The 69,727-nt window shown below is 39.8% G+C and overlaps 14 protein-coding genes and 1 long non-coding RNA gene across 15 annotated transcripts in view; 9 read left to right on the forward strand and 6 right to left on the reverse strand.

The window, feature by feature from the left end:
- Window positions 1–240: 240 nt before the first annotated feature.
- On the reverse strand, window positions 241–956 carry LOC126912138 (chorion class B protein Ld34-like). The gene has a single exon (XM_050702790.1). It carries the CDS (start codon window positions 928–930, stop codon window positions 313–315), a length of 618 nt encoding a protein of 205 aa, XP_050558747.1. The 5' UTR covers window positions 931–956; the 3' UTR covers window positions 241–312.
- Window positions 957–1,120: 164 nt separating this feature from the next.
- LOC118279770 (chorion class A protein Ld5-like) lies at window positions 1,121–1,702 on the forward strand. The gene has a single exon (XM_035599518.2). It carries the CDS (start codon window positions 1,274–1,276, stop codon window positions 1,700–1,702), a length of 429 nt encoding a protein of 142 aa, XP_035455411.1. The 5' UTR covers window positions 1,121–1,273.
- A 2,170-nt stretch (window positions 1,703–3,872) lies between these two features.
- LOC118279761 (chorion class B protein Ld34-like) lies at window positions 3,873–4,538 on the reverse strand. The gene has a single exon (XM_035599508.2). The coding sequence runs from the start codon at window positions 4,506–4,508 to the stop codon at window positions 3,888–3,890; it is 621 nt and encodes a 206-aa protein (XP_035455401.2). The 5' UTR covers window positions 4,509–4,538; the 3' UTR covers window positions 3,873–3,887.
- Window positions 4,539–4,696: 158 nt separating this feature from the next.
- Window positions 4,697–5,326, forward strand: LOC118279773 (chorion class A protein Ld5-like). The gene has a single exon (XM_035599521.2). It carries the CDS (start codon window positions 4,852–4,854, stop codon window positions 5,278–5,280), a length of 429 nt encoding a protein of 142 aa, XP_035455414.1. The 5' UTR covers window positions 4,697–4,851; the 3' UTR covers window positions 5,281–5,326.
- Window positions 5,327–8,376: 3,050 nt separating this feature from the next.
- On the reverse strand, window positions 8,377–9,062 carry LOC118279760 (chorion class B protein Ld34-like). The gene has a single exon (XM_035599507.2). The coding sequence runs from the start codon at window positions 9,029–9,031 to the stop codon at window positions 8,411–8,413; it is 621 nt and encodes a 206-aa protein (XP_035455400.2). The 5' UTR covers window positions 9,032–9,062; the 3' UTR covers window positions 8,377–8,410.
- Window positions 9,063–9,219: 157 nt separating this feature from the next.
- LOC118279772 (chorion class A protein Ld5-like) lies at window positions 9,220–9,846 on the forward strand. Its single transcript, XM_035599520.2, has one exon. The coding sequence runs from the start codon at window positions 9,375–9,377 to the stop codon at window positions 9,801–9,803; it is 429 nt and encodes a 142-aa protein (XP_035455413.2). The 5' UTR covers window positions 9,220–9,374; the 3' UTR covers window positions 9,804–9,846.
- Window positions 9,847–12,979: 3,133 nt separating this feature from the next.
- On the forward strand, window positions 12,980–14,474 carry LOC118279767 (chorion class A proteins Ld9-like). Its single transcript, XM_050702460.1, has 3 exons — window positions 12,980–12,983; window positions 13,431–13,554; window positions 14,083–14,474. The coding sequence occupies exons 1-3, from the start codon at window positions 12,980–12,982 to the stop codon at window positions 14,426–14,428; spliced, it is 474 nt and encodes a 157-aa protein (XP_050558417.1). The 3' UTR covers window positions 14,429–14,474.
- Window positions 14,475–16,123: 1,649 nt separating this feature from the next.
- On the reverse strand, window positions 16,124–17,432 carry LOC118279759 (chorion class B protein Ld34-like). The gene is made up of 2 exons (XM_050702461.1): window positions 16,818–17,432; window positions 16,124–16,314 (listed from the first exon to the last, which is right to left on the reverse strand). The coding sequence occupies exons 1-2, from the start codon at window positions 17,419–17,421 to the stop codon at window positions 16,124–16,126; spliced, it is 795 nt and encodes a 264-aa protein (XP_050558418.1). The 5' UTR covers window positions 17,422–17,432.
- A 314-nt stretch (window positions 17,433–17,746) lies between these two features.
- LOC118279777 (chorion class A protein Ld5-like) lies at window positions 17,747–18,241 on the forward strand. The gene has a single exon (XM_035599524.2). It carries the CDS (start codon window positions 17,765–17,767, stop codon window positions 18,176–18,178), a length of 414 nt encoding a protein of 137 aa, XP_035455417.1. The 5' UTR covers window positions 17,747–17,764; the 3' UTR covers window positions 18,179–18,241.
- Window positions 18,242–20,960: 2,719 nt separating this feature from the next.
- On the forward strand, window positions 20,961–21,456 carry LOC118279776 (chorion class A protein Ld5-like). The gene has a single exon (XM_035599523.2). The coding sequence runs from the start codon at window positions 21,014–21,016 to the stop codon at window positions 21,425–21,427; it is 414 nt and encodes a 137-aa protein (XP_035455416.2). The 5' UTR covers window positions 20,961–21,013; the 3' UTR covers window positions 21,428–21,456.
- Window positions 21,457–22,849: 1,393 nt separating this feature from the next.
- Window positions 22,850–23,747, forward strand: LOC118280014 (uncharacterized). The gene is made up of 2 exons (XM_035599884.2): window positions 22,850–23,002; window positions 23,472–23,747. Exons 1-2 carry the CDS (start codon window positions 22,952–22,954, stop codon window positions 23,745–23,747), a joined length of 327 nt encoding a protein of 108 aa, XP_035455777.2. The 5' UTR covers window positions 22,850–22,951.
- Window positions 23,748–27,564: 3,817 nt separating this feature from the next.
- Window positions 27,565–28,953, reverse strand: LOC118279996 (uncharacterized). The gene is made up of 2 exons (XM_050702792.1): window positions 28,835–28,953; window positions 27,565–27,977 (listed from the first exon to the last, which is right to left on the reverse strand). The coding sequence occupies exons 1-2, from the start codon at window positions 28,883–28,885 to the stop codon at window positions 27,690–27,692; spliced, it is 339 nt and encodes a 112-aa protein (XP_050558749.1). The 5' UTR covers window positions 28,886–28,953; the 3' UTR covers window positions 27,565–27,689.
- Window positions 28,954–29,837: 884 nt separating this feature from the next.
- On the forward strand, window positions 29,838–31,604 carry LOC118279978 (uncharacterized). Its single transcript, XM_035599838.2, has 2 exons — window positions 29,838–29,963; window positions 30,425–31,604. Exons 1-2 carry the CDS (start codon window positions 29,916–29,918, stop codon window positions 31,370–31,372), a joined length of 996 nt encoding a protein of 331 aa, XP_035455731.2. The 5' UTR covers window positions 29,838–29,915; the 3' UTR covers window positions 31,373–31,604.
- A 3,397-nt stretch (window positions 31,605–35,001) lies between these two features.
- On the forward strand, window positions 35,002–57,315 carry LOC118279977 (ornithine decarboxylase antizyme 2). The gene is given in 8 exon segments (XM_035599837.2): window positions 35,002–35,261; window positions 51,461–51,562; window positions 52,982–52,988; window positions 52,990–53,086; window positions 53,554–53,681; window positions 54,202–54,297; window positions 55,026–55,138; window positions 55,780–57,315. Coding segments are annotated over 8 exon segments (813 nt in total). The 5' UTR covers window positions 35,002–35,148; the 3' UTR covers window positions 55,937–57,315.
- A 6,243-nt stretch (window positions 57,316–63,558) lies between these two features.
- The window catches only part of LOC126912141 (uncharacterized), a 13,394-nt gene continuing 7,225 nt past the window's right edge, over window positions 63,559–69,727 (reverse strand). Inside the window, exon 3 of the long non-coding RNA XR_007706787.1 lies at window positions 63,559–64,238. This is a non-coding gene — a long non-coding RNA (uncharacterized LOC126912141). The remainder of the gene's footprint in view (window positions 64,239–69,727) is intronic.

A 69,727-nucleotide genomic window follows, 5' to 3' on the forward strand; every position in this document is an offset into this window, starting at 1 on the left:
AATCGACGTGAAACAACGCTTGTGTTGTGTTTCGTTGTGTAAGTGAGGTTATCGGAGGCCCAATTACCCCCTTTCCAATCCCCGATTCCCCAACAACCTTTAAATCCCTAACCCCCAAAAGGCCGGCAACACACTTGTAACGCCACTGGTGTTTCGGGTGTCCCTGGGCGGCGGCGATTGCTTACCATCAGGTGATCCATCTGCTCATTTACCGTCTTATACCATAAAAAAAACAATGGATCATTTGCAAAAATCAGTTTAATTTGTTTGCGTAAGTATTAGACATCAACAGAACAATAATTTTGTACATTTCTACCACAGTCCGCAGCCGCAACCATTCCAGCCGAGTCCGAGAGCGGCAGGAGAGATGCCAGCAGCACCCAGTCCATAGCCACCGAGACCATAGCGTGCTGCAGCGCCATAAGCAGCAGCAGGAGCTGCAGCTGCTACCGCAGGAGCAATAGCAGCAGCAGCAGAAGGAGCGATGCTCTCGATAGCAGTGACACCGTTACCGCAGCTGTAGCTGACGGCGCCAGCACCAGCACTGGGCAGCGCGCCCTCCAGAGCCACAGCACTCACGAACGGCAGCTCACCAGCCACGGACAGAGCACCCTCAAACACATTCTCAGACGCTAGGGAGAGCCCGCTGGGAGCGATGCTAGAGCTGCTGCTCACAGCCAGTCCACCGCCACTGGTGGGGACGATTTCCAATCCATTGCCGATCAGACCGTTTCCGATCCATTCGGTACCGATCAGACCGTTACCGATCCATCCATTAGCAATCACACCGTTACCAGCACAGCTCGGTGCAACAACAGCAGGGCAGGGTAAGGCAGGGGCAGCGATAGCTGCACGACCGAGGCACTGACTGAATGCCACCTGGACGAAGAGCGCCTGAGCGCAGAGGACGAGGATCAGCTTGGCGGCCATTGTACTTTGTGTTGAAGCAAACTTGACAATGATTGTTCCAAGAATCGATCGAGTATTTATAGTGAAACGTGTTCCTTATCTAGTTTTAGTGAATTTTGAAATGAACTTTGCAAACGTTTATCAGTAGTTGTGCGAGTAATGTGAGGAAATGGAGAAATGCGAGTGTGCGTTGTGTAAGTGACGTGACCTTGAAATATTTGCTATGGAGGGCTTTGTTTCAGTAGAACATAGACAATAACTCGCGTCGTTCTGATAACACACTCGTGCACTATATAAACGTGGTCTACAAGTAGGAACATCATTCAGTCTTCAGCTCCTCGTTGAACACAAACGAACATCAAACATGTCTAGGCTCGCTGTTCTGTTGGTCTGCATCCAAGCTTGCTTGGTCCAGGTAGTGTTCGGTCAGTACCTCGGCGGTGTTGGCTGCGGGTGTGGAGCCCCAGCTTTAGCTCCTGCTCCTGCTCTGCTCGCTCCTGCTGCTCCATGTGGTGGTGCCCTCGGTCTTGGTGCTCTCGGTCTTGGTGCCATCGGATCTGCTTATGGTGGCGCACTTGCTCCTGCTGCTGCATACGGAGGTGCTGCTTACGGCGGCGCCGGTGAAGGCAACGTGGCGGTCCTTGGTGAGCTGCCAGTCTCCGGTACTACTGCTATCGGCGGTCAGGTCCCCATCATGGGCGCTGTGAGCTTCGGCGGCGCCGTGCCGGCTGCTGGAGCCGTGTCTATCTCCGGAAAGTGCTCGTGCGGCTGTGAACCTATCGTTTGCTACTAAAACCCTAACGCTATGTTGTTCATACTTCACGTTAGCTACAAATAAATGATGATACAGCAAGATATTTTGTGTTATTTTTAGTAAAATTCCAAAGTTCCTCTTAAAACAACTTTTCTACATATATACGAGTATTGCGTAATAATTATTTTCCGGTAAAAGTAGAAACCTAAAATATTGGTACCTATGCGGCCTATTTGTGATTTACAAAAACGTGTATTTTTTTGTGAATCTGCACTTATCTCCATATAATAATGCTAGGAGCCGTGGCCGAGTATTTAATACTACTAGGTATCAGTATTTGTAGATTAATATAGCCAGGCTGCAACATAGAAACCGCCGTACTCAGAGTCATTTACTGGTTACTAAGGAATAGTTAAAGTACCTACGATTCCCGGGTCGGGCGAAGTATTACTGGTCTTCGATTTTCGGTTTTTCGACAAACGATCAGATGGTAGCATGTGTGTCTGGAAATGTGCCCGGTATGATGGCAATACTCACCACCTATTACATGGGACTTAAACATAAATTGTGAAATTCTTCTACATATGGCTTATGTGCCATAATATGCACCTCGTGCCCCCAATTTCGAGGAAAAGGGCGTGTCGAAATTATTTGTAATTATTTAATTTGATAGATCCGAAAACGCCAATTGGCAAGCGTGGAGATTATGAGAGGAGTTCACAGTCAACCGGAGCTGTCACGAGTTTATGTTCGTGTCTCAATTTTTTTCCTGTTTTCCTAAGAATTATAGTAATGTTTTTATGGTATGAGCCGGTAAACGACATGACGGTATCAGCTGATGGTAAGCAATCGCCACCACTCATTGACACCTAAAACACCGGAGGCGTTACAAGTGCGTTGCCGGCTTTTTGGGGTTAGGAATTTAACCCGCCATTGGTGTTCTATATGACTATGAGACCAGGTAATGGGCCTCCGGTAACCTCACTCACAGAATATTTTTAAACGTTTATCGAATTAGGTTGCGATTTCGAGTAGCTGCTTTACTACACGCCCTCGTACCATTAGTCCACCCCACAACAGCAATAGTGACGTTTTATTTTTATGTCCTTTCTATGAAATTTTATCTCTATTTTCTATTTGTATATTTATGTCATTTTGTGTCCTTCCAATGTCAATGTCCTATTTTTATCGTTTCTAATTCATTAAATATCTATCTAAAAAATCTAATAATTAAAAAAATAATACTAAATTACAAAATATACGGTTTGCAGGGGACCAGGGTCACTTTTATGTAAGACAAATCACGTCTTAACCAGGTGGCGGAGTTAAGATTATTGTTCAGGAATCGGGGATCTGGGAAGATTTTCGAGGGGGTAAATGGGCCTCCGGTAACACATAACTGAAAACACAACCAAGCGTTGTTTCAAGCGTTTTTCTGGATAAGTGAAATGGTATCACTCCGGTCGAGCACGACCCATGTCGATGCCAAGCATGGCTTGCACACATTTAAAACTTTAGAAATTTGTGATGTCGTTTTTTTAAATATAAATAAGAAAATCAACAGACTGTCTGCTCCTACCTTGGGTAATGCTAGAGAGAATGTCAGACTACTACAGATATAAAATTTTTTTGATTAAAAACCACCCCTTTACTACTCCTGATGTGGGAAGGGTTGCGGTTCAAATAAAACCGCAGCGCTCACACCCAAAAAATATTACCAATTACTATTTTAGCTTTGTCAATGTCTGATAAATACTTCTAAGTTAAGGCTGAGTTGTACATATTTATCGAAAAACACAGTGAAAACCTCTGTAAAAGTTAACGCTTAATATTTGTTTTTCGTTGTGTGAGTGAGGTTACCGGAAAAAAAAAAAAACCAAACCTCCTAATAATCTTCCCAATCCCCGATTCTCCAACATCCCTACGGATAAAAGCTGTAGGTAGAAAGTTAAAATCAATTTGTGAATTATTTCTACCGAAAAAATCACTATTTTTCAATATTTTCAATTAGGGGCCATATAATTATTTTTTTCCCAGATGTAGTATTGCTTAACGAGTTAGAATCCCACCCCTATAATTTATATAAGAATAACTATTTTGGTTTTGTCAACGTCTGAAATAGTCAGAGGTAAAGGTTAAAATGAAAAGGGTAATAAAACGTCATAAATATAGTGCAAATAATTTTATTGTTCATAAGCAAAACCAGAATACATCGGTAATCAATTTAAACGACACAGCCACATCCGCGACCGGCATAGCCGAGTCCGAGAGTGGCAGGAGAGATACCAGCAGCGCCCAGTCCATAGCCACCGAGACCATAGCGTGCTGCAGCGCCATAAGCAGCAGCAGGAGCTGCAGCTGCTACCGCAGGAGCAATAGCAGCAGCAGCAGAAGGAGCGATGCTCTCGATAGCAGTGACACCGTTACCGCAGCTGTAGCTGACGGCGCCAGCACCAGCACTGGGCAGCGCGCCCTCCAGAGCCACAGCACTCACGAACGGCAGCTCACCAGCCACGGACAGAGCACCCTCAAACACATTCTCAGACGCTAGGGAGAGCCCGCTGGGAGCGATGCTAGAGCTGCTGCTCACAGCCAGTCCACCGCCACTGGTGGGGACGATTTCCAATCCATTGCCGATCAGACCGTTTCCGATCCATTCGGTACCGATCAGACCGTTACCGATCCATCCATTAGCAATCACACCGTTACCAGCACAGCTCGGTGCAACAACAGCAGGGCAGGGTAAGGCAGGGGCAGCGATAGCTGCACGACCGAGGCACTGACTGAATGCCACCTGGACGAAGAGCGCCTGAGCGCAGAGGACGAGGATCAGCTTGGCGGCCATTGTACTTTGTGTTGAAGCAAACTTGACAATGATTGTTCCAAGAATCGATCGAGTATTTATAGTGAAACGTGTTCCTTATCTAGTTTTAGTGAATTTTGAAATGAACTTTGCAAACGTTTATCAGTAGTTGTGCGAGTAATGTGAGGAAATGGAGAAATGCGAGTGTGCGTTGTGTAAGTGACGTGACCTTGAAATATTTGCTATGGAGGGCTTTGTTTCAGTAGAACATAGACAATAACTCGCGTCGTTCTGATAACACACTCGTGCACTATATAAACGTGGTCTACAAGTAGGAACATCATTCAGTCTTCAGCTCCTCGTTGAACACAAACGAACATCAAACATGTCTAGGCTCGCTGTTCTGTTGGTCTGCATCCAAGCTTGCTTGGTCCAGGTAGTGTTCGGTCAGTACCTCGGCGGTGTTGGCTGCGGGTGTGGAGCCCCAGCTTTAGCTCCTGCTCCTGCTCTGCTCGCTCCTGCTGCTCCATGTGGTGGTGCCCTCGGTCTTGGTGCTCTCGGTCTTGGTGCCATCGGATCTGCTTATGGTGGCGCACTTGCTCCTGCTGCTGCATACGGAGGTGCTGCTTACGGCGGCGCCGGTGAAGGCAACGTGGCGGTCCTTGGTGAGCTGCCAGTCTCCGGTACTACTGCTATCGGCGGTCAGGTCCCCATCATGGGCGCTGTGAGCTTCGGCGGCGCCGTGCCGGCTGCTGGAGCCGTGTCTATCTCCGGAAAGTGCTCGTGCGGCTGTGAACCTGTCGTCTACTGCTGAGATCCCACTAAATTAACATAAATAAACAATGATATAGCAAAACTCATCCAATGTTTTTCTTCCAATTGTAATGATAAGTTAATACTGTATCGGTAATGTTCCTCTCTTCATATAATTGTGAAATCGCTTAACATAGGAAATATCTAGATTGGAAAAAAGTGAAAATTGAATTTGCACTCATTATTGGGTAATCTTGGCTGCTGTTCCTAATTATATGTATAAGAAACTAGTTAAATCCAGTAAACACATTAAGACTGCCTTGCTGGTCGAGTGGTCATTGCGATTGCCGGGTATGTCTGTTCTTTACATAATCTCGGGACCACAGGGTCCCGGACCTTTGGAAGGCGTACGAGGGGCCGAAGCCAACTCGCAGAGGCCCGTTGAACAATTTTAATCTAAATGTAATGGGACATCAGCCGGCGATTATCCCTGTATGCACTATGGAAGTACACCAAAGGACAATCCCCGGTTGATGCAGGACTATTGTGAGATATGGTAAAAGGAAATGATTATGGGTGTGGGTCTGTGGAATAGTTAACCGGTTAACTATGGGGACTATGGCCCCTGTGACCAATATTGAAAAATACGGATAAACAGCAGGGGGTGACTCGCAAACTCAATAGTGGGCCCCGGAAACGGCCGCTAGCATGTAGCGACAAGGGCAACATCCGTTGAGCTGCTTGAGGAAGGGAGGCATCCCACGGCTATCAGAGCAATCCCGGAAGTACGGTCAAGACCCCTACCAGCATCTTACTGGGATACGTCCTTCCCCCAAGTGGAGCTGAAGGCAACTCCACTCTTGCGAATCTCCACTCAAACTGATTAAGGCAAGAGTGAGGTAGGAGAGGCCACTCCGGATAGTCCGAGTACCAACCGGAGTTAAAAAGTAGGGCCTCTCCCGGGAGTCAGGTCCGTGGGGTCGCCACTGCCCAACAAGGCCACAAGCTGCCTTGCGGACTTATTATTATTTATTAATTTATATCAGGCAACGAAGGCCCATTCAATACAACAATACTATACTAAAACATAACATAAAATACTATAAATACATAATTCTTATATTAATTATTGTGGTCACACGATGTGACGGTGCGTGGCGTCGTATTACGCTGCTCGGTGTCACGTTAACTGCCTCGAAAACGTCGGTATATGACACCCTTCTGCCTTGAGGAACTTCTCGAGATGTTGAGTTGGAACTCGCACCACAAAACTTGAAGTTGGTATTTTGACGCGGTTCCAACCTTACGACCCTCAAGGTCCAGTTGGCTTCACCTTTACTCCACGAGTCCTCAACCTTCGTGGTGTGGTGCACATACAGCATAGGCACAGCTGGACGCAGCAGCATGTTTTTCAGTCCAGTAATGATTGCGAGAAGTAGGCTTCTTCTTCTTTTGAACTTTGATGAAGCCATCCTCATCAACTCACTGGACATCGCTGTACCATCCTTGATACGGATTCACAGCGCCGGCACCCCTTTTTGGCTGCTTATAGCGTAAGCTGTTTTGTTGGCGGCAGTAATTGCGGCGTAATTATTTTGGGGGTCGACGTAGCTTCGCGTGACGTGTTTCTGCACGTGGAGAGACATGAGGAGCGGCGGGGCACGGTGCATCGACCTAATTTGCAATGGGCGATGAGCAGTTTCGCCGATGCAAAACCATCACGCCCCGCGACGTGTGTTCACGTTGGCTTCGTCTTGAGCTACTTTCCGAAACAGCATTGCGTAACAACACTTCTCGGCACGCAGTTCCTGGATTAGTATCAGACGTCTCCAACTTGCCTGCATTTCAATGTGTGATATCCTTCAGCAGCCTGGTGAATCTACGTGGTCGAAATGACGGGCGGCAACTTATGTAGCTCCTTCGCTACAAAAGTCGGCACGTCGTCACGCCTTCATAAAGGTGATTGTCTTGGACGCTCTTATCCGTGCCATCTCTCCTCCTCGATGGCATTTGGTCCAGCTTCCCGGTCGTTTGGAAATAGCATCTTGCCTTTGCTGATCTCGTCTTCTTTGAAGTTCGACTTGCAAATCTGCATGATGCTGACCTCGTCCATGGTGTCGATGGCATTTTGTATAAAGCCAACAGCTCGTTTGCGATAAGTTGTTGTGAACTCATTGCGAAATATCGGGCAGCGACTTACGCCGCGACCTTTGCGTACAACTGCAACACGTCCGTACTCGAATCGCACTGCACTGACGAGTGCAAAGGGTGAGACTGAGGCAAAGGGTCTTGGGTTCGATTTCCCTCAAAATCCAATTACTTCCCCGAGGCGAGAGGGAGTACCAGACTCTTACTGACTAAAACCCACCCCGTTCCTCCCTGATTCCCCAATCGTAAGGAAACCTGGGCTTATTATTTCTAATTAAATTCCTAACTCACATTGAAACGTCGGCAACTTAAGCACTCGAAGAGGCCTTTGGTCAGCAGTGGCCACTTATAGGCTAATAATGTGATTTACGAATGACGCACTATTGGTACCAAAGCTACGACCAGCCATCGTGAGACAGAGCAGTACCTTATACAATTTTGAAAACTTTACGCCCATTTTTCAAGTGTAAAAGCAATCCATCTATCGGCAACGCACACCGGCTTAGCAGTGCCATACAATTAATCTGATAAAATAAAATGTTGATTTTAACATTATTCATTATAATTGTTCTTTCCAATCCCCCATTGCCCAATAACCGATAAATTCCTAGCCCCCAAAACGTCGGCAACATACTCGAATCAAGTGTCATCAAATTATGTTGATCTATTAAATGATCCCAAACTTGTTGTACAATTAATAAATAAAAAAAAAACGATTTGGTACAACACCGTATCAATCAAATAGCTGCAAGCGCGATTATTGAGGTACACGCCTCGAGTTCAATTACTTAATTGAGCAAAGTATGATTGGGTATTTTTCAGTTTTTATTAAGTAGTAGTATGGAGTTTGGATTTGTGTTTTGACCGCACGTAGACCACGCGTGGTTCACATGTGTACTGAGACTGTATTATTTTATAAGAGTCTATTTTGTTCGTGAAGGAATCATAAATGACGTAAGGAGTTTCAAATGATACGATCAAATAAATTGCATAGTTATCAGTTTTTTTTATTTTTGTATCACTTAACTTTGTGATATATCTCATTAAACGACACAGCCACATCCGCGACCGGCATAGCCGAGTCCGAGCGCGGCAGGAGAGATGCCAGCAGCACCCAGTCCATAGCCACCGAGACCATAGCGTGCTGCAGCGCCATAAGCAGCAGCAGGAGCTGCAGCTGCTACCGCAGGAGCAATAGCAGCAGCAGCAGAAGGAGCGATGCTCTCGATAGCAGTGACACCGTTACCGCAGCTGTAGCTGACGGCGCCAGCACCAGCACTGGGCAGCGCGCCCTCCAGAGCCACAGCACTCACGAACGGCAGCTCACCAGCCACGGACAGAGCACCCTCAAACACATTCTCAGACGCTAGGGAGAGCCCGCTGGGAGCGATGCTAGAGCTGCTGCTCACAGCCAGTCCACCGCCACTGGTGGGGACGATTTCCAATCCATTGCCGATCAGACCGTTTCCGATCCATTCGGTACCGATCAGACCGTTACCGATCCATCCATTAGCAATCACACCGTTACCAGCACAGCTCGGTGCAACAACAGCAGGGCAGGGTAAGGCAGGGGCAGCGATAGCTGCACGACCGAGGCACTGACTGAATGCCACCTGGACGAAGAGCGCCTGAGCGCAGAGGACGAGGATCAGCTTGGCGGCCATTGTACTTTGTGTTGAAGCAAACTTGACAATGATTGTTCCAAGAATCGATCGAGTATTTATAGTGAAACGTGTTCCTTATCTAGTTTTAGTGAATTTTGAAATGAACTTTGCAAACGTTTATCAGTAGTTGTGCGAGTAATGTGAGGAAATGGAGAAATGCGAGTGTGCGTTGTGTAAGTGACGTGACCTTGAAATATTTGCTATGGAGGGCTTTGTTTCAGTAGAACATAGACAATAACTCGCGTCGTTCTGATAACACACTCGTGCACTATATAAACGTGGTCTACAAGTAGGAACATCATTCAGTCTTCAGCTCCTCGTTGAACACAAACGAACATCAAACATGTCTAGGCTCGCTGTTCTGTTGGTCTGCATCCAAGCTTGCTTGGTCCAGGTAGTGTTCGGTCAGTACCTCGGCGGTGTTGGCTGCGGGTGTGGAGCCCCAGCTTTAGCTCCTGCTCCTGCTCTGCTCGCTCCTGCTGCTCCATGTGGTGGTGCCCTCGGTCTTGGTGCTCTCGGTCTTGGTGCCATCGGATCTGCTTATGGTGGCTCACTTGCTCCTGCTGCTGCATACGGAGGTGCTGCTTACGGCGGCGCCGGTGAAGGCAACGTGGCGGTCCTTGGTGAGCTGCCAGTCTCCGGTACTACTGCTATCGGCGGTCAGGTCCCCATCATGGGCGCTGTGAGCTTCGGCGGCGCCGTGCCGGCTGCTGGAGCCGTGTTTATCTCCGGACAGAACTCGTGCGGCTGTGAACCTATCATCTACTGCTAGGCTGATGCTTCACACCAGATTGAATAAATAATGTTTTAGCAATTGAGTGATTTTCATTTACAACATATATTTTAATACCTCCATAAATGACAATTCCAGAATCTCTATAGAGCTTTGCCCCACCAAAAAAATATAGTTTACAGGCATGCCAAATGTAGCATACTATTGCTGCTCTATTAGTGATAACTAAAAACATGTTTAAAAATCTTTAGAACTTGCGGTTGCTATATAAATCTAAGAACAAAATTATTACATTTAGGTTAGGAACCATTTTAGATTAATTGCAGTTATAATGGTAGAAATAATTAAATTAAGTGTTTTATATTATTACAATGCTAGCTAATAGGGGGTTTAGTTATTAAAGGAAGAAATGTCACCACCAATATCAACTTTATTTATCCTACTTTTAATTTAAGGCATAACGAAACAACAATGTAAACAGAACATAGTCCTCTTCCTTTCCATAATCGAACCACAAGACAATCGGCGAGGCGTAACCGTTTCATGGTGGATATCCCACCCACTCGCACGAAGCGCTTCCTTGTGCGAACTGCTAGGGAGTGGAACTCCTTGCCGGAGTCTGTTTTTCCTGATGGGTACAACCTGGGTGTCTTCAAAGCCCGAGTGAATAGGTTGCTTATGGGCAAACATGCTCCGTCGTAGGCCGCATCATCACTTCCCATCAGGCGAGATTGCGGCCAAACGTCGGCCCATTAAACATAAAAAAACAGACAGAGCGAATGTCAAATAATGACTTTTTGACATAACTGACGCACGCACGCCAATGACGTTTCGTTACATCTAATCATTAACGTTCAAACACGAAATAATAATTAGAATATGCATTCTTTATAATATATATTATATAAATATATTAACTAACAGTATGTATTTTTACCAATTTCATATTAAAATGCGTAGGTACACATTACATTAATAAATCTTTTTTTTTTATTGAATGACTCGTTTAGTTCGTTGTGCAAGCGTACTCAGAAACGCAGATGGTCGCCATAAAAACAGTAAAATAGGCCTTGACTTTTTAAAAATATAATTTTTATCCGCAAAAGAAAGTAACCAAGGGGGATTAATTTACATTTCTTTCTTTTATGAAAAACGCCGGTAATCGAGCACACGTTTGATTATCGCCGCCGCCCATGGACACGTAACCTCACTACACAACGCAATCACGTCAATTTTCTGTGAGGCCGTGGTATCACTCCGGTCGAGCCGGTCCATTCGTGCTGATGCATGGCTTACTTAAAACCTTCTTGTACATTGATGAAATTAAGTGAGGCATCTGGGCAGTGGGGGATCTGGCATTGTCATTTTTTAGAATTGCTTAATAGTCGGGAATTAAACCAAAATAGTAAATTAAAATATTATGTTTTGCTTTAAGAAACTTCGTCTTTTACTTCATTTCAGAAGACCTATCATTAAAAGGCTTTAATTGCTTTCAGTGTTATTTCTCTCCATCTTGTCTTGTTTTCGGCTTCTCTTATAGTTTTCGTAAGTCTAGGGTAAGTGGCGACTTGGCCTCACCATCGGGTGGGTGATCGGTCACCAGATTTTACTTCTACCTTACCAACAACAACTAATTTGTCAAGGTTAAGAAGCTTTGTGCGAGGCGAGAGGGAGTGTCAGACTCTTACTGACTAAAAACCACACCCCGTTCCTACTCCTGCCCGTGAGCCCCGGTTAGGTAGTAGCTCCTTAGGCATCAGCCCTACTGGGCCCCATCTGTGGTGGTCTGAAGGCGCGCGCAGAACACGCGCCGCACGCAAGGGTCTGGTTCTGATCGGGCGAAGGTTAAGAAGCTTAGGGTCCACCTAGTGGGAGGCCTGCCCACGTTACGTCCGCGGTCGCCTCTCAATCACTTTCCTGGCCCAGCAGCCATCAGTCCTCGTCATCGACATCGTCAGAGTCGCGAGGAGCCAGTGGATGCAGGTGGCGGCTGGTCGTTGTACGTGGAGGACTAAGGGGGAGGTCTTTGTTCAACAGTGGACGTCTTCCGGCTGATGATGATGAAGAAGCTTAGTGAAGATGGTTGAAGCATAAAAACTAATGCACATTTTGGAATAATATGTAAGTTTGTAAGACTCAGTACTTTACTCATATGTGTATTTTATGTGTACTAAGTACCTTTTTTATGACGAGGGAAACCTTCAAAAGGCGCCTAGCTTTTTGGGGAAAAAACTAGGGAGTGTGGGATTTTTACCGCACTAAAACCTCCCCGGTGGCCACCATCTGCACCTAAAGGAGGCGCCGGGTCCTCTTAGTAGACCAACCCCGGAGCCCCCGTGGTGCAACGCCTGTTATAGCACTTCCCTATGGAGACCTATATGTCATCCTTATACCTCTCTGTGCAATGTAGTGCACGACGACACGTGACCACTGTGCCGTCGTCTTCCTTGAGGTCATTGAGTGGGCGTCTAGATTCCCCACTCTATGCGCCCATGACCCCAAAGGTTTACCTGCCCATATCGTAGGCAAGGTATCGACATGTTAGGCGCCGCGGCGGTTGCCACCTCGACGCCTTCTACGGGTGGGATCGGCCCTCTCACGATCCCGCTCAGCTGCCTCCTTTTGGGACATTACAGTTTCACAAAAGGAGGCCACCTCTCTCCAGTTTTCTGCCTCTGTCAGCATAGCTGTAACTACTGCTGGCAGAGACAGGTCTCGCATGATCCTGGCAACTAGGACCCGCCGCTCTGAGACCCACGCTGGGCACTCTTCGAGCGTGTGCTGTGCGGAATCCAAGTTACCTCCGCAATGGTGGCAATTTGCCGTGGCCTCTCGCCCAATCTTGTTCAGGTACTCACCGAAACAACCGTGTCCGGTGAGCACCGGAGATGATTTGTTATGTGTGTTGTCTCATTCTTAAGATAGCTTAAAGTGTCTTGTGTGATTAGACGAAATCTTAAGTAAAGGCCACTAAGCTAAATACAGCTTTTAATGCTATACAAAGCACAGGTCCGATCTTGTATGGAGTACTGCGGCCACATATGGGCTTTTTTTTTTTTTTTTTTTCAGGGGTGAAAATCATCCAATGACTTCTCTCGCCAGGGCAAAGCGAGAGGGAGTGTCAGACTCTTACTGACTAAAAACCACCCCGTTCCTACTCCTGCTTGTCGAGCCGGAGCCCCGGTAAACCCGCTAGGTAGTCCGCAAGGCCACATATGGGTTGGTGCTGCAAAGTGTCACCTGGCAACTTTGGGCACGGTGGAAAGGCGTGCGAAGAGGCTAATTGGTGATCCAGATTTGGTTAAGTCCAACCTTCAAAGCCTTGAGCACCGGCGTAGAGTGTCCAGCCTTTCGGTGTTTTACAGGTTGCTTTTCGGAGAGTGTGCGCAGGAATTACACGACCTAATTCCACCATCCCATTTCTTTCATCGGACAAGCCGTCGCACGGCGAGTATCCATCCTTACGTTGTCGAAACTTGCTGCGGTTTTTCCATCGGACTACAATCTATCCGGCCCATTCATGCCAGAGCCTAGGTGAATAACATTCACCTGCATGAATGAATTAGTCGGAATATGAGCCGTGAATGGGTCGGCTCACTGGTGTGATATAAAACCATAGCCTCATTGAATATCGGCGTGAAATAACGGTTGTATTTTGTTTCGCAGTGCGATTGAGGTTGTTGGAGGGCCAGTCAGTGTGGTTTCGCGGGTCGGGAGGGGTTAACACACGACCATCCCCGGCGCTTGAAGACCTGTACCAGGGTCGGCGCAACCTGGACCAACTCTTTATGTGATCCAGACATTGTTGTCTTTTATCTGGGCGTTATGTAATCTTGTGTCACACGTAAGTTTTTAACGACATACATAGAAAAATAGAACGATGTAGAAAGGTACTGATGAGGCAACGTGTCGCTTTAGTAAGAAAATTGCAATTGAAATTGTGAATTTTGAATCAAAAAGTTAAAAGTGAGCTATAGTAGCATAGCTACTTATTAATCTGTTATTTTATAAAAAACATACTTTATTAATAATTTGTAATTCGATTTAAAGCAGTCACCTCATAGGTAACGTAAGGGATTTCAAATAATACGACAAAGTAAGTTACACAGTTACATATTACCAGGGGCCTTAGTCTGCTATTACAATTGTGTCAGAATGGCCGATCACTGAGCGGTGCAAGAGGGACGGAGCTATACAACCTACATAGCTCCGTCCCTCTTGCACTGCTGGCCATTCTGACACAATTGTAATAGCAGACTAAGGCCCCAGTTTATTGTTTTTAATTCACATGTCATTAAACTGTTGGCTGCGGGTGTAGAGCCCCAGCTTTAGCTCCTGCTCCTGCTCTGCTCGCTCCTGCTGCTCCATGTCGTGGTGCCCTGGGTGGTGCCCTCGGTGTCGGTGCCCTCGGTCTCGGCACATTCGGCTTTGCTGCCTTCGGTTCTGCTTATGGTGGCACACTTGCACCTGCTGGGGCTTATGCAAGCGCGACTGAAGGCAACGTGGCGGTCCTTGGTGAGCTGCCAGTCTCCGGTACTACTGCTATCGGCGGTCAGGTCCCCATCATGGGAGCTGTGAGCTTCGGCGGCGCCGTGCCGGCTGCTGGAGCCGTGTCTATCTCCGGAAAGTGCTTGTGTGTTTGTGAACCTGTCGTCTACTGCTGAGATCCCACTAAATTTACATAAATAAACAATGTTATAGCAAAGCTCATCCAATGTTTTTGTTCCGTTTACCGTAACGAAAAATGAACGAAATAGGCTCAGTAGGTAAGCCAAAGTGTATTATTTGAGTTAATTTGAACACTCTTTACAAATATGGAATTATAACAGCCGCGCCACATATCCGTGACATTCCTAGACGTGGATATGTGGGCACTATGTTTGAAACAACCCGCTTTTTTATTTTATATTCTTTACAAATTGGTTTTATTGTCCCATAGTTTTGACGTCGTATTGTCGTTACATTGTTCCTACATATATATACAATAGGTAAATGATCAAATAATGTATCAGAGATATTGTAAAGAACATTTTTTGAAAAGAGTAACGATGGAGTTTCTTGCTCGTTCTTCTCCATTCGAAACAACACTTTGGAACGAGCTTCACTGACAGACAGACTGACGGACAATTCAATTTGACGTTTCAAAAGTGCCTAATTTAGAATTAATTGAAATAAATGCTTTGACTTGACTTTGACTTTAGACAATCTACAACATTACACCTCTTCTGTGGCCAAGGTACATGGAGCTGTTCACACAGAATTGAATACTTGATTAATTTAATTATTTATTTTGGTTGAAAATATGTTTTTGTTTTCGTTAAAATACTTTGCTGTTTTATGCTTCTGTGGTCGAGTAGTTACTACCTGCGTAGTTTTATTTAAATCATATGAGTGATCTCTATACTGTATAATCACTTAATGATAATTTCTAATGACAAGCCGACCATATCGGTTTATTCCTACCTCCATATAATAGTTTTAGGATTGCTAAGCCTCAAAATGTAGGTTCGATCAAAAAAGTAAAAAGTAATTTACAATTTTTTTATGGAACAAGCCCGTAAACGAGCAGACGGATCACCTGATGGTAAGCAACACGATTGCAACACCAGAGGAGTCACAGGTGCAATGCCGGCCTTTTAAAAAGGAGTACGGTCGAGTAAGGAGTAAGGTCGTATCGGTTGGGAAATACGGCCGACTACAGCTCATTCCACAGTTTTGCTGTGCGAGGCAAAAAGTTTCATGAGAAGTAATCCATTAAAGTAAAAAAAAAATGGTTAAAACTGACCATATACCAATAAACGATGTGGTTTATTTTTTTTTTTTTATTTTCAGCCGTGGTCGTCCCACTGCAGGGCAAAGGCCTCCCTACCCTCCTTCCACTCGTCTCTGTGCAGAGCTTTCTGTGGCCAATCCTTTTCATAGGCGTCGAGTTCATCCCGCCATCTCCTTCTGGGCCTGCCGCGATGTCTAGTGACGTTGAGTGGGCTCCACTCAGTGGTGAGTTTTGCCCACTGCTCGTCGGACATGCGGCAGACATGTCCAGCCCAGTTCCATTTCAAGCTTGCGGCTTTCTGACCAACGTCAGCGATTTGAGTTTTGGAGCGCAGTGTAGAGTTCCTTATTCTATCCGATAATCGGACTCCTAAGATACTGCGCTCCATAGCTTGCTGGCAAACCTTGAGTGTGGACTTCTGATGTTTTGTCAAAGACCAGGTCTGTGCACCATAGGTTAGGATGGGCAGAATACACACGTCCATGAGCTTCCTTTTTAATGTTAATGGAAGGTTAACTTTCATTATGTCACCCATGGACCAATAGCTTTTCCAGGCGTTCTCGGTGCGTCGAGCAACCTCTTTTTCTTATCTCGCCTGGAAAGAGACTAATTGGCCCAGGTAGATGTATTCCTGGACGTATGCAATTTCCACTCCATCTACTTCTAACCTATGTTTTGAGCTGTTGGTCATTACCTTGGTCTTCGACATGTTCATCTTCAGTCCAACCTCAAGGCTCGCTCTGCTGAGTTCGTTGATCATACTGCCTAGTTCTGATGCTGAAGAGGAGAAGAGTACTATGTCGTCGGCAAATCGAAGGTTTGTTAACCTCTTCTCCCCGACGACCACGCCTCTCGTGCTCCAGCATGGCGCAAGCTTTTTAAATACCTCTTCCAGAGTTGCTGTGAAGAGTTTAGGAGATAGCGGGTCACCCTGTTTGACTCCCTTGTGAATAGGAAAGGATTGGCCTAACCTGTGTAGCTTAATGGCTGCGGTGCTTTTGTGATATATATTTTTTAAAAGGTTAATATATGTGAGGTCAATGTCTTGGTTCTGTAGGGCTGTGAATATGGAGGAATGGGTGAGACTGTCGAAAGCTTTGGAGTAATCAATGAACGCAATGTATAATGGAAGTTTAACGATGTGGTTTATGTTATCTTATAAGAGTATACTTAATTCATAGATGACACAAAGGGTATCAAATAAATTGCATAGATCAGTTTATTAATCTCAAATTATAAAACTTTGTTTTCTGAATTCTTATATTAAACGACACAACCACATCCGCGACCTGCATAGCCGAGTCCGAGAGCGGCAGGAGAGATGCCAGCAGCACCCAGTCCATAGCCACCGAGACCATAGCGCGCAGCAGCGCCATAAGCAGCAGCAGGAGCTGCAGCTGCTACCGCAGGAGCAATAGCAGCAGCAGCAGAAGGAGCGATGCTCTCGATAGCAGTGACACCGTTACCGCAGCTGTAGCTGACGGCGCCAGCACCAGCACTGGGCAGCGCGCCCTCCAGAGCCACAGCACTCACGAACGGCAGCTCACCAGCCACGGACAGAGCACCCTCAAACACATTCTCAGACGCTAGGGAGAGCCCGCTGGGAGCGATGCTAGAGCTGCTGCTCACAGCCAGTCCACCGCCACTGGTGGGGACGATTTCCAATCCATTGCCGATCAGACCGTTTCCGATCCATTCGGTACCGATCAGACCGTTACCGATCCATCCGTTAGCAATCACACCGTTACCAGCACAGCTCGGTGCAACAACAGCAGGGCAGGGTAAGGCAGGGGCAGCGATAGCTGCACGACCGAGGCACTGACTGAATGCCACCTGGACGGAGAGCGCCTGAGCGCAGAGGACGAGGATCAGCTTGGCGGCCATTGTACTTTGTGTTGAAGCAAACTTGACAATGATTGTTCCAAGAATCGATCGAGTATTTATAGTGAAACGTGTTCCTTATCTAGTTTTAGTGAATTTTGAAATGAACTTTGCAAACGTTTATCAGTAGTTGTGCGAGTAATGTGAGGAAATGGAGAAATGCGAGTGTGCGTTGTGTAAGTGACGTGACCTTGAAATATTTGCTATGGAGGGCTTTGTTTCAGTAGAACATAGACAATAACTCGCGTCGTTCTGATAACACACTCGTGCACTATATAAACGTGGTCTACAAGTAGGAACATCATTCAGTCTTCAGCTCCTCGTTGAACACAAACGAACATCAAACATGTCTAGGCTCGCTGTTCTGTTGGTCTGCATCCAAGCTTGCTTGGTCCAGGTAGTGTTCGGTCAGTACCTCGGCGGTGTTGGCTGCGGGTGTGGAGCCCCAGCTTTAGCTCCTGCTCCTGCTCTGCTCGCTCCTGCTGCTCCATGTGGTGGTGCCCTCGGTCTTGGTGCTCTCGGTCTTGGTGCCATCGGATCTGCTTATGGTGGCGCACTTGCTCCTGCTGCTGCATACGGAGGTGCTGCTTACGGCGGCGCCGGTGAAGGCAACGTGGCGGTCCTTGGTGAGCTGCCAGTCTCCGGTACTACTGCTATCGCTGGTCAGGTCCCCATCATGGGCGCCGTGAAGTTCTGTGGTCCTGTGGCTGCTTTTGGTTCTGTTTCCATCTCCGGCAAGTGTTCTTGTGGCTGTCTTTAAGGAAACACTATTATAGTGTCGCTTGACGTTTTCCTCTTACGAAATACAATATTATATCCGATTGAAAAGTTTGTAATAAAATGCTTTACACAAAGTAGAACAGATGAAGTTTTATTATATAGTGTTCTTTTTCAGAAAATATGTTAATTTAATTATTTCGTTATAAAAAAACAGAGTAAAATACGCTTGTCTGTGCATCCTTTGGGTGCTTTTCCAGAAATGTGTTATGCTACGTTGCTGTCAATAATATTCATTGGTACACACAACAAAACACAACGCAAGCGTTGTTTCACGTCGGTTTTCTGTGAAGCCGTGGTATCACTCCGGTCGAGCCGGCCCGTTCGTGCCGAAGCATGGCTCTCCCACACTTTTCCTATTTCATGCTATAAACCTCACCGAACCCGAGACCTTTCTAACGAATGCCGCAAAACCGTGGAAATCGGTTCATGCGTTCTGGAGTTATAGCGTCAGGAAGGAAAACCTGACTTATTTTTATATTATAGACTTGTACTAAATGTGCTCTAATTGGTATGAATATTAGTTTTACATTGTTCTCACATAATTGAAGCAATCGAAACAATGTAACCAAGAATGGTATTGTGCATCTGATTGTAGATAACCTATGGGTTCTCGCTCGTTCTTCTAAACATTATGGTCAATCTACACTTTGGAACGGGCAATTAGCTTCACTAGAGGACTGATCCGACAGACAGACGTTATTAATATTATTATATTTGCTTTGACGTTCAAAAGTGCACTTCCTGGTCTATTTGAAATAAATAATTTTGACTTTTGACTTTTTGACTTAATTCAAATGTATACTTATTAGTTTTATTTTCATCATTATAACAAAATTTCATTAGCACGCGCGCGTAAATTTTCAAAGTACTTACTAGTCTTCCGATAACGCGAGTGCGGGCGCCTCGCTGCTAACAACTGATCAAGCGAAAGCACGCGCACGCGTTTTGTTTTATTATTGTGATAAAAATAAAACTATTGAGTATACAAAAAAAGTTTCTTCGAGTAAATTGTTCGTAATCATGAATAATTACATGTTTAAATATCCTTCACTAATTAGTTACTACACTCTATACAGGGTATCTCTGAAGTCGACGTCGAAAAGGCACTAGATGATCGGTAAGGTTCCAACTATTATCAGAAAAATATAAAAATAATTCTAGGTTTTACAGTTTTTAAATTACAGTGACTTATGTGTTATCCACGAAAAATTACACCCTGTGCCAGTCTTTTGACTCTTGTTGCTACAAATCTTTATTTTTTCGTCTGCAGTCTTTCTTACATCATCCCGAGTAATGTTTCAGTAATATGGAATCATAAATTCTTAGCCAACTGCTTTAGATTGCAAAACATTGTCAGTTTTAGACGAATCAAATTCTCTGAATAACATTTTCACTTTAAGTAACTGTACTGAATAAATTATGTATGGCGCTAGTAGTGGCAAATTTCGCCAAGTTGGCGCATTTAGTAAGGATTCTAAAGTAGTATACTACATATGAAGGTGAAAACAAAGAAAGAAACAAAATGCATACGGTATCTATTCATTATCAGGCAAAGAAAAGTGATATTGGTAACTTTCTTATAGATACCACGCGGATGAAACGAACGAACGAACTAAAATTCAGGAATTGATACCAAAGAGAGATAAAGACAGGGAAACCTATGTCAGTCTTTTTTTAAGATTTGATAACTACACAACTGAACTGATTTTTTTGTATGGTATAAGCCGGTAAACGAGCAGACGGATCACCTGATGGTAAGCAATCACCGCCGCCCATGGACACCGGCGTTACAAGTGCATTGTCGGCCTTTTGGGGGTCAGGAATTTAAGGGTTGTTAGGAAATCGGGAATTAGGAAGATTGGAAAGGGCCTCCGCAAGCGTAGTTTCAGGTCGGTTTTCTGTGAGGCCGTGGTACTACTCGGGCCCATTCGTGCCGAAGCTTAAAGTCACTTCTATATGCTATGAAGGCCCGCAACGTGCGTAAGAAAAAAATAAACTCTTTCCAATTTTTTTTTCGTGTAATTCATGCTTTGAACTTTTGACCACAACTTAAGGAAACTAACGTCATCATAAGAACCCCCAAACATGGGCTCGCTGTTATAGCATCGGTAAGTCCCCTCTTTAAGGCTTGAGAGACAGGGTGAGAAAAGTCATTGGATGATTTTCCAGTCCAAAAAAAAATATGTATACTCTGCCAAGGCACGCTACGCTAGTGATTTTTATAAACACAAAATAAGCATCATCGATACGTGTCATCATTTTCGTGGTCGAGTGTTCACAGGTGCACTGCCGGACAAGAGGTCTCATTCGATTCACGGGTCCGGCAAAAACTGCTGGGTCTTTTTCGGTTTTTCGAAATTTCTCAGTAGTAGCACGGAGTCTGGAATGATGTCCAGTATATGGCAATACGCTCAGTCCCCTATTTGAGACTTATAACACAAATGGTGAAAAATGTGCTTTGTATAGCATATTATGTGCCGTAATGTGCACCTCTGCGTACCCCTTCGGGGATAAAAGGCGTAATGTTGTCCCTTAGAAACAATGCAAAAATAAGCATCATCGATACGTGTCATTTTGTTATTTCCATCCACATTATTGTGCAAAAATTACTATTCTAAGTCCATGGTTGTTAATTCATAATCAATACCATTTCATAAATCCTTACCAAACAGTTGATAGCAAATTTTCTAATAGACAGAAAACTTGAAATATAAACCTTTTGAAATTAGGCATTTTTGCACTATATAAACGTGGTCTACAAGTAGGAACATCATTCAGTCTTCAGCTCCTCGTTGAACACAAACGAACATCAAACATGTCTAGGCTCGCTGTTCTGTTGGTCTGCATCCAAGCTTGCTTGGTCCAGGTAGTGTTCGGTCAGTACCTCGGCGGTGTTGGCTGCGGGTGTGGAGCCCCAGCTTTAGCTCCTGCTCCTGCTCTGCTCGCTCCTGCTGCTCCATGTGGTGGTGCCCTCGGTCTTGGTGCTCTCGGTCTTGGTGCCATCGGATCTGCTTATGGTGGCGCACTTGCTCCTGCTGCTGCATACGGAGGTGCTGCTTACGGCGGCGCCGGTGAAGGCAACGTGGCGGTCCTTGGTGAGCTGCCAGTCTCCGGTACTACTGCTATCGGTGGTCAGGTCCCCATCATGGGCGCTGTGAGCTTCGGCGGCGCCGTGCCGGCTGCTGGAGCCGTGTCTATTAATGGACAATGCTCTTGCGGCTGTTATTGATTTCTTTGATAATCTTGTTTTGTGTTTTGTTTCATAAGTTTATGTCTTAAGAAAGTATCTTTTGAATTACATTTTAGTGGGACTATAATGTTTGATAATTATGGTTAATATACGCACTTAAAATTATTTTTAATATTTTCTTTTTCTTCCTGCTCACTTAGCTTTAGTCTGCTTGAAGAAAATTATTATAGAAAGCCTATGCGGTTTTAAAAATCCTTTCAATGGTAGGTACGTACTAATAACGCCATCTATGAGTAATTTTTGACATTGCTGCGGTAAAATGTTTCACTTTCTCGTCCATAGATGGCGGTGGAGTGAAGTTAAAGTTAAACTTAATATTGCATCACTAGTAAGTACGTGATTTATTGCGTTTTTGTTCAAATCTTGTAATCGAGAAACCTACTGCTACTATATCCTGATAAAAAATTGAATTCCGTAATCATTTCAAAATGGATAAAGTTTAATTAATCTCTGGAACATAATACATAAACTGCAAATCGAGCTGATGTCCTGGGGTCCCTTCCCAATCTTCCGATTCCCTAACAATCCTTCCCCTAAACAATTCCTAACCCCCAAAAGGCCGGCAACGCACTTGTAATGCTCGTCTGGTGTTTCGGGTGTCCATGGGCGGCGGTTGCTTACCATTAGGTAATCCACCTGCTCGCTTACCGGCTTATACCATAAAATAACTAGTGCAATATGTTTTTTTTTTTCTTAATTAACAACTTGAGGTACTTATTTCTTTATTTTTATGATTATATCTGTATGTCTGTTTGTTCTCGCTAATCGAAAGTGGCCACTATCAACACTACAGAGTGAACTTTCCTTGGATGGAAACGAAACCGTTCGAATCCACGTTAATAATCCGTGCAGCCAGGGAATGCAACAATCTGCCGGCTTCTATCTTTCCTGACAAAATAATAAAACCCGGGTCATTTCAAGGTCAGAGAGAATATACCTAAGTCTGTGTGCTCCATCTTCAGCCGCATCTTCGCTTCGCTGTTCTGGTAGAAAGCGCGTTGGTGGCCAAACGCAGATTATCAACGCTAAAAAAAAATCGCTGACATGGCTAGACTGATTTTGACGGGACGATTTATTGACAGGTGACTGATGTACTAAGAAGTAAGTTAGGCTATTTTTATTCGTTACTAAGGCTATTTTTATTTGTTACTTTTAAGCGTGGGAGAGCCATGCTTCGGCCCAAATGGGCCGGCTCGACCGGAGTGATACCACGACCTTACAGAAAACAGCCGTTCCGTACAAAAAATGCCCGTAATCCACGCGAGCGAACCCGCAGGCATGAGCTAGTAAATAATAACATTACGTGGTAGTAGTACAATCGATAAGAAACATAACAAATGTAACATTTCGATGAATTTAAAGTAGATAAAATAATTTACTCATAATGTAGTAACTTATCGATACAAATTATGTAGTATCCGATAAATCGGTTTCGTAAATAATCGGTATAAATGTTGGAAACAATCGATTTGAGTTTACAGTTATACTTTTATTAGTAACACGATGTGTTGTAAAGGAATCTTCTTATTCTGCCTTGTAGCTGTAGTTTTTCAGGTAAGTTTATATTTTGTATTTATATATTTTTCAAAAACATAAGAATAATATTTGGGTCGGTAATCAATGGCTTATATTGACGATAAATAGTTTTATTTTTTTAAGCTCGCCATAGATGGCGTATAGCGTCATCTATCTATGTAGCAAGAAAACCTATTTGTCTAATCATTTTACCCGTCAAAATTTGTCTATTGGATCTCACGTTTCGTTAGTGCTAAGTTGGGTGTTGTGTTCTCTGATTGGCCGGTGTGAATGTACCAACCAATTAGTGCGCCGAACGCGCTCTCGTTTCGAGCTCGTTAAACGTAAAACAAACTCGTACTAAGCCCTTTGATGACCGTGAAAATGCTAACCTCTTTGGTAACCAGTGTGGTTAACTGAGACACAATCAACAGATTCAATTATCCTAGTAATTATCTTTATATCTTAATATTTGAGAATCTCAAAAACATTTTTTTTTCTTTTACAGAAAACCACATGTCTACCTTTAGGCTATCAGGGCGCAATGAGTCCATGCAACCAGCTGATTCCCGAACCCATTGCCGGTTCACCAATCATCACCGAAATAGTGCCATCTTTACAATTCGGTGACATCACAGTTTCCGGGGACTTGCCGATAGGTGGCAGTATTAAAGTGAAAGGAGTGTTCCCAGTTTACGGTACGGTGACGCTAGATGGCGCGCTTCCATCATCGGGATCAGCTGTTGTAAACACCGGGTGCGGAGTTGTGTCACAAGTTGTTTGAAATGTGATTTTTGTAAATAAATTATTGTTTGTTGTTATTGTTATATTTTGTGGTTTTATTTTTGCTGTTTTGAAAGTTTAAAGAGATGGTGGTCATGGTATTATAGCTGACTGTCTGTACCAATAATTTAAAGCTAAAGTTTGCCTGTCTTTTTTGTATGCAACGTCACGCCTTTTATCCCCGAAGGGTTAGGCAGAGGTGTACATTACTGCACGTAATGCCGCTATACAATGTACACCCACTTTTCACCATTTGTGTCATAAGCCTTCCTTTTTTAGTCTTGATGAATAAAAATACATCATATCATCAGTCTATATGTATGAGGGACATTCAATGACTATCCTCCCACATTAGGTAAGGCGAGAGGACGTGTCGGACTGTTCACATCACATCATCAGCCTATAAGCGGCCACTGCTAATAAAAGGCCTCTTCCCACATGGAGAAGGTTTAAGCATTAATCACCACGCCTGCTCAATGCAGGATGGCGATTTCAAACTTATAATTTGAAATTTTATAAGCCCAGGTTTCCTTCACCATTTGTATTACGACAGAATTTAATACTATACATATACATTCAAATTATTTAATGTATGTAGCTAGCTCCTATGTACATGTACTTTGACCACAGAAGAGCTGTAATGTTGTAGATTGTCTACGAATGTTACGGACATGCGGCGCTGCTGTTGCAATATTGTCGTATTTCGAATTAGCTCAAAGAGGAAAATTATAGTTTTGGCTTAACTACTAGGCCTATTTCGCTTATTTTTCGTACATAGTCAGCCCAGATAATAGCGTTACAAATATGTGGTTTAAATTAAGTCATAAGAATTTTCCCCATACGAAATTATACCTACTTGTACTTCTTTATATTAATTTAAAATTCTCTAAGATTACATTTTTAAATACGACTTACAAAATACTATAAAATAGGAGCCGATCAGTAGCGGGAGCATGGTCCAATCTACCGGTGATTAGGGCTCCAGAGACAAAACCTCTTCACAATACGTACCATTTCAAGGAGTACTGCCATTGCATCAGGCCCTCGATCCACCCGCCTAACGCTAGCCCCTAAGATGGATGTCGAGGCTTAAATTAGGGATCATACCATTAGCCGACACGTCTATCGCCATGTTGATTACCAAATCCACATTTAACATATCGACAACTGTCAAGTCAAGTCAATAGCCTAACCTAGCAACCTCTAGCTAGATTAGCTGTTACTGACTTTGTTTGAGTAAGCTTTTTACTGAAATACCTCGCATTAAATTCAACGTCGCTGTGTCGCCGACCCAACCAAACGCGTGTAACGAAACCATAGCGACTTCTAATTCGATCCCAACGCCATCTAGTTGTAAATTTTTATTTTATTATTATCAACATTAGCCGGCGTCAGCCATGTTGATTACCAAAAATTGTACTACGTGTGTCTGTAATAGCCTAACCTAGCAACCTCTAGCTAGATTAGCTGTTACTGACTTTGTTTGAGTAAGCTTTTACTGAAATACCTCGCATTAAGTTTCACATCGATGTGTCGCCGACCCAACCAAACGCGTGTAACGAAATCATAGCGACTTCTAATTCGATCCCAACGCCATCCAGTTGTGAATTTGGAACTAAACGTAGGACTGTATTTAGTCCGTCACTTAGGTGAATAAAAAATCTTTCTTTTCACCTTTAGCGTATATATTTTTTTTACTTTATTTGCAACGCTTGAAAAAGCCGTTAAGCTGATATAATACCTACCTTACCATATAATACCTTAACTATGTAGTTATTTAGTTAACTTGCAAATAAAGAATTTGAGTTTGGGATAAAACGAAGTAAAGAACAGGAATGGAAGCTAGCTACGGCATTTTTAAGTATAAAATGTTCATAGAAGTAACATTGACAATGTCACAATAAAAAATAAAAAATAAGTCATTTAAACACATAAAAGAAATATATTTTATTCAAAAAATTATACATAATTTTGGTACATAACATAAGAATATTTATAACAAAACAAATCAAAAAGTATATACATAGAAATATATAATAAAATATATAAATGCATAAACTGTAGGTACTGGTAAAATTCAAAATATTTCATTGATACTACCTAAAAAAAAAGGTAGTTAGGTACTTTTTTCTACTAGATTTTTCCCAATTAGAAGTTAAGTACTGTTTTAAATTTTTATATAAACCAATAAACCAAGAGTTATCGAATATGGTCCAGCCAATTTTGATTTACAACATATTGAAATTTAAATATACATAAAAACACACATAAAAGAAGATAAATACAATTAAATCAAATACATACGGCTTATTTGCGTGAACTATTCGAAAAGAAAAATTTACATTCTCTGACACCGTGCAGCTCATAAATATGAGCCCCCATGTGACTTGAAACCAGTCGAGCTTTTCTCGAATGGTTCACGTGACTAAACCATATACTTCAATCATTTTGTGTATATCTCTCTACTTATTAATTATATTTTAAATACAAATATACATTATAAATATATATAATTTCAACCAATCAAACGACATACATTTTTAAGGAAGAGTGAAGACAATTGGCCTATAAATGCATCAGTTAATAGCTAATATTATATCTTGAAATATGCTTCAATAACCTTAGTACGAGTTTGCTTTACTCAATCAGAGCGCCGAACGTGTTTTATGAAACATACAGGCTGTTTCATAAAGCAACGACGGTAGTATACAAACGAAAATTCGACGAAAAAACAAAATATGGTTGAATTGAGAACCACTCAATTTTTCTTTCCAATTTGGTTAGAAACGAATGGTTCTTTTATCTAAACAAATCTTGTAAAACAAGAAATAAATGTGCAGATTCCTGAAATAATTTTTGAAAGTCAATAATTTTGAAGCTGATTAAAAAAATAGATAGTAATTTAAAAGAATCTGCTAGATTATAGTAAAGTAATCGAAACTAGAGCTTGTTCGGTGCTCTGATTGGTTAGTTTATTCAAGCCAGCCAATCAGAGCGCCGAACGCGCTCTTGTTTCAATTACTTTGAACATAAAGCAAACTCATACTAAGGGTACAGATACCAGCACATCAACCTACCCCAATCTGTAAAGTTTTAATAAATTTTAAACTTTAGCACTAAAGGATAAAGTTAAAAATCTATTAAACAGAGACAGATTAGTCGGTTGAACTTGGTTACGAACGAAATGGTATAAATGCTACTCGAATCGAAGTTAATAGAAAAATCAAAATATGGAATTAACAAACATTATTAAAATGTTTGGAGCCTAAAGGTAAGCGTCACAGGCAGACAGGCTCGCATCGTACGCATCGCACGCAACGGATTTTAGTTTGTCTTGTATAGAAACTCATACAACTGCGTCCACTGATCCGCATCGTACGGACCGCATCATTGGCAATGCCTACATGCGATGCGTACTGATGACGACTAGCTGCTGTAATTATTAATTTGAAGCATTCGAAATAAGTTCGATCGCGGTCCGCCATATCATTGATAGTGAGAATAATTTTGACCAATGATGAGCGAGAATCAATTTCTGTTCGTTAGTCTCGCCAAAAGTTGGAAACGGCTGGACCGATTTTGCAAATTTTTAGGTGGTTCGAACACATATAGTGTAACATGGAAGTGTTTATAGATACATTAGGAGTCAGGGATTTGTGACCAGCTTCCCGATCACCGGATTACTGCAGAGATAGGGACTACCCAGGTTTTGAATTATTTGTGGAAGTCCAGGGAAGGTTTAAAAAGTGAGAATGCTTTTTTTGAGGCGGTACGATGTTTGCCGGGCCAGCTAGTACTTAATAAATCAAGGTTTGACAATGGCCAATCTACATAAAAGCTTATAGCATTAATAAATTCTTCTATCCACCGATTCGACCAGCATTTATACCATTAATTCACCCTGGCATCTTCCCTCCCAACGCCTATACACATCGTCAAAAACTTAAAGAATGTAGCTGTATCCAAGATTGTTGTATCCATACCCACACCCGCATCCACCATAGGAGTAAGGGTATCCAGTGGCTACTGGAACAGGTACAGGGACTGCAGCCACCACATTAGGGTTCAGGGGTAGAGTCTCAGACAGAAGGCTGCTGACAGTCAGCAAGGAGAGAGTATCAGCCAGGCTAGCGGCAACACTTGGTTGGGCTATGGTAGTAATTGGTGAGGAAACCGCCAAGGGAGCGGAGACTAGAGGGGAAAGACCTCTGAGGCACTGGCTGTAGGCGTTCTGTAATAAAAGAGGAAATGTATTCATTATGAGTTTTTATTTGAAAAGATGGTGTTTGATTCGAGTATGGAACAAAAAACTCAGGTGGTAAGGGCAGAGAACATAATAATTTGTCACTACCCCTACTAGAGTAGGGGTAGTGCTTTTCCACCAGAGATAGACTATGTGAGGCGAGAGGGAGTGCCAGACTCATACTGACTAAAAACCACTCCGTTCGTACTCTTGATTTTTGAGCCGAGTCCCAGTAACCCGCAAGGCCCTGCGGGTTACTGGGACTCGGGACCCGAAGCTGCACTGCCTAGCCGGTAGGCATCAGCCCTTAGTCTCATCTGTGGTGGTCTGGGGCTACAATAAAACCTACCTTGTCTTTTTTAAGGGGGAAATCAAAATACTTCTCCCACCCAGAGTGACGCGAGAGGGAGTGTCAGACTCTTAATGAATAAATACCACCTCGTTCTTAGGACCTTGACAAATTCCCAATACTGAAAGTGTTATTTTCATTACATCAACAGGTTATAAGTGGCCACTGCTGTCCAAAGCCTCTTCTCACACGGAGAAGGTTTTGAGCAATAATCACCACGCTTACTCAATGCGAGTTGGCGATTTCAAACTTACAATTTGAAATTATAAGCCCAGAGTTCCCCGCGATATTTTTTCCCTGTTTGTCAGCGGTGTCTAAATAATCTTAGAAAGCACATATAACTCGGAAAAAGTCACATTGGTACTTGCCCTTGGTAGGTTTCGAAACTGCGCTCTCATGCATGAGGAACGGGCGTCTTAAACCTTCGGGCCACCACGACAAAAGTGTTAATTTATTTTACCGACATTTTTATTAAAATAAAATTAAATAAACATACCTGAATGAGAACAGCCTGTACAACGAAAACGACAATAGCGAAGAATTTCATTTTGTTTTAATATTTTTTTTCGATTTTACTTCGAAAGTAGAAAATAGAATGTACCTTCCTGACATTTTGTGCCCTTATTTATACTAATAAATACATGTATATTTCAAAACTATATGTACTTTATCAATGTATAGGTATAAAAATTGAAATATTTCCTAATTACCTAGTAACTTGCAATAATTTACACTATGGGGCAATTTTTCTATGATAAAAATACCTATTGTAGTAATACCTATTGTAGTATTGAAGAACTTTTAAGTCAAAGTTTTAATCCTATATTTCAATGAGTCTTTAGACTCAATTTGAAAAAAAAATACTTTCCAATCATGGTAGATGACTAATTTTTATTTTAATGTCCGTCTTGTAGATTGTTTTAAAACATTAGACGCGTATTTTTAATTTTCTTACAGAAACAAATACTTTCGAAATTATATCGATTTGAAACTTCATTACTTCTAGGTTTTTTTACGTAGAAATTATGCATTTGCTCTCACTCTAGAACTTTGATTCGTTTTATCTAAGTATTGTTATCTTATACGAAAAAAAAAACGTGGCTAAAATTTTTTCATTACCTAACTGACGGACTAATTAGATTTTTCATTTTCATGCCCCGTCATCATCCCTATTAGGAGTTGTGGAAAATCTAAATTGGACTCCCAACCCAATTATTAAGAAAATAGCCTATATTTTAATATTCGGCTAATTCGTTTCAGGTTCCCAGTTCGGGCAAATTACTATAAGTGAAATTAATAAAAAAAAAACCGCAAATGTACAAAACATTTGAATATTTTCCTGATGACGTTATGATTTTTTAATTTGTGCAATAGTGAGGCGACATTACATTATTATGTCATAGTGTAACCGATTAATGAAATACGACTGTCGTAATCGATTAACTCGATAAAAGTAAATATACAAACGTTGCGATTATAATCGGTTCGTTTATTGATAAGTTAAATTTAATCGAAGCGTGTAGTGTTTTTATGTTATTTATTTATTAAAATAAATATTTTTTTATAGTTGGTGAAAAATGATTACAAAATTTTTGGTTGTTGCTGTTTTTACTTTAGTTTTAAAAGTGAGTACTTGGATACTTATGTATTTTCATAATAATATTTAAAAACACATAATGTGTGCAGTCATGTCAATAATTATGTACGTACTTAATTAACTAATTATAAATAGTTAGTTAATTACAACAGTTGTTTACAATTTACAATAGTACTAAATAACTATTTACAATTGTAAAATTAAAATAGTAAATTAACTACTTAATAATACTGTAATTGGTGTTGACTGCTAGTTTTATGGTATAATTTTTATGACAAAAGGAATTTAGAAGGTTAAAGAATGACATAAGCAAGATTGTTTTACTTTTTTTTTAATATTGTAGAATCACATTACTTATACTGAATACCACACAAAAATCTATACCGTAATTTTTGAGTTTATCTCATTCATTCAAACATTCAAACTTGAAATGAAACATTGTTTTATATGTAAAGCCAAAATATTAATTTGAACCAAAATCTCTTTCAGGACGCCAAAACACAGACCATCGATGACGTAATCCCACAGAATCCAGTGACCATCCCCTCATCACCTACAACGGCCTCAAAATGGGAACAACTGATACCAGCCTTACAATTAATAAAAGCTAACACAAAAATAAAAAGAGAAAGACTACATAATGTCATGCATCTAATCAAACTCATTTTAGCAGAAGAAATGGAGAATAAAGAAGAGTCTGAGATAAACTATGATGGAGACATTGAAAAAGAAGAGACTGTGAATGTTATCGATGAACGAGAGGAGAAAGAAGATGATCCTTTCTCTATTCCAATCATTGATTACGAAAGTATAGTGGATGAGAGACTTAGAGGTATAAAAGAGATTATCGATGACAGAAATTATATGTTGAATGAAAATGAAATTGAATGTAGGCAGGACGAAAATGATATGAACAAGAATAGAACTGCAGATATCAGCAATATTGTGAACAAAATATCGTCGGCTTTGAACAAATTGAAAGAACAAAATCGTCCACAACCAGAAATAGAAACGCCAAACTTAATACCAATCTTCAGATCACAAGAAATTACTAATAACGTGAATTCTTTAAAACAGTCAAATTCAAGACAAGCTGAAATGAACCCTATATCCAACTTTCCAGCGTTCACAATCCCTTGCCAGAGAGCTTCAGACATATTAGCCGAAACAGCAACGTTCCCATTACCAAAAGACGTATTGTGTGATAATCCAACTACGAATTTGAAAGCTATAGCTAAGAACACAAAGTTGAATTTGGATAACCTGCCTTTTAAGAACATAGTTCCTGATTCGATTACTTGTGTTGATGCCGAGGATTCTCTTGCAGTATTGTTTAAACCTAAAGCCATATCTTTGATGCAGGTGTACGGGAATTTGTTGAAAAAAATCACTATCACTGTCTTAGTACCTTATTATGTGTCGAAATTACCATTCTAGAAGTCATCGTTATCATCAACATTAGCTTATAAGTGTCTACTGCTGACCTAAGGCCTCTTCTCACGCGGAGAAGGCTTGAGCATTAATCATCACGCACATCATCACCATTATCTTCATCATAATCATCATACGCTGTTCACTGTATCATATAGACCTTCCCCAATAATTATATATTGGTTGGTTGGGAGCTATCTGCCTCCAGCGGCTCCCTGGACATTTTGCAGGTTGTCTCTCCACCTAGTAGGTGAACGTACTTGTGTAATGCTTTCAAAGTTAGTTTTAAGGATATTTATTTTACCTAGTATTTAAATAAAGATTTAAATTATTATTTTGTTGTTTTATTTGTATGTGTAGTTAGTTTAAGTTGAGTAGATTTTTTTGGCATTTTATTAACTAGTTAGGTACCTATCTAATTAAAGTCCTACGTTGTGTGCAACATTGCCTATTCCTTTGAGTTTGAAATTCTAGGATTTCTCCTGTGTCGTCTGTGCGTTTACAAACATACAAGTTCACATACACATCACATCCAGACCCGAAACAACAATTTGTGGATCACACAAAGAGTTGCTACCTGCGCGGGAATCTAACCCGCTACACGTTACGTAGTAGCCAGATGTCCAGCCACCGCACCAAACGCGGGTCTGGGGACGGCGAGCAAGGATAGCTCGCCGCCTGACCAGAACTAAGCTTCCGTTGTACGGCGCGTCGCGTCTCAAAGTGCCATCAAACTACCACAGATGTGGCCCAGAAGGGCTGACGCCTGATCCGTAGCTGCGGACTACCTAGCGGGTTTTGCGAAGCTCCGGCTCGAAAAGCAGAAGTAGGAACAGGGTTTTTAGTCAGTAACAGTCTGATACTCCCTCTCGCCTCGTCCAAGGCGGGAGAAGTCATTGGATGATTTTCCCCTTAAAAAAAACCGTGCAACCGTATTTGATATAAACAAAGAAACACTGTTATTATTTCAATTGTCAAGAAATACAGTTTATCACACGAACGCTACGTTACAAAATTATTTCGACAAACACCTGGAGTTTCGACATGTATGTAGATACTTGATTATCGTTAAAAATGTAAGGTATTACACTTGTTTTATTATTAAAAATTAAGATTAGAAATTCAATTATGTAGGTTGATAAGTGTTTTTATTTTTTAATTTGTAAGCTGGTATATGAGCACACGGATCAGCTGATAGTAAGCAATCACCGCCGCCTATGGACGTTGCCTTTTGGAGGTTAGGAATTTAAAGGTTGTTGGGGAATCGGGAATTAGGAAAGAGGGTAATTGTGCCTCCGGTTACCTTACTCATACAACGCAAGCATTGTTTCACATCGGTTTTCTGTGAGGCCGTGGTATCACTCCCGTTGACCCTGCTCATTAGTGCCGACGAAGCATAGCTCTCCCACACTTAAACTACTACTTAATTTAATACTTTTATTAAAATGTCAAAAACGATACTTTTCTATGGATTGAAAGTAGATATTAGAAATTGAAGTACAAAATACCACACACACACGCATGTGACGTCATCGTACGTTATTTCCCGTCAAAAAGCTGATAGGTACTTACTTATTTCTTAATCATTCGCTAGAAGATTTTTTTTTTTCAGATTTGGAATTAAAACGTATTATTTTTTAAATTAAGAGAACACACTGTTTTATTAATGACTTTTAAAAGAAGAACAATGTATGTTTCATAAAACAAAAATAGCTCTAAGTAAGTACCTACGTAAGAAAATCCATTTAATCATTATTAGGTAAGTACAAGTAGGTAAGATTCCTATAATTCCAATTACTTACTTACGCAAGCAGGTAAATATACTGTTTCTAGGTAATTATACTAAAATGGTACCCATCTAATGACGTCGTTCAAATAAGACATCGAGTAACTATGCCGTTTTTAACCTAACCAAAAAATCTTTGAATAAGCGAAATTCGCCTTTAAATGTCGATTTCTTCTTCTAAACTTTTATAAATAGATGTTATTTTCATTCTTAGATAGATATAAGAAAGTCATAAGGTCTAAAATTGCTTCGCAAACATAACAATCGACTGAGCAAGAGCGGGGGTGTAAACATCGTGACGTCACGGGAGGCCATTGCGCCTGTGCGGGAGTTCTGAGTCGGTACACACTAGGCGAGAATTTAGGGTTTTTTTTAATATTATTTTTTTATTAAGTCTTTTTTCCTAATAGAAGAATGACAGTCCCATTATATACCTAATACAAAATTAAATAATAGGTACACTATAATGAAGCAGCTAAACCGTTTACAAGTTTTGCTTGCCCTTAAACTTAAAAAATGATCTAGCCTCAGATGATAATGTGGTAAAGAAAATACAGTATTTTGTCATTTGTCACTCCTCATATTCTCCCCGTGGATACCGTAAAAGGTGGCTAAGAGATTACATAAAAGGTACTCGTTGACAAAAAATAGTTGCACCTTTTATACAGGCTGACTGAGCCTGATATAAACAAAATCGTTACCTACGCCTACACATAAACTGATAGCAATCACTTTTTTATTATACGCAAATAATAACAATAAGATCAGGCGTTTTTAAATATTTTCCCATGAATTTTATTTTTCAAACAATCACTTAAAAATACCACTCAGAAATGATGCCTACTAAAATTCTAATAATATTTTTGTAAGTTCTATTAAACCTTAAACAATCTACTAATAAGAATTTAGCAGATATAATACACTTCATTTTCTCGCTTATTTGATCAAAATATACGACATTTTGTATAGGAATTTCAAAGAACAAAAAGTCGACCCGTGTATTCCACCCTATGCTCCCTAAAAATATATGGAGGTAGCCTACTTATATAGTATAATACTGTCGCTGCGGCGGCTAACTCAGTACCAGTCGTGAACACGCCGCCAAGCCTGAATGTCGTTACCCAGGATAGAATCAAACAGTAGAAAAATCCATAAAAGTGTAATCGATTTTAATGTGCAACTCAGTAAAAAAACTAATCATTCCTTAATTGGAATATATTATTTCAGTGCAGTGTAAATCAAAGTGAAGTTATGACGTTATATGCCTTACCGGCATCCAGTTACATGATAAAAAAAAAGTTAATGAATATCGAATCCCCTACGAGTAGTATGCCTTCGTTAATTTTTCGTAATCGGTAAGTTTTCTTGTTATCGATTTGCCTGTTGTTATGTACGCATTACGGCGAGCTCTAATCGATTGTACTGCTGCTAACTTCACTACGGTTCTTGTTGACGTTTTGTTATGAACGAACGGAACGTTTTCCATGGCAACTCATGGTTGTCAAAGAATGTATTGATTTTTATTATTTTGACGCATAATCGTTTCAATGATAAAAAAACATATGAATATTATCTTTTTACATTGCGATCTATTTAATCTAATCATTTAGATGAACAATTAAAAGAAAAACAGAAACGATTATGTCATCAAAAATTTTTAAGTAGTTGTAGAATGTTTTAGTACGTGTAAAGGAACGTGATTATGGAGAATAGAAACGTCACGCATCCGGTGGCCATAATGGAAAAATTTTGTTATGCGACCAAATTCAGATGGTAGCTTGTCGCGTGGCGTTTGTATGTAAATAGTCGTCTTCTGAATTAGTAACGTTACACCTTTCGTTCGCACTTCAAGTTGATTATTCATCAAAACCAAAGCAATTTACACTTTGATTCGTGTTCATCACTGTTCGTGTGTACTACGCAGTTTCGCGATCCTTACGGGCTGACCGTGTTTTTCTTCCCAAGTTATTTCAAGGCTTAATTACGACTCGCCAAGATGACGAAGTTAATACAACAATTAAATTTTAGTAGTAGTATTAGTAGTAATTACAACAATTACTACGATGTCGCTGGCTTGGAACCACCCGCTGTTGAAGAGAAGAATTACTAGTAAGTCATTTCCTTTACCTTATTTCGCTATCTTTTGTTTACAAATACGAAATTAGGGCATGATTACATCGAAATATGACATGTGTGTAGTGAATTTGTGAGTTAAAGTATAGCATAGCTCTTACGTATTACATTTTACATTGTCCTTCTATTTCGATACGTCATCAACATAATTGGCTGATTACCTTCATGTCGCAATCTTTTTTATATTTTTGTCTAACCTTTTTTTCACGTGGAGGTTAGATGCATCGAGGTTTTATTATTATTACGATCTTTGAAATTGGAATGCGGATTCGAATGTTGCTGTTTGAAATTAGGAAATTGTTTTGTGTGTGTGTAATCGAAATACTAGAATCTTTGTTGAAATTAATGTTCATTGGTTAAAATATAACGTTTTAACGGCTTTCACAACGATTATTTCTAAGTAATTTTTAAGTTATAGTAATTAATATCTAATTACTTTGTACTTAATGATTATTATTCTTAGAAACTACCATGATTATGTGTTATTATGGTCTTTTATAAAGAAAAATACCACATCTCACTATATTTTTAAGCCTTCAAATTGGACATTGCTAATTTTAAAAGCCCTCTAATAGCACATAGAGGAAGTTTATAGCCAAGTAGTGGAATGACACTTATATTTATTACCTTATGTTCACTTTCACCAACTTCTCGTAAATTTTAGGGAACCCCAAAGCTATAGGTGATACTTAACAATGATTTGGTTTCCACCAACCTATAGTTAAGTGACACCTAGTCATACAGATTAGGGTTTAGTTAAGGTTCTCCTTTATGCTAAGTTATTTGAATATGCTTATGGGCATAAAACCAATGAATGCCTTAAGACTTTTGTGATGCCCCATGGTCATTTTGAGTTTTTAAGAATGCCGTTTGGCATTTGCAATGGTCCATCGGTTTTCCAAAGGGTTTAGTGCTGATAAAGGGACGACATATTGTCAGGGAGCAGGGAGCTTACTCTTCAATCCAATTCCAATTGGTCGACATTGATATTGTGAAATTTCCTACTCTTGAGTTGCAACATTAGCACCCATTGCATCTATATTGCGTGGATATTAGATGAACTAATTGGTATTGAGTTTGGCTTTACATTCTGTACTCTGAATGGTATTTTAACAGCTATAATTGGGGTTGTATAGTTAACTGACTTAAAAAAGAATGAGGTTCTCTGTTGGACCTATACATATTTTGTGTTATTTGTTTGTTTCCTTGAAGTTCCATAGATTACTATGGAACTACTGGTCTGATTTGAATAATTCCTTGTGTATTGGATCATCCAATTATTGATGAAGGTTATAGACTGTAAAACATTACGCTATGATCAAGAGGAGCTAAACAGAGCGTGTGAAACTGCGCAATAGTAGCTAGTTACATATAAGTTGGCATTTCATTGTGTGAATGTAACATTCAACTATAGCTACTTGGTTTTACCTGCTGCTTATCTTTTATTTATCGTAACATGATGTTTTATAGTCTATAATCTTCCTCGATTAATGGTCTATCCAACATCCAACACAAAAAGAATTATTCAATTTGAACCAGTAGTTCCACATATAAGTGCATTTAAACAAAAGAGTAACCATTATAAGTTACATAATACCATACTAACTAAATAATAACACACTGAACTTAGAGATATCCTCTAAACTGGGGAAACATATTTTCCACAACTATTTAAATTCAGGATAAAGGGCTATTATTAATTGATTAAACTAAATAGTAATAATAACTATGACTAAAATATAAAACTAAAAACTATAAAATTATACTTGAGTCTTTGACTGCGAACACAAATCTGTTGAAGGCAGGCTCAGCTAGTGCCAGTCATTTTTGCCCTGCATGGCATTTAATGTGTTAAATATGTAATAAAACAAAAACAAAGGAGCAGATCAGTGTTACAATATCAAGTACCTATAGATATCTATCGAACCTAACATGTTATCAGTCAGGAGATAACAGTTCAATATTGAGAGCAATAAGTTTCGGTTGACTCGTCAAACTCATAGTAATATCCATGCCAAACACATCACATCATCAGCTTATAAGTGGCCACTGCTGACCAAAGGCCACTTCTCACACGGAGAAGGTTTGAGCATTAATCACCATGCTGGCTCAATGTGGGTTTCAAACACATTGAGCTGGTATTTTTTGTAAAGCATTGCCCTGTCTTGGATTTTCTCATGTGGTTGGTGCGTTTACAAACATACAAGTTCACATACACATTGAACTTGTTTTTTTGAGCGGGTAAGCCTTCAAAGGGCTCGTAGCTTTTTGGGGAAATTTTCTGGGAGTGTGGTTTTTTTATTGGCGGGTAAACCTTCATTAACTTTTTGGAAAAATCCCACACTCCCTGTGTGGGATTATACCTCACTAAAACCTCCTAATTGCCACCAACCAACCCCAGAAACACATGACACTTAGACCCAGAACAACAATTTGTTCAAAGAGTTATTCCGGTAATTGGAACAATGTAACAAACAACATTAAATGCACCACTGACTAATGTCTTATAGTATTTTAATCCAGTAGCGAAGTACATAATGCTCTCTTTCGCTCCTTCCCACAATCACAGGGAGAGAGAGCTACTAAAACTTGCTAATGATTAACATACTAGCATAGTGCAAACAAGGCATAAGGGTTATACGTGTTGCATCTCTTAGCTGCGATATTATCGCTTTTTTAATAGTTAGATCATTTAATGGCTTAAGCTTTTGCTGGGTTCAAACATGAAAATTTTAAACTGTCAGCCAGATCTGTCCTCCACTGTACATTCAGACTATGGAAAACAATGCAAGTTATTTAATGCAATAAGTTGCCCTTAGTTGGCTTCATAATAGGTAGGTAGTTATCCTATTATAATAAAGAAATGGTGACTGGCTATGTTATCAATTGTTATTCTATTGGGTTAGGTAGGTACAAGAATACTTATACTTAAATTTAGACAAGATTTAGTTATTAATAGAACTATAAAGCTGAAGAGATTGTTTGTTTGTTCGGTTTGTTTGAACGGGCTGATCTCCGGAACTACTGGTCCGTTTTGAATAATTCTTTTTGTGTCAGAAAGAGCATTTATAGAGGAAGTTTATTTTCAAATAATCAATAAAACATCACGCTATGAGTACCTAATGATAAAGTAATATTTTAGGCAAAATACTAAATTATTATTCTATAATCTGTTTATCAATAAATGAATCAGATTTAATCAGTAAAATATTAAAAACAAATACAAAACGGAAACCAGACGGATTCCTTTCTTAGTCAAGTATTCTACTGATAAAAAATATAAATATACCTAAGTAAGGTACCTTATGATGAAAATACAATTATGTATCTTAAAACTCGCGTCGATAGAGCTCAAAATTGATTGGACACATTTTAAACAGAACTGCTATTTGTATCTAAAGTCTATGACGTTAGAGTTCAAAATCGCTTGTCGTTAATTAGTACTACTATTGTGTACAATTGAAATTCTACCTTAAAGGTTGTGTCGTTAAGGTTGATAATAGCGTGTTTTTGTATGACGTAGGTATATTGTTATCAAGTATTATATGACAATGAATTCTCGTGTTATGCATTAAGGCTTAATTGAAAACACGTTTTGTTAAAAGTACCTATTTACAATTTTAGATTTATTTCTAGGTTATAATGAAATTTTTAGAGGATATTTGGATTCGATTTCAAGGGGTCTCGGGTTCAATTCCCGGGTCGGGTAAAGTACCTAAGATGGGGATAAGAAATCTTTTTTGTGTTTCTTAAAAAAACGTTACTTACATCACTCATCAACAGCCTATTCTGACCAAAGCCTCTTCTGCACGGAGAAGAAAGTTTGAGCATTAATCACCACGCTTGTTCAATGCGGGTTGGCGATTTCAAACTTATAATTAGAAATTATAAGCCCACGTTTCCTCACGATGTTTTCCTTCACCGTTTGTCAATGGTGTAATAATAATCTTAGAAAGTATATATAACTCGGAATAAGTCACTTTGGTGCTTGCCGACTGCAGTACATTTTGTGCTAAAATTAAGCCAAAAAAACATGTTGCCACTACCTTTTCGTAAATATTATTTTATTCTGTTCGTGCGTCATTGAGTCACGTTAATTCGCCTTGACGTGCCGTGACGCGGCGTGACGAACTTATTATAACTTTACATGCAACCGTTAATCGCTGAAACCAATCATGAAAACTGAAATTGATATTTTTAGTTTTAAGACAACCTGCCTTGAGCTAGCTTGGTGATTAAAGGACATGACAATGATAAATAAGTAAATTATATTTATTTTTGCAAATAGGTTACAATGTAACTCTTTTACACGTCGAATCTTTCAAATAACTAGATGAGGCCAGCATTTCCTATCAGACTATTCTGAGAAGAAATGCCGAAACAAACTCAGAGGTCATAGTCTCTTTTAAAATCCTTTTACAGTCCTTAAGCAAACAGCATACACCGCTCCAACCCAGCAATTAAATCGTCATTTAACTTTGAACTTTAAATTGCATGTCGTATGATATATTTCATAATGTCAAAACAATGGGTAGCATAGTCTTCTTGATTATAGTCGAGGACCCGCGCGCTTGCAGCGTACGGACCGCACGCTGACACCGCATAATACTTATGATTATCTTACTACTAATATTAAAAATGCAAATTTGTGTGTATGTTTATTACTCAATCATACAAAATTGCTTAAGGAACAAGATGGACTTTGGAACAGGGGAAGGTCCAAAGTCAAAGTTAACGCATTTATTTCAATTCATCAGATCCGATTAGACACTTTTGATATATCAAATTTTGCTTAGGAATATCACATAGGTTACTTTATCCCATGGCAACGTTAAGAAAACCACTAGCACAAACTAGTTTTGTATAAAAAGACGCATAACAGCTGCTGATTGGCTGCCGCGTAACGTGTAAATTCCCACACGGAGCAACTCTTTGTGTGATCCACAAATTGTAGTCTCTTACTGTACTGGGTATAATGATTAGTTAAACTATTCCTTAGTAAATATTTTTTATGGAAAACAATTGCTAAGGACTGGGTTAAGTGACCATTAAATGACTATGACTACGGCGGTTAAAGTCCTCGACTCGAGACTTTAAAACGTTTTTCTTTTTTAAGTTTAGTATAAAAAGACGCATAATTTTTCCGCAATGAAGATGGCGCTGTAATCGTTTTTGGAAACGGTTTCCTTTAGCGTGCAGATAATTATGTAACTATTGTTCGTAGGAATGTTTTACTAGTAGGTAGCTTCTAATTTAAATCATGCCGTGACGTAGGCCATTGCTCCACAAGGCCAACGCAATAAATGGATCAATCAATAAATGATTGCTGGAATGAAATAGAGCAGCATTTTTTATTAAACGTCGTTTAAAAACGGTCTCATTTTATTGTTGTTCGTCTTTTGTGCCCTGTATTTGAATTGGTTATAAAATAAAGAACTTTGTACTCTTCAATTAATGGGTTTGTGTAGAATTTTGCGTAGTATTGAAATTATTGAGCGGTGTGATACCATGGCCTCAAGGAAAACCGGCGTGAAACAACGCTTTTGTTGTGTGAATGAGGTTACCGGAGGCCCAATTATCCCCTTTCCCAATCACAGAAGTTCTTAAATTGATAACCTCCAAAAGGCATGCAACGCACTTGTAACGCTTCTCATGCTTCGGGTGACCATGGGTAGCGGCGATTGCTTACCATCAAGTGATCCGTCTGCTCGTTTACGTGGAATAATCCGAACACTTCTCCCGCCTTGGGTGAGGTGAGAGGGAGGGTCAAACTTTTACTGACTAAAAACAACCCCGTTCCTACTCCTGCTTTTTAAGCCGGAATAACAAGCACCTACATTTTATCTTGCGACTGTGAACTAAGCGGTTACCAGAGACTGGTGCAACATAACTCATATATACTTTTCACTACGTATATAGGTATAGCATTTCTGCAACAAATACCTACCTAGGTATAATTACAAACTGGTTCTCATATCGCAAGTTTATTTATAGATTAACTTTTACCTCACAATTGTGGCTTAGATAACAGATACATGATGATAAAACTGTATTGCATTCTACTGCGCAGTTTGGCGCGAAATTCTAAGATGGCGGCCGGCAGCCATTTTGTGGTGAAAAGGAAAAATGTTTGTACGTCAGCAAATCAGAACCCTTAGTACGAGTTTGCTTTACGTTTGAAGTTATCGAAACGAGAGCGCGTTCGGCTTACTGATTGGTTTATGAAGGTTGTATAGCTCCGTCCCTATCGCACTGCTCAGTGATCGACCATTCTGACACAATTGTAATAGCAGACTAAGGCCCCTGATTGGTTGGCTTATTCGAGCCGGCCAATCATACTAAAGCAAACTTATACATACTAAGCGTACTGGACCCTTCTAAACTGGGATCTCCAACATACCTGCCAAGCATGGAGGTTATGGCAAATCCTCTTCTCTCAAGCAGTGTGCTGTCAAAAGTTTTTGATAATGATGAAAATGTATTAAAGTAGCTTCTGCAAGCGGCTTCGTCCGCGTTCCCGTGAGATATCAGCCGTTTTCACACAATATTGGTAGGATACATGCTTATAGGCATTACTATGTATAGTCTCATCATATTTATCATCATCAGCTTGAAGACGTCCACTATTGAACAAAGGCCTCCCCCTTATACCCCCCGTATCGTCTACATACAATATAATATGTAGGTATTACATACGAAGCACTTATCAATCTTATTTATGTAGCAAAGCAATCAACCTATATACGAATCTAAATGTGTTTTCTGTAACATTGGCTTCGTAAACAGTATTATTTTGATTATTTTCGAGTTGTGTTTGCATCTATTTTCCTGGTGTTAATGGTTAGCGTGGGATTTAATGATAAAACTAACATTTCTAGTGCAGTATTCCTGACTCCCGGAACTTAACGGCCTTGCAGGGGTTACTGGAGATCTGGCTCGAAACAGGAGTTGGAGTAGGGTGATTTTTAGGGAAAAACTTATAACTTTGTTGTTCATACAAACACTATGTTAAACTAAGTTATTTTATAACTTCTATATTATGTCACCTACTTGCTGCTACGGAACCCTTCATGGGCGAGTCCGACTCGCACTTGGCCGGTTTTTATTTTAGTCCGTAAGACTCTTGACATTCTCTCGCTTCACCCAATCCGGATATTCATTAGATTGGTATTCTTGACTCTTATCAAAAATTTTTTGGACTTTGTGTGACCCAGAAATCAAAGCCTTTTTTAAGGGGGAAATCATCCAATGTCTTCTCCCGCCTTGGGCTAGGCGAGTGGGAGTGTCAGTCTTTTACTGACAAAAAACCACTCCATTCCTACTCCTGCTTTTCGAGCCGGAGCCCAGTAAACCCGCTAGATAGTCCGCAGCTTCGAAGATATCAAACCCTAGGATACATAGGCAGTGAGTGCTATACCTACGTCCAATTTTATCAAAGAGAATCTATTTTTGTACTTGTTTTTGAAAGGTCCCATTTTTTTTGTCAACACGTCTCAAAGGGGTCTTAGATAAAATAGATAGACCGTAACGAAACCTTCAAATAAAAACACTCTCTGTTATTAAATCTATTTCGGTAAAGCTTTCATTATTGTGTTTACTAAATCTTCGTTCTGTAGATGCAAGAACCTTACTTTCTCTCTCTTACTCTACTTTACTCTGTTACGCAATAGGCTCACCCCTATTAAATGGAACTTCATTACATAGTATAAAACAAAGTCGCTTTTTCTGTACCTATTTCCCTTTATATGCTTAAATCTTTAAAACTATGCAACGGATTTTGATGCGGTTTTTTTAATAGATAGAGTGATTCAAGAGGAATGTTTATATGTATAATACATGCACAATATATAACCATTACACCCATGCGAGGCTGGGGCGTTTGTATAAAATGTATAAATGGTGAAAAGTGGTTGTACATTGTACAGTGGCATTACGTGCCTTATTGTGCAAATGCACAACTGCTTATCCCTTCGGTGATAAAAGACGTAACATTGACCTTACTTTCATTTATTTTTACTTACCAAAAAAAGTGTTTTACTACCCATAGACAATCGTCGTTCCCGTCATCTGTCAAAGTGACAGCTGTCAAAATTGGATTTTATTTTATGAAAATATGACACAATAGGCTCGGGTAACAACGGCATTCAGCCTTTCTATATACAGTGAGTAGGTAACTATTGTTGGTCTAGATATTTATGGAACTGAAAGGATTGTTGTTCGCCTATCTCCTGGTTGAATCATGTGCCGGAAATAGGTATTGTTTTGCGAATGACTGTTTTTTTTTGTGTTATGTCTGTTTTGTACGGGGTCATTGTTTTTGGCGCTGTTTAAAATAAACATTGACATTTATTTCATGTAGGGACGGATAGAGACGCGTCTTATATAGGTATTACACCACAAAATAAATAGAAATTTGTGCGGTTACAAACAATGCGTTAATTAAATATTATAATAATATTATAATCACCACATTAGCTTGTAATATGTCAATGGGTTTTGTGCGGTTACAAACAACGCTTTAAAATGTAATATTATAATCACCACATTAGCCCTTAATATATCACAAACACATTAACATCACATCACCTAATGTAATGATAACGATTTATTTACAAATGACGTCATTGCTACGATGACATACGTAGCTGTCATCTTTGACATTTCCGAACCTTGAACTTCACTTTCTAATGGCTTATCGATAAATCGAATGATAGTTATGTGACGTTGACGTTACACACGCATGCGCGTTACCGCTGTCTATGGAAAGATTTTAGTGATGGTTTGATTTTTTAATCTATACTTTATACTTTAATATTATAAAGCTGAATAGTTTGTTTGTTTGAACGTGCTAATCTCCGGAATTACTGGTCCGATTCGTCGATGGTTCGACGATGGAAAAGACTAGGGGGAATCAAATAATGCAATTCCCGTTAACTTAATCTAGTCCTTGGTAGGTTTTCGTTACTAAAGAATAGTTTAAGTGTTCGTTAAGTGCGGCAGTTACTTAATTATCAATCGTTGTACCTATTTCATAACCTAGTATAAAAGACCTAGTTCGAATGCGACTAGTTAGAACTGCTTTTAACCACAATTAACAAACAACAAGGCAAAAAATTAAAAACAAACATTGTAATGTTATTATTTCATTTTACTCAATATTAAAAAAAGAGATATTATTTTGCTGGAACGTACCCAGGCGGAATGACGAGACGGCCACGCCCGGCTGGGAATTTAAAAATAAAATGTAAACAATTTCGCGCGCCAAACTTCACATGACATTGCGGTTTATATTTGATCCGATTTGATTCATGTTTTTCCTTATTTTATTGACTAGAATTTGCTCGAAACTCTGCGTAGTTATTTGCATTTATCTGTTTGTGCCATGGCGATAGATTAGAATGCGTTTTCACTACCACGTTTTTTTTTTAGGGGGAAATTCATCCAATGGCTTCTCCCGCCTTGGGTGAGGTGAGAGGGAGTGTCGGACTCTTACTGACTAAAAACCACCCCGTTCTTACTCCTGCTTTTCGAGCCCGAGCCTAGGTAAACCCACTAGGTAGTCCGCACCAATCATATTCATTGGTACACATAGCATAGCACTGGTAAAATCGGGTTCAACTAAGATATGTTTTTATATGGAATGACCGCGTTCGACGCTTTGATTGGCCGGCTTGAATAAATCAACCAACACATAGCTTAGTGCATGTGGCAACGGGTTCAACTATGATGTGCGTTTACCTATATGGAATGGCCGCGGCTTAAATAAACCAACCAATCAGAGCACCGATTTCGTTTCGATTACTTTAAATGTAAAGTAAACTCGTACTAAGGGTTCTGAATCTGTAGATTAAGATCGATTTTTGACATTAGTTCTACGAAAAAATTGAGTTTCTGTCAAAAGCGATGGTCGATCCAAAGATGTTATTAAGATCGGTTATTGAAATTGGCAGTTAGTTCTTTCATACGATATGTACCCTCGAAGAAAATAGGGGGTGGTGACAAACGAATTTCACTCTTAAAAACAGTATTATAAGGCGTGACGTCATATTTTGAGATGCCATAACGTAATTCTCACAATGTTGCATGACGTAGTTCAAGTAAGCACATAACTTATTGCTATTTTGAGTGGCAGACATTACGTAAAGTTTAGTAGGTACAAATTGTTGGAATTTTCCAGGAAAACAGGAAATAATGTTACGTGTTATACGGTAACATGGATACATTATTAAGCTATGCAAAAGTTAGTATAAACTGACTGTTGAATGTGTGGAAAGACCATGCAAAATGGGAACATGATAAATTGGTTTTTGTAACTTGATGTGGTTTCTAGAATGACGGATCCAATATATATTTATTTTCCTTGCTAGAACTGAGAACTCCATGATCATGTGATTGAAATGACTTTTTAATCCCGGGCAGTATGTCACCTCGTGGCATGATGCAACTGACGATAAAACACTCAGCTGCTGAAGCTATCCTTCAGGAAATAGGGAATCTAGCAAAGAATTCTACTCCTTAGCGATTTTTCTTGCTCATTTTTTCTTTGCAAACTGTCTTATTAGAAGCAGAAAAAAACCATCAAATGGCTCTTACCGTCTTTCGTAAGGCGTGAGGATATATCAGACTCGTACTGACCAAAATCCATCCCGTTCCATCCCTTACTCCTAGACGGGCCGCGGTAACTTAATTCGTTTTTTCGCAACTTGCAACCCAAGCTGGGTCCTTAGTTTGCTTTGCTTTCAAAAACATACCAAAATTACCAAAATATTTCCCATTTTTAGTCCAAATAGCTTACGATTAAAATACCTGACTGAAAACAGCCTTACGTGTACCGGTTGCCAATTGTGATAACAACAAAATAACCCATTAAAAAACTTATGGCAAAGTTTCAAACAAATGACGCAGTATTCTGACTGTAGTGCTAAAAACAGAATTAATCTTGTTGTGTAGAGAAAGTACTTACTATTGTATTTCTAGAGTTATGGCCGGTTCAGTTTCTGGCTACTGTCCACTAAATAAAATGGATCTAAAATTTTCCGCTTTCCTAGACTACACAAACATCACATTAATGCTTACAGTATCCAGAAAAGACCATACCATCCGCATGGTATAGTCCTGGTTACTAACCGACAACGCACTTGTAACGCCTCTGGTATTTCGGGTGGTGGCCGGAGGCGATTGCTTACCATCAGGTGATTAGTATGCTCGTTTACCGGTTTATACCATAAAAAGACTCACAGTGCGTTTTGCATCCGGAAGATGGAAGCAAGATTCAGTATCTGCATTGTGCTAGACGTATTTATAATTCTTATAATAACTTTTATCCACTTCCTAACTACTCGTATAATGTAATGCGTGAAGGTCTATCGAAGAAATTTCCGTAAACAACGTGTTTCAAAGTTGAAATAATGTCAATGTTTTCAAACCTTGGCAAGCACGACATAGGCGCCCCTAATTTTTTTGGCGCCGCCGAAATTCTCTAGGCACGAATAACCTGGCGCCTTAGGTACTTGCTTAATTTACCTTAGAGATGATATGACTCTGGTCTTCACTCCATACCGCACTGCCAAAGCTCTTCATCATCTACTAAGGTCAATTAAAAAGATTTCCCGTCGCCAGACAATACATTGTCTATGTGGAGAAATGCCAAATGTATGTCTACTAAAATTTAAATACAGATAAGCCTAAGTTAGTTTGTATGTAACTGTTATTTTTATTGTGCAATATTGCTGTATTTAGGTTGGTGACACTTAATAAATGAATAAATAAATTTAGTTCAAAAAGACCAAAAGACCATGAGAAGACCAAAGTCTTTTTGGTATTTTCTGACAAAAGACTGAGGTCTTTTCGGTCTTCCGCGACAGTTTATACAGATTTTAATATGGAAATGGATTTTTATAACAAAAGTTAGTGTATTTTGTCTATTTTAAATCGAATAAGGCTAGAAATTGTTTACTGAAAATGCAGCGTAGATTTTTAAGCTTTCACCAACGAATAATTTATGGATTGTTGCCAAAACGAAATTCCTTATATCATAAATTCTACAAAGGAATAGTTTGGCAAGCGTTGTGTTAACATTTTTTCTAGCAAAATACGCTGTTTGCAAAAATAACATTTTTGTTCCCATTTCGAAAATTTTCTCGATTTTTATAAGCTTTTCAATTATTTTATAGCTCTCTTGACCTCATTTTAAAATACTAATAAGCTTACAAATACAATTTTGGCTTAAAAAATTAGTAGACAACAAAGTAGGGAAGACTAATATCTAATAGGTTTATTTGGCAATAGTTTCGCCTATTTACAATCTTAATTCGGTATTTTAATGAAAGTTATTAATTAATTGCTGTGAATTAAAATAGCAAAACAACATAATTTATTATTCTGTTTTCCGAAAGTTACGTGAGTAAACGTAACTTTTTGACGAGAATGACATGAATATGAGCCCTCACACGGCTTGAAACTAGTCGATTTCCTTGTTAATTACTATGTTATCGACTTACGTTATTGTTTGATATTACCATATTTATGAGCAGCATTCTGCACGGCTATTGTCGCGCTGTTATTGTGAGTAAGCCGATAACATAATAATTAATTTAGTATGTCTCACGAAAGTTGTAATAAAATCTGTACCTGTGTAATTATTAGGTATAATTATATTCACAAAATTATCTCTAAATTATATTATTTACCTAAATTTTTAATCCCGTGTACGAAAAACGTGAAAGTGATCACGTCAGGCCACTCACGCGCAGTTATTGATTCTTTTTTTAGATCAACAACACTGATTCTATTTTTGAATATTGGCAAGCCCTCCCTTTTTGGCCGCGGACTGTTTACAATGATTTCGTCAGTTGCTAAACAGCTTTCGTACGGTACGCACGTCTCTGAAAAAAAACGTTAAAATAGATTCTATTTTACTAAACAAAAATAATATGCTGTATACGGCATACAGCATAAAAATTTTCTTTAGAAAAGTGCCTGAAAAAAATCGCCTTACGATACCTTAATATTTTTTTTTGTTTTTCTTATAATTTTAATATTGAAACATTCCATTGCATTGTGATATTAAAAGTATTTTTTGTTGATAGTTTTTTTAAGTTTTTTTTTTTCGTTCTTAAGTGTTGTTAACTTTTTCCATATCGTTCAAAATGGTTAAGCTTTACCGGTAAGTTTACTAACTACTTTGTTTTTCTTCTCTAATAATATGTTCTGATTTATTTCGTTGCGGGATCCAAGACAGTTATGGGATGCGCCGGACTTCAGTGTTCCGGTGTTTACATGGTTGTATCTACTGTAGATCCTGGTGCACAGGAGTTGTAGCGGTTTTAGGAGATTAAGGCGGGCTTGTTCCAATAAAAATACTACGGTTTTTAGTATAGACCCGTCTTTATTATTAAAGCGGCGCAAGTGTGTTTATTTATTTTTTACTTCGTTGACGTTGCGACTTGCAACGAAGCCATCGCTCGCATCACATCATCACATCAACAACCTATAAGTGGCCACTGCTGACGAAAGCCCTCTTCTCACACGGAGAAGGTTTGAGCATTAATCACCACGCTTGCTCAATGCGCGTCAGCATCGCTCGCATCGCATTGGAGAAATCGCCAACCCGCATTGAGCAAGCATGGTGATTAATGCTCAAACCTTCTCCGTGCGAAAAGAGGCCTTTGGTCAGCAGTAACCACTTATAGGCTGTTTATGTAGGATGCGTTTGGCATTTGACCATGAGGTTATAGCAACAAATCAGAGCTCAAAACAAACTCGTACTAAGGATACTAGTCTTTCAGATTCCAAAGACTTCTTTATAACTAATCTACGTCGCTAAGGAACTAAAATGCGTAAATCTACGTCCTAAATTACAAATTAAATACTAAACATGAAAGAATCCAATTAAAATGAAGGTCTTCGAGATTTTATCAAAAAAATTTTCTTCGTAAATAGTACAGCGCTTTTACAGTTAGCTGCTATAAAATAATCACGCGACTGTGACTAGGTAGCCTTGAAATAGTTTGAACAAACACGCTAAAACAATAGCTAGGTATTTGTAAATAGAATTTCCGATATTTGGTGCGGTTTCTACTAAGGTATTTAGGTTATATGGCTTCATATTATTATAGGTACCTTTCCAGGGCTCCGGCTCAAAGCAGGAGTGGTTTTAAATCAATAAGAGTCTGACACTCTCTCGTCTCTCGCCAGGGCGTAATTTGAAAGTTTCCCCCGTCAGCAAAATAAAGGGTAAAATCATCCAATGACTTTTCCTGCTTTGGACGAGGCGAGAGAGAGTTTCAGACTCTTACTGACTAAAAACCACCCTGTTCCTACTCCTCCTTTTCGAACCAGACCGCCGGCAAACCCACTAGGTAGTGCACAGCACCGGATCAGGCATCAGCTCTACTGGGCCCCATCTGTGGTGGTCTGATGGCTCTTTGAGGTGGCGGCGTACACATGGGTCTGATTCTGGTCAGGAGACGAGCTACCCTTGTCCGCAGATCCGCTTAAGCTTAATGTTCATATTTTATGTAGATCACTGATCAACAGAAAATGTAATTTTAAATTCTCATTTATACGGTCGGTACCTACATTCACGATTGTCTTCATATCTTATCAAACAGATAACAGACATACAGACAAACAGGTAACTACAATGGAGTCTTTGTGGATATCAAGGAGAAACGCTCCATCTCTCTTTATTACAAAAATAGTAGGTTTACTGTCCGGGTATAATAACTGTTAAATAGATGGTTTTAATGTTAAATACTACAAAAGGTATTCTACATGTCAATATTTTTAATGATTTTCTCTCTGACTACACTTTGAAGAAACTCCGAAGCAACTTTCGATTCCATCTCTTTGAAGAAATTCTTAGCCTCACGGTCTCTTTTAAAGTCCAGACAAAATAAATAAATCAATATTAATTCTCTTGTGGACTAGCTTTTTCTTCAAAAGACCACAAAATGGTCTTTTAAAGGTTTTAAAAGTATAGATGAAGCCAAGTAGGTCTGATGCCCGACCCGGAGCTGCTGATAACTTACCGGGTTACCGTGGCTCCGGCTCGAGTAGGAACGGGGTGGTTTTTAGTCAGTAAAAGTCTGACACTCTCGTCTCGCTTAAAGCGAGAGAAGGGATGATTTTTCCCCCTTAAAAAAAGTATGATTAGACCTGTTTTGCTTCGCAATTTTCGAAAAATAAGCATGTTTATGCAATTATGTAACTATACAACTCAAACAGATAAAGCCAACTGGTTTTTACAACGAACTATTACTTTATTATACAGACAAATAGAGGTATTACTTATAATCCCTTGCAATAAAGATATCGCGACATCTCATGAAGGATTGATGTGAGAGGTCCAATGTTTGTCTCGCGTTCGGAGGAAACTGACTAGTGTATCACAATGCCTTACTATATATACTTTGAAAAGACGTCGGGAGATTTGACGCAATTGGGTGATTATTTGCAAACTGATGTGTTGTGTTTGAGCAAAAATCTTGGACGGTATGGACTAATTTTATTGTTGTATATTTTTATGTGATATTTTAAGTCTTTGACTGCCAATAGAAAACTGTTGAAGGCAAATCCTCCGCTAACGTCGGTCACCGGTGACCACCACGGCGTTCAATGTGTTAAATCAATTTCTCAGTAATAGCAGTCTGAAATAGTGCCCTGTGTATGACAATAGGCTCAGCCCCTATTACATGATATTTATAACATAAATAAATGGTAAAAAGTGGGTATACACCCCTTCAAGAATAAAAGTTGCGTCGTTGGTTTTTTTTATTCAATTAATGATTTATTTATGTGTAACAGTTTCAGTACGTAATTGTATGACAGGTTTACACGACTAGTTTCAAGCCACGCTGCGTGTCTCGAGTTCGATTCCCGGGTCGGGCGAAGTATTACAAGTATTACTGGGCGTTTTTCGGTTTTTCGAAAATTTCTCAATAGTTAGCACGGAGTCTGGAAATGTGTCCGGTATAAGGCAATAGGTTCACAACCTATTACATGGTACTTACAATATAAATTGTGAAAAGTGGGTGTACATAGTGGCATTACGTGTCATGATGTGCACCTCTCCCTTCGGGAATTAAAGGCGTGACGATATGTATGTATGTATGTATGTAATAACCTATATAACTTTATCAATGTATATAAATGTATGTGTTTGTTTGTTGCAGTGGCGACAGCGCGTCTTTGAGCGCGGCCGGCAGCAAGCGCTCGGCTTTGTCGGCTTCCGACGCCGAGTGTTTTTCGCTGTGCCTGGGTGCCGGGCCTCTGTGGTGAGTCCAATAAACCTTTACTTTATAGGATAGGTCACCAAATAGTCAGCGGATCACCTGATGGTAAGCAATCAACACCCGTAAGACTATGGACATTAGAGGAGTTGTAGCCAGCCAATTCGTGCTTAAGCATAGCTCATGAAATTTTTATGATTACATTACAATAACCTGCAAAAATAACGTTCAAACCTGCAAGGAAAGAGCGCATTCCTTCTTAAAAGACCGGCAACGCACTTGTGACACCTCTGGTGTTGCGGGTGTTCATAGGCGGCTCTGATCGCTGACCCGTATGCTCGTTTGCCTCCTATTCCATAAAAATATGTTAAAAGGGTTCAATTAAAGGCAATCTAAATTGAGGAACATGCACGAAGACGAAGACTTAAATTAAGATAGCACGGTAGCATGAAACTGGTGTGAATTCTAAATCCTCAAATTACCAATAAAATGCCGGCAATGCACTTGTGTGCTGCACGCACTCCGATTGCTTACCATCAAGTGATCTGTGAGCTTGTTTACCGACTTATGCCATAAAACATAACAAGACATACTCTTAATCTAACATTACGATAATAAATACGTAACATATTACATTAATTATAGTTTATTACTTGTTCAGGTCAAACAGTTGTATGAACCTTTATCTCTTGGGTCTAAAGTGCAACATTATGCATGATCAGAGAATGATACGTTACGTAAATGGTGATGGGGTGATAATCTCTTCCTTATTTTAGAGATAGTGAGAGTTCGAGACACGATGACGTCACTTTTAGGGTTTTGGAACCTAATGGGTAAAAATGGGGCCCTATTGGTTCCAATGATTGTGCTGTTATTATCATGAACCGTAATAGATTGGGATTTTACAATTGTATTGTTGTTGCGGAACTTAGCTTCCATTTGTGATATAAAAGTATGATTTCACTAGCTGGGAATAGCTCAATTTTAACCGTTCCTCTAGAAATGGACTGTCTATCAAAAATATACATACATACATAACCTCACGCCTGTCTCCCATACCCTCATGCAGAGACAATGGGACGCCAATTGCTACGATTCTTACGCTTTATCAACAGTTGATGACTGCACGGTTGGCGCGGTGGCTGGGCAACTGGCTGCCGCGCAACGTGTGGCGGGTTCGATTCCCGCACGGAGCATCTCTTTGTGTGATCCACAAATTGTTGTTTCGGGTCTGGGTGTCATGTGCATGTGAAATTGTATGTTTGTAAACGCACCCACGACACAGGAGAAAATCCTAATGTGGGACAATGTTTTTAAAAAGCAGAAGATGACATGTCTTTTCATGTATGCTCGTCGGTTAAAGGTACTTTTAATTTGATCCTTTGGCAATATAGATAGAATGCAGGCACTAATTCTAAGGTACAATAAATAAAATTAATATAATATTGATGTATTTATTTGCAGGTGGTCCTGATGTTCCGGCTCACGGCTCGGCACCGCCCGGAGGGGTGAGTGGCGGGGCCGCGAGCCCCGCTACCCCATCTACACCCACCCACGACGACAACAACCGTGAGTATATATAGTCACCACTTCTACTCTTTCCGCGGGTGTAGTTAAAGCCAATTGAAGCACTACATAATAGGCAGATGTGGATTAAACCTAGAGAGCGTCCTAAGCAAACACCTCATCGAGCTGCGGACTACCTAGCGGGTTACCGGGGCTCCAGGTCGAAAAGCAGGAGTAGGAACGGGGTGGTTTTTAGTCAGTAAGAGTTTGACACTCCCTCTCGTCTCGACCGAGGCGGGAAATGCACTGGATGAAATTACTCCTTAAAAATAGAAAGAAAGAAAGAAAAACAGTTTATTTGCACCATCCAACCATATAGGCAACCACCTCGTAGGCGCTTCTATTATTTTGGCGCCTAATTTTGTTGTTCCGGGTCTGGTTGTAATTCTCTGTACCTTTTATATTTCAATGTGAAATAAACCTTAATAACTTACGCATAAAGTCTAAAATCCTTAATTAATAATTTCCAGGTGACTTGTTGAGCGCCCTACTATGGGCAAGCGCGAGTTCCCTCGCGTCCAGCGCGGAGTCTCTCGTCACCGAGTCCCAGTCTCCCACGCATGGGCACCCAGCTCTCCACCAACAACGCAGAGAGGCGGTCAGTAAATAAATAATTACTTAAATAATACTCACTCATTCACTCACTCACTCACTCACTTACTCACTCACTCACACACACACTTACTCACACACTCACTCATTCACTCATGCGCGTCCAACAACGCAGAAAAGCGGTCATTATCTATTGCGATTACTCAATACAATAAATCAGTGTATAAATAATGTTTAGCTTTCTGTTACTTCAATAAAAATTAATAATAAGCAACCACAACTACATTTATTCAATCTTTCAATCATTCACTCACTCACTTATGCACACCCACTCCACCAGCTACACAGAGTAGGGGTGATTAATTAAATAAATAATACTCGCTCACTGATTTAACAACTTATCCACACGCACACCCTAAACTTTACTTAAAATGCAAAGGAGCAGTCATTAAATAAAATCACTTATATTTACACTCATCCTTTCACTCATTCACTAACTCACTCATTCATTCACTCACTCACTCATTCTTTACTCTTATGAATTTATTTGAATGTTAAAATTCCAGGTTATCAGCAAGATTCTGGAACGTAAGGACAGGCAGCCGGTGAAAATCGACTTTAAGATCTTCCTTACTGAGAACACCGTGACCCGCTGGGAGGCTGTAAGTTACATTTTATTTATATTATTATAAAACTAAATAGTGAATAGGTTGCTTATGGGCAGACGTGCTCCACCGTAGGCCGCATCATCACTTACCATCAGGTGAGATAGCGGCCAAACGTCGAACCATTAAATGTAAAAAAAAACTAGCTTACTGGGTTTTTTACGGTTTTTCGAAAATGTCTCAGTAGTAGCACGGAGTCTGGAATTGTGCCCAGTATATGGCAATAGGCTCACCCTCTATTACATGGGACTTATAACACAAATGGTGAAAAGTGGGTGTACATTGTGTAGCACCTCTGCCTACCCCTTCGGGGATAAAAGGCGTGACGTTGCAACAATAAAACTAGCTTCTGCCAGCTGTTTCGCCCGCAGTCCAACGGAATAAACAGTAGCCTATGTGTCATTGCAGACCATAATCTACCCCTGTTCCAAATAACAACTCGATCGCTGTTTCCACTGATACTCACTCGAGTATGCAATGTATGTAAGGAAGTCATCCATAGCACGTATCTTTTCATATAGAAAGTCATAGCTTAGCTGAGTCCTTTTACACCAGTGCACTAGTTACACCAGCTATGTGTACCAATGAAAATGATTAGTGGAAGTCAAACGCCTGCATAACAACGTAATATGACACATCTCTGTAGTCACAAGCCACCTAAACAAATATAATTACAAAAACAATCAGATGATTTAATTTAATTCTTGTATAATGTAATATTTCAGGTTGTACAAGGCGGCACTATCTACCTGCGTATGCCGGGAGTGCTTCAGTCCGGCAGCAAGGAGAGCTTCATGCTGCTTCTCGACTTCGCTGAGGAGAGGCTGGGGTGTAACAAGTATGTATACTAACTCTCTATTCTTCTATTTTATTTAACTGAATTGAATAAAGTGAAGTAGGCTTTTTAGTTTGACCTGTATGTATTAGAAATGTATGTTTGTGCGCGATTATCTCGCGTTTGGTTGAACAGATTTTGATGCAGTTTTCAGCATAGTATTTTTCAGATTTAGGATAAAGTTTTAGGGATTTAGGGATAGGGACTTACTATACGGACCTGACTTAAAAAAGAAGATGGTAAAAAAAGGAAGGCGTTCATTAAAAAACAAACAACGCAGTGTTTTAAACAATTAATTTACTTACTTTTGTTTTACTAATCTGGTCATGCGTAGTTCAGAGTATTATTAGACTATTTCGATATTCGAAATTTATTAATAATAGCACCGAGTCTGTATGCTAAAGCATTAACTGGCGAGAGAAAACGGCAAATCCTCCGCTAAGCGTGACAGTTAACGTGTTTTAATAGGCTCGCCCTTGTTACATGGGAACATAACATAACTGGTGTTCAGATCATACATTTCTAATTAATACGATGTCAGCCCTAAGAAATTATTTTAGTACATACTAGCTTTTGCTGAAAGCGACGTTGGTTTATGCTATGTAGTAATTTCGATATTAAATATTACATTTTTACCATTCCAGCTGCATTATCTGCGTCCTGAAGAGCCGCCCGGACCGCGCCACCATTCTCCGCACATTCATGTTCATGGGATTCCAACTACTCCCACCAAACTCCCCTCTTATGCCGCAAGAAATCACCAACCCGGAGTACATATTCCTGCACTACAATATGCAGTAACACTCGAAACTTCCGAGTTACGAAAAGTCGGAAAAACTCACTTTTACTTAGAGCAACTCGAAATTTCCGAGTTTCCGAGTTCTCTAATTTATTTCATCCAGATGTCTCATTGCCGGCGTCTCTTTCCGACTCTCGTGGACTCGGAATTTTCGAGTTTCACTGCACGTAGCTTCGTTATATAGAAACAGTATTTTGAGAGTCGCACGTTTTCTATCATCTTTATGAATAATCACCTGGGCTTGCTTATATTATGGCAACAACAAGTCTGTAGTATTAGATATTTAGGGTATTACTATATGACGTGTTAATACGAATTTCTTTTCTTTTCATACATTTTAAAACTCGGAATTTCCGAGTCTCAACTCATTTGAGTGTAATTGAGTAGTTAGATCTAAACTAGGATTCTATTCTGCCCCTATTTTGCTGACTTACAATCTAGCTTTCAAATAATATTTCTTGTGAATTAAAGGAATTCGAATTAATAAAACTTTCTATGATTTCAGCTTTTCAATTTAATGCTAACTTGTTTTTATTTTCCATAAAAAACGGACTATTGTAGGTTTTCTTATTATAATTGTAACTATTAAGTCGTTTCTTTAACAATTATTATTATTATACCTATATATTATTATTAATTATTACTCTAAAACTTAATATTATGTATTGTCGTCGTGTAATGTCACCCGCTCCGGGGTAGAGCAAAAAAAAAAATTAACAAAAAATACAAAAAAATAAATAATAAAAAAATACATTTAATTAAATAAAATGAAGGATTTTTTAAAAAATATTTCGGATTTATTGCTTTTTGTTGGCAAGTCTTGTAACGTTATGTCTTTTTAACATCTTTTTTTTGAACGACTTGTCGATTGGAATATTTTTTTCGGAATATTTTTTTTTATTTCTTAGTTTTTTCAAGCGTTCACGGTTTGAGTTGATGGCGATAGGTGACCGTGGACGCTATTGTAAGCTAGTGTAAGCATAGAAGTAGAAATAAGTGGTTTTACGTTAAAATTTTAGTGAGTATTATGGTAAAAATAATAAAAAAAAAACTATTGACGTACTATCTTGAAAAAAAAAACTTACGATTGAATTTATTCTCGTCAGAATAGTAAGTAATAGAATAGTCGACCATCAGACTCGAAATTGACCATTTGAAATTTAAAAAAAAAAAATGTGTCTTCTTAAAATTACATTTTGATGGGAATATTTTCTTTTTACTCTTGTCACCCTAGCCTTTTTGCTACAACGATAAGTCCCATTTATTCAGTATTTTTTCATATGGTCACCCTTTCACCAATTTCGTTAGGGACTCGTTGTGTAGAATTAATTATAAGTCTTATATATAAATTGATAAAGAATTAAAGTAAATAATAATCAAATGTTTGGTGTTTTATTTCATTCACTGTCTACCTTTTACTACCCCAATCAGAGATATTTAATGATTACTTAAACTATTCCTCAGTAACGGTAAAACGGGGTGAATAGATACAGGAATGGGGTGAATAGATGTTAGGACTTTTTGCCAATATCTATTCACCCCGTTCCCATATCTATTCACCCCGTTATACGGTAACGATTTTATTCCAAAAATAAAAGCTAAGCTAAAGTGGTGAGGTGTTCTGGAAAAGTAATAAGTCTCTTACTGCCGTACTCAGTCATTTATTGATCACTTGAATTATTCCTTAATAACAACTTTATTCCGAAAACATTTGCCAAGGACTGTGTTAAGTAACCGTTAAATAACTGAGTGCGGCGGTTAGTAGGTAATAATTTTACTTATAGTATAGACAGGTAAACGAGCAGACGGATGACCTGTTTGTTGGTAAGACCGGGGGTACACGATGCGTTACGGCGCCGCTCCGCAAAGATTTCACCGAATCAGTGGGTACGGTCGCAGCGGCGCCGTAGCAGCGTTGGACAGTCTTTTTTAATCTCTCATTTAAACTCGTTGATTCACCATGGTGCCAATGTTCGACAGCGGAGTTGCAACATGAGCAATCCGCCGCAACATGGCAATCTGAGCGTAACACTATGTTGGATAATTTAATTGTTTCATCAGGTGTAGTTTATTACACGGACCTTGTGGAGTCTCGAGCAAATTTCCGTGCGTTTAGGCGTTTTTGCCATACCTATTATTGGAATCAAGTATAACAGCTCACGCATAGGACCCATTTAGTATTAGCATTTAATATTTTAGTTTTAAGTAAAATTTCCGTGGTGCTTGGCGACTGGGCTTCTCCCAGTTGTGCAGTCTCTTTTGTGCCTTAAGGCTTAAGTCATCCTGTCTCCTGCATTAAATTCACCGAGGGAAGTGGAAACTATCGTTTTCTTTTCTTCTCCTCTAATAACATCTTCTGATTTGTTTCGTTGCGGGATCCAAGACAGTCATTCATTTCCCTGGGACGCGCCGGACTTCAGTGTTCCGGTGTTTTCATGTTTGTATCTACTGTAGATCCTGGCTTACAGGAGTTGCAGCGGTATGGGAGGTTGTGGCGGGCTTGTCCCATAAAAAAAGTCTTTTTCATTGGGACAAGCCCGCCACAACGACCCGATCTACAGTAGATACAAACACAAAAACACCGGAACATTGAAGTCCGGCGCGTCCCAGGGACATGAATGACTGTCTTGGATCCCGCAACGAAATAAATCAGAAGATATTATTAAAGGAAAAGAAAAAGAAAACGATTTCCGTGCGTTTCGGCGTTTTTGCCATACCTATTACTGGAAGCAAGTATAACAAGTCACACATAGGGCCCATTTGGTATTAGCATTTAATATTTTAGTTTTAAGTCAAATTTCCGTGGTGCTTGGCGACTGGGCTTCTCCCAGTTGTGCAGTCTCTTTTGTACCTTTAGGCTTAAGTCATTCTGTCTCCTGCATTAAATTCACCGAGGGAAGTGGAAACTAGCGTTGGACAGTCTGTTAATGAAAGTTTCCTTGTGACGCAAAGCAGCTGACATCGCAACGCATTCACCTCTCCCCGCCTCGTATTGGTGGTTGCAAGTCCGGTGCGGCGCCGGAACGCATCGTGTGACATGCCACTGATATTTCTATGTCGACCATGACGCAGCAAAAATCATCGTATGCCCCCGCTGTAAGCAATCACCGCCACCCATGGACTCTCGAAACCCCAGAGGCGTTACAAGCGCGCTACCGGCCTTTTGGGGGTTGTTGGGGAATCGAGGAATTTAGAAGAGGTCGGTGAAAACGCGCATTAGGACTAATAGTAAACTAGATTTCTACAACGAGGTAATTGTTTCAAGTCACGTTAGGGGCTCTTAGTCATGATTGGTACCTAGCATATCGCGCCACGGTGAAAGTCACGCAGCAGTACGAGCAAGTAACATCAAGTCATTATAATAGAAAATTTTGGACACACGCACAACGTCACGCCTTTTATCCCCGAAGGGGTAGGCAGAGGTGCACATTACGGCACGTAATGCCGCTATGCAATGTACACCCACTTTTCACCATTTGTGTCATAAGTCCCATGTAATAGGGGGTGAGTTCCCGGGCACGTTCGTTTCCAGACTCGGTGCTACCACCGAGTTTTTTTTCGAAAATCCGAAAAATGCCCAGTGATACTTTGCCCGACCCGGGAATCGAACCCGAGACCCCTTGTTCGGCAGTCGCACTTGCGACCACTCGACAAACGAGGCAGTCAGAAAATTTTGGAAAATCCCAATTATACTTTAACGAGCTGGGAATCGAACCCAAGACCCCTAGATTATCGGGTTCAGAAGTAGGAACGGGGCGGTTTTAGTCAGTAGGAATCTGATCACTTCCTCTCGCCTCAACCAAGACTAGATTGGATGATTTTCACGCCTCAAAAAAAAAAAAAGAATAAGTATTTACTACCTACCTAAATATATAACTGTCTAAGTAGGTATGTAATGGAATATTAGGGAAAAATAAAAATACAAGTTTAGGTTTACCACATCATTACAGTTTATTACCAAAACATATACACATACAATTTTTACATAGTTACTAAACAAAATTAAATAAGTACATTCGGTATTTATAAAATACAAAAATAACGATCTACAGTTTTATAATGAACTATAATATATTATACCAAGTTTTTACATGACACTTGAACATCTATAGACAGAGAGACACAATATAGACAAACATTTTAATTACATTTTTGGGTTCGGTTTCTATTTAGTAACTATACCTAATGCGCTCTAAGAAGGTGCGGCTGACAGATGCCAGTATGACGTTGACGTCTCTCTTTAGGGATGGACATTAGAAAAATCTTTTTTTATCGTTATCGATACTCGCAGCATACATTTAATTCTCTTGAATTTTTTTATTAAATGTGTGTGTTATTTAGTTGTGCAGTCTAACTACGTGTATATACTTGTCAAAATAAATATTTTATGACCGAGCCCTGAGGTGTTTCAGAGTTACAGTTTTATAGAACCGTGAAGAAAACAAGGATATATTAGTTTGTATATGTTAGATTAAGTACCACCACGTATTATCAATGGCGCCGGAAATGTCTAGAAAAATGCCTACTACATATTTCTGCTTAGATAATGTCACTGTGGTTTGGGCAGAGAGAGCCGCGTCTACAGTGGATTTACCCACATAATTAAAGGTTTTTTAAGAATGATAATTGAACGACGCACGATTTTCGTTTTTTATTCTAAAAAAACATCGACTACCTATCCATCGTAGCCGTACATCCCATCACTAAACACGACTATGGCTTTACGTTATACGCATAACACTTTACTTTATTTTTCATTTTATTAGATTTTAATTGAATACTAGAACATTCCAGTTGGTTTTAATTTAATTAACTACGCATCCGAATGATTTAACATAATACGAATGTGATACAGCTAAAATATTAAGGCATAATTTTTAAATCGCAGCAACTTTCAAGAGTGATACGAAACGTTACTGAATCTGTCAGCCGCACCTTCTTAGAGCGCATTAGGTATAGTACCTAGGTACATGGTTATTATGTATTTATTTTTTACATATTTTCAATGTACAGTATTTACACGTAGGTATAGTCAATCTCAATATAAAACATTTACATTATTTTAATACATTTTGTAACATAGGTACATACAACATTTATTGCAAGCATAAACAAATACACAATTGGGTATTATTCACAATCAAAAATAAATTATTGCGACTTTCAATACAATAAATTATACAAAAACAATGACACTTTCATTCATAGATTTGATGATCTACAAAATTCATAGAAAATACCAAATGCTGTCCAAAGGCCTCTTCTCACACGGAAAAGGTTTGAGCATTAATCGCCACACTTGCTCAATGCGGGTTGGCGATTTCAAACTTATAATAATTAGAAATTATAAGCCCAGGTTTCCCCAAAATTTTCTTCGCCGTTAGTCAGTGGAATCTAAATAATTTTAGAAAGTACCTGCATATACCTAGCTCGGAAAAAGTCACATTGGTACTTGGCCGTTGGTAGGTTTCGGACCCGCACCCATTAGAAGCGGGCTTAAGCCCCAGGGCCACCACGACACTTAGTGTAATATTTAGTACCTATATCTTGACGTATACGAGTAGTTGTACCTACACCTAAAACTTAGCTTGATTTACTAACATGTAAGTATAGAAATGAATGCTAGGTTTTGTTTAAAACATAAAAATACCTAGAATAAATGCGAAACAAATGCCTCGCTTGATAAGTAGGTACCAAGGTGTGGTATCAGTTTAATTTCGAAGAGCGTCAAAGGACATTTCATTCTTCTATTGTAAATCTAATCGGATTACTTTTATGAAGGAATAATGCTAAACCAAAACGACTTGAAGACTAGAGTACATCAAGGTTGCTTCGGTAGGTTCCTGTTTCTGATAAGCCGAGAGGAAACGACACGGGACGATCTCCGGCCACATAAGTGCCGAGTCTGCAGACGGCGAGCAAGGGTAGCTCGCCGCCCGACCAGAACCAGACCCGTGCGTACGGCGCGTCGCGTTCCGCGCGCGCCTTAAAGAGTCATCAGACGACCATGTATGGGGCCCAGTCGGGATAATGCTTGATCCGGAGCTGCGGACTACCTAGCGGGTTTACCGGGGCTCCGGCTCAAAGCAGGAGAAAGAATGGAACGACACTAACAACGACAACGACACAAGGCAAGAGTCATCGGATGATTTTCTCCCTCAACAAAAGGTGGGGGAATTATTAACAAATATAGTGTGAGCTATCAGCTCAAAGACATGATGCTGTTGCCACCAAGAGCTGGGCAAGATCTGAACTGTCTACACACAAACTGCAACGTAAGATGTATTCTATACCTCAAATGTTGCAAGCAGAAGATTAATACAGTAAGACTCGACATTTCTGGACTAAAAGCTTAAAAATTATGTACTTTAAACTTGAAAACCATAAAGAAGAGCCATGACGGATCTGAGTAACAAGGTGGTGGTGAGGTTTTTAGGCAGTTAAGAGTCTATGCGTCTACCACACGTGCATGCTTGACCGCAGTTTTACTTGCGCATGCCAGCTTGTACACTGAACACTGTGCGTGTAGTTGGTAAAACGGTAGCATGCGCAAACTCCAATGCTTGGCTTGATGGTTTTTAAACTTGCTTGAAATTCTGGCATGCGCAAGCTATACTTGTACGAACTTGTCTGCGCGTGTGGTTGGTAGTTCAGTGTTCAAGCCGCTCTCAGTTTAGTCGAGTGGAGTAATTGTACGTGCACGGTCGTTAAAAAGGGCAGATTTACGTACATACAATCGACAGTTCGTTACTGAATTCATTGAATTATATAAATCTCTGCCAATGATGAATTATGCCAATTACGTGAATGAATTTTTCTATTCAACAGCCATTTTTTTGTCCACTTTGATCGTTTACACTTTGACTTTTGTATTTTCTTTTTTTTTCACAAGCAAACACTTGAAGAAGAAATAGTTCTTCATTGGGAAACATTGTTTCCACGCCGACGATGTCGACAAGAATGTGGCTTGCGCGTACTTAACTGTGCCGTGTGGTAGACACATCCGTGTTCAGTCTTTTCTTGCGACAAGCATGTGCAATTAAAACTGTGGTCAGGCATGCACGTGTGGTAGGCGCTTAACTCTCTCAAGACGGGAAAAGACATTAGAGAAATTTCCCATAAAACAAAAAATAATATTGAATGAGGTTACAAGTGTAGCTGTATGTATATATTCACCATTTACTTCAACAAACAATCCGACCTCTCATTGAAATGGTTGGCAATACTACCACCAAAGCAACTTTAAACTTTTTACGAGTGCACGACAAAGAGCCACCGACACAACACGACGTATCCACATTGTTGCAAGCAGAAGATTAATTAATACAGTAAGACTCGACATTTCTAGACAAAGGCTTTAAAATTAAGCATTTTGAATTTGGAAGGAATTATGGTAGAGGTAGACCAACGGACCTGAGTAACAAGATATAGATTTACAGATTCATATCCGGCCTCATGTACATAGTTATTGAAGAGATTGGCGTGTAAAAGAGTTACATTGTAACCTATTTGCAAAAATAAATATCATTCAGGAGTAGGAACGGGGTGGTATTTAGTCAGTAAGTCTGACACTCCCTCTCACCTCACCCAAGGCGAGAGAAGTCATTGGAGATGATACCCATAAAACAAGAAATAATAGTGAAAGAGGTTACAGGTGTAGCTGTATGTATATATTCACCATTTACTTCACCAACGAATCAGACTTCACACCGAAATGTTGGCAATAATAATCACAAAAAACCTTAAATTTTATTCCAGTGCACGACAAAGAGCCACCACTAACTTAGACTCTTCTGATCTCCGAGAACTGATCGACAAAGAACCACCGATTGAAGTACCTGAATAAATACAGGGAAACACACTCATCATTCTAGCCGTTCTTGACTAATTAGCTTCACATCTCTTAATTATTATTATAACTTCCTTCTTACTGTCTCTGTCTCCATTTCCAATATGATTCTCACACGTAAAGCCCATGCTCGCCAGGAGGAGTCAAATCTTAACTTGGCTTTGAGCGAACTGAAGGCTTCAAAGGAGTTGTGTGATCAACTACTGAAGGAAAGAGATGACAATGAGAGGGAATTCTTAGACATTTTAAATAGTAATAGGAAGCTGAAATGTGAAATGGCTCAGTTACATATTCAACACACTGAAGCCATTGAGGCTCGGGATAGGCTCCAATTTGTTGTGGACGGGTTCAGTCAATGTAGCAGTGAGTACGAACAAACATTACATGACAAAGCTCATTTAGAACATCAGCTACATGAGGCCAATAGTCAAATTAACCAACTAGAAACATTAAACCTCAACATCACGGCCAGTCTGAATAACAGTCTCTCCAGCGAGTTGGTGTCAGCCCGTGCTTCTCAATCACAACATATTGACTTGAATCCAGTGACTATAGACCTCACCTGTGATAGTGATTCATGTCATTCCATAAAAACACTTTGTTGTAGTAACAAAAAACTAAAGAAATATATTAAAATCAACTTTAGTGATGCAATTGGAAAAAACTTAGTTTCTTTATTGACAACTATAATAAACCACTTCACCGCAGAAACGTACGTAACGTATATGAAATATTTGTGGCGCCGAACTAAATCGGTTTATAAAATTTTGTTGATGGGTCGGTCGACAGCACATTAAAGTAATCTGTAGATACAAATTCAAGCAATATGTATGAAAAGTCTATGATATAGAAATAAATGAAGATAATGGAACATAAGCAGCGACGTACGGACATCATGTAGTTAAAACCACCTACAAATGATACTCAAGATATGAAAATGTCGAGTGATGCAGTTCAGTCTAACAGAACATTATGTACTCTATTTGCACAAGGGACTTTGAGTGGTAAAATAAGTACAGGTGGGTTGTTTTTTGAATACATCAGAATTTCCTGTGCTAGTCGCGACAGGTAGTCAGACGGTGGCCGCGCAAGATCGACTTGCCAACTGTAATCCCAACAGCACATCAAGGTACAAATCCAAAGTAAGCGACATACATAAAATATCTGTAACGTAGAAATAAATCTGGATAATTATAAGACGGAATGGAAGCAGTGACACACGTTGTGTAGGGAAGTTCCGCAGTACTGGCAATACAACTACGTGTCCGTATATGTGGGTAGTTGAATCACAAAAAAGAATAACCGACAGTATCACGATACGGACCTGAGTCTCATCGGCGACTAAACAGGCGCTTATGAAGGCGATCAAACCATGCGACGACGGTTTTCAAATTGTAGGAGTTAAAAAAACCGCGAAGTCGGGTGTCGTATTGCGTGTTGCTAACGAGCAGCAAATAAAAAAACTTGAGTCCGTAGCAGCGATTCGTACCGCCGGTTTGCGTTTGGAAAAACCAAAAGGTCGTAGGCCGCGTATCCTCGTCAAGGACGTCCCTGGTTCTATGGAGGACGCCGCGTTTTTGACCTCCCTTTACCGTCAAAACATTAGTGGGGAAATCGAAGTTAAAGAGTAAGATTTTATTAAATCATGTAAAATTACCCGCCTGACGGTCGCAAGTGGAGAAATAGACGCTAATATACGCAAACACCTAGTTTCAACGAAAGACAAACTTTTTATAGATTGGGCTACCTGCCGATTCATAGACGATGTCGAAATAGTTAAATGCCACTTGTGTCAGCAGTTCGGCCACGTAACTAAACATTGTACTGTTTGCGTCTAGAAAAACCAGAAGGCCGTAGACCGCGTATTCTCTTTAAGGGCGTCTCTTAACAACCAATTACTAAGAACACAACCAAGAGCCACCGATGCCGGTCAACAGAAAGCTGAACCTGAATTAAAACAAAAACAGATCAATAAAACTTTAGTAAAATAAAGTACAGGTGATGTGATGTTGTGTAGTGCTACAGCATGTCAAGGTGTTAGACACAAGTCCAAGTCAGTAAACGAAACGCGACATTCTACACATGTATACAATCCTGTACTGAAGATATTTTAAAGGCTCTCACACAAAAATTAGTGCATATTACTAACGATAAGAGGGACGGGCAGATAAAGTTGTCGCGAAGAAAAGTAGGCGACATACATAAACAACGTGTGGCGAAGTAACAATGACTATAAGACCGAATTAAGACAATGATACACAGATGTCATGTTCAGACAATACCCTGTTTAATATCGCCAACTAACATAATAAAGACATCAGAAATGCTGTAAAAAGCTAAGGAAATTTATGAGAAAATTAACAGACCTGAGTAGCAGAGAGATAGATAGATTCTACAACGAGCCTTACTTGTTCTACAGGGCATCAATATAAGAATAGAAGTCAAGGAAACACTTGAAGCCGCGTGCCTCACTACAACTGCGAGTATAGATAGTGGAAGCTATCAACTCACTCATGAGAGCCCACACTCGACAACTGACGACTATGGTGGACATTATGACATGAACACGTGCCACTAAGTTGATGACAGTTACAAGAAGCAAACAAAACTATACAACTACAATAATTGGTTCTATGAACAGCACATCAAGGTGAATATAAGTAATTGTACTAAATCATAGTGTACACGAAATATCTTTGATGTAGAAATGGACATAAAGAAAGAGTCTGTAACTCCAATCCACATTTCACAATTTCTGTGGAAGTTCCTTATTGTACGAATGGAAGGTATTACTGACTCGCACCATTTTGTTAAACGTACACAAATAGTTGTATAGGATAGTGCCTAATGTAAACAACTTGACGGAGCAGGTACACGACAAAGAGCCACCTATACCATTAATTGAGACTAAAGTAAAAATTCTCCAGAAAGGGTAGCAGTGAAAAGACACTGAAATAATGCACGGAATATTGTCTACGTACCTATTAACAGCTCCATACGTCTCACAATATGTGTGGCACACTCTGCATAAAAGCGTGAAATAATAGTCTTTAATAGACACCGCTAGACCCAACAAACCGATAGAGGATGTAATATTAAAACAAGATGTAGAAGTTATGTTCAGTGTTGCATTCACCAGATTACAGCATGCCAAGGTCCAAACATGTTGACTGAGGACACACAAATGTGGGAATGACAGACGCAGACGTACGTATCAAGTACAAAATACACAGTACAGTTAAACCAAGATCAGTAAGTTCCAGGAGTAAGTTGGAAATATAAACGAACACCTACAGATGGTCATTAACAAGCCAGAAGATCATCTGACACTAAAATACCTGAAACAGACCTGAGTAGGTAGAGATAGATGCGCGCACGAAACTTTACTGTGCAGTGTGCCGTACAATATCTATACGGCAACGATGTTTTACACCGGGATCATTTGAACTACATTCTACATGGTCTTCTAAAGGTAGATATTTACCATGATACTCAAGATATGGGAATGACGAGTGATGCAGTTCCGACTAACAGAACTACATCATTACAGTGTTAGACTTGGTAGTGACTCCGTGACGTAGACAGAACTACACATCTCCCGTATGGGACGACAGTACACATTTGGGAATAACTGCAAAGAATTACAAATAAATGCCAGATTTGGCAGAAGGAGCATTGAAAAATACTACGTACAAATAATTAACCCACCCCGAGGTTTCAATATAGAACTCAGTATGTAAACATTATAATCCAGGACTACCGACTCCAACAGCACAGTAAGGTCGACGGGAAGAAAAGGTCTAAAACAGCCAATACACCGACACAGCGGAATACAAACAGTACCAACGTATATAGCGCAGTGCTCGCTAGGACTGATACTGGTCTATACACATCGTTAACACATAAGAGATACTGAGAATTACTCAAACTTGATGCCTGATAAAGAACCGGAACACTCCGTTGGTTCAACGTGTTTAGTAGACTGGCCAACAATTGACATTCCACGGACGGACCTAAGTAGCAGGGAGGTAGACTAGTTCACCCACACCCTTTCACGAGTCACCCGTGGCGGTGAAACACCAGAAAAGATGCGGAACTCCATATAGACCACGTCGTCACCTTGACGTGCTGTAGACTGAAGAAGACTCTGCCAGCCGACGTCAGCTGTTCCCTCATCTTGAGTATCACTTGTAGGACGATGTGGTTTTCTATACAGTCTATAGAGTTCCGCAACTTTCTCTAGTATTCCACCGCGTGACTCTTTGGCTGTCGAGTCTCTTAACACCTCGGTTTACCTTTAACCAAGGATGTTTAGAAACGCAAAAAAATTTTGTTTTAGTCTAACAGCATGTCAAGGTCTTAGACACAAGTCAAAGTCAGTAAACGAAATGCGACATTCCACACATGTATACAATCCTATACTGGAGATATTTTAAAAGGACTCACACCTAAATTCGAGCACATTACTAACGCTGACAGAGTTTTCTTCAATCTACAGCATATCAAAGTGTAAATCCAAAATAAGCGACATGCTTAAAGAATGTGTAACGTAGAAATAAATCTAGATAATTATAAGACGGAATAAAAGCAGTGATACACGTTGCGTGGGGAAATTACACAGTACTGGCAATATAACAACGCGCCTGCATGTCTAGATAGTTGAATGATAAATGTCATATTGGAAAGAACATAGTCATAGAGGAAATTTCACGGATCTGAGTAAACTTCAATTATATCCATTGCGACCGTTTTAAACTACAGCCTGAGCTGTAGGGCTAGTCAAGAAACATCAAACCGCTATTGCGGAGTTCAAGACTGACGCTGCTCTATAGCAACATAGGAAGAACAAATCATAAGAAAGGCTCTATACAGACTACTCAATCCAGTAAAGCAGAGACTGAGCTGAGTAGTAGGGTCTTGTCTTGTGTCGCTTCGCAAACCAGGCGATAGTGGTGTATACTACAACGGTCAGCGAATACTATTTTCAATCTGATGAAACGAGTACTTCGTGTTCGATTTACAGCACGTTAAGTACGTTACGTTACTAAAACAGATTACGCGACATATATAAATATACCTGAGAGACTTAATTTGGTTAAAATAACTAAAATCTTGCTCTAACGAACTAGATATGAGTAGGATTACATTTGCTCATGGCATTAAGCCCACCTTATGTACAGGTTTTAGTGCACGGTTTGTGCATGAATGGTTAAAAATAACCTATAATGGTAAATAATTAAACACAAATACCAAATACAAATGATACTCAAGATATGGGAATGACGAGTGATGCAGTTCAGTCTAATAGAACTACATCATTACAGTGTTAGACCAGAACCAGAGCCGAAGAATATGCTGATACCGTTGACAGCACATCAAAGTAACCTGTGGTAATACAAAGTACAGAAATAAACGTAGATAAAGAAATTTAAGCAGCGATGTATGGACATCATGTAGTACAAACGATAAATGATACTCAAGATATGGGAACGACGAGTGATGCAGTTCCGACTAACAGAACTACTTACAGTGAAGTATAAAAACATATTTTTTTGCTGTGGCAACACTGGGGTAAACAGCTGATTTGTTGCTGTCCGTGTTATTTTTTTTAATTAATGTTTTTTCAGTATATTAATCTCAACACTGAGGAAATATAAAATATATAGTGTATACTATAAAGTTTTCCCATTTTTAAAGTAATTTTTGTGAAATTGGTGAAGTTGGAAAATTTACGGTTACCGGCGTAAGGAATTTGCTAAACTGTCATCTCAATATCAGGTAAAATATTGTATAATTTGAACGAAATAGGCTATTTTGTACGTTATAATAATCGTATTTACAACGATATCACTAAATAAAACTCAAGTATAAGGCCTGATAAGTTAAATTATCAGGCATATTAATAAACATAACCTCTTTGCGGTTGCTGACACAACTCCTTTGT

The sequence above is a fragment of the Spodoptera frugiperda genome, chromosome 22 (genome assembly GCF_023101765.2).
Source record: "Spodoptera frugiperda isolate SF20-4 chromosome 22, AGI-APGP_CSIRO_Sfru_2.0, whole genome shotgun sequence".
Classification (NCBI taxonomy): domain Eukaryota; kingdom Metazoa; phylum Arthropoda; class Insecta; order Lepidoptera; family Noctuidae; genus Spodoptera; species Spodoptera frugiperda.

Coding starts and splice junctions, on each gene's coding strand:
- LOC126912138 (XM_050702790.1), bottom strand. CDS start 930: ATGGCCGCCAAGCTGATCCTCGTCCTCTGCGCTCAGGCGCTCTTCGTC.
- LOC118279770 (XM_035599518.2), top strand. CDS start 1,274: ATGTCTAGGCTCGCTGTTCTGTTGGTCTGCATCCAAGCTTGCTTGGTC.
- LOC118279761 (XM_035599508.2), bottom strand. CDS start 4,508: ATGGCCGCCAAGCTGATCCTCGTCCTCTGCGCTCAGGCGCTCTTCGTC.
- LOC118279773 (XM_035599521.2), top strand. CDS start 4,852: ATGTCTAGGCTCGCTGTTCTGTTGGTCTGCATCCAAGCTTGCTTGGTC.
- LOC118279760 (XM_035599507.2), bottom strand. CDS start 9,031: ATGGCCGCCAAGCTGATCCTCGTCCTCTGCGCTCAGGCGCTCTTCGTC.
- LOC118279772 (XM_035599520.2), top strand. CDS start 9,375: ATGTCTAGGCTCGCTGTTCTGTTGGTCTGCATCCAAGCTTGCTTGGTC.
- LOC118279767 (XM_050702460.1), top strand. Junction 13,555..14,082: donor AACCTGGACCAACTCTTTAT/GTGATCCAGACA, acceptor CTGCGGGTGTAG/AGCCCCAGCTTTAGCTCCTG.
- LOC118279759 (XM_050702461.1), bottom strand. CDS start 17,421: ATGGCCGCCAAGCTGATCCTCGTCCTCTGCGCTCAGGCGCTCTCCGTC. Junction 16,315..16,817: donor CGGCTATGCAGGTCGCGGAT/GTGGTTGTGTCG, acceptor TCTCCTCTTCAG/CATCAGAACTAGGCAGTATG.
- LOC118279777 (XM_035599524.2), top strand. CDS start 17,765: ATGTCTAGGCTCGCTGTTCTGTTGGTCTGCATCCAAGCTTGCTTGGTC.
- LOC118279776 (XM_035599523.2), top strand. CDS start 21,014: ATGTCTAGGCTCGCTGTTCTGTTGGTCTGCATCCAAGCTTGCTTGGTC.
- LOC118280014 (XM_035599884.2), top strand. CDS start 22,952: ATGTGTTGTAAAGGAATCTTCTTATTCTGCCTTGTAGCTGTAGTTTTT. Junction 23,003..23,471: donor TTGTAGCTGTAGTTTTTCAG/GTAAGTTTATAT, acceptor TTTCTTTTACAG/AAAACCACATGTCTACCTTT.
- LOC118279996 (XM_050702792.1), bottom strand. CDS start 28,885: ATGAAATTCTTCGCTATTGTCGTTTTCGTTGTACAGGCTGTTCTCATT. Junction 27,978..28,834: donor TACAGGCTGTTCTCATTCAG/GTATGTTTATTT, acceptor CTTTTATTACAG/AACGCCTACAGCCAGTGCCT.
- LOC118279978 (XM_035599838.2), top strand. CDS start 29,916: ATGATTACAAAATTTTTGGTTGTTGCTGTTTTTACTTTAGTTTTAAAA. Junction 29,964..30,424: donor TTTTTACTTTAGTTTTAAAA/GTGAGTACTTGG, acceptor AATCTCTTTCAG/GACGCCAAAACACAGACCAT.